Raw genomic sequence first — 72,089 nt, 5'->3', positions numbered from 1 at the left:
AGTTATATTTTCTTCGGTGTCGCTTTATTTCTATTATGTACATGTTTATATTCACCACACCTGAAATTAATAAGTAAGAATATGTTTACGCACGTATAATTAGATTTCGTCGAGTTGCGTTGGAGTTAAAAATAGTGTGCCTGCCATGAGACTTCACCTGTATGTTAAAATGTATGTTGCAGACAGTTATTTAATAAAGCAGTAGAGAAAATGGGGAGGGCGGAATAGAAGTTACACAAAAACGTAAGTAACTTTTTAAGAGTTTGATATATTTTCGAGTTGTATCAAAAACATTGGTTGGTTGGTTGTTTTTGTTTTACGGCATATCAACCCTTTTCGGGTTATTTAATGTCGAATCCAAAGATTTTGAAGAAAATTTTTGTTGTTTTCAAGTCGGTTTCTATTCAACCCATAGTTGGGATCCTAACAGGTACTACCACTCCGGGTCAGAGTGGACCTGGGAGCAATGGTAATTAAAGGGTGGCTCCACACTCCCCACAGCCCACAAGCTGGGGCCTCACCACTGGATATAGTTTAAGGTCATATCCAGGACCGCCATTGAGGGACTTTTACCCTCTGCAGGGGGGCAGTCGGCGTATTCTAATGCCCCACCGACAGGGCTCAAAAACATTGGAAGAGAAGAAAAACAACATTTTTGTTGTGGAACTGCAGACAGACATAAAATAATATTATATGAGGGATTTAGTTACTTTCTATGCACAAATACAAAAGAAAATCCATTTTTCATCGAGATTTTGTTTCTTTCTGCCTAAAACAAAAAATCTACTCCCACTACCATTAATTCTTAACGTTTTCATTTTTAATGGGACCTGTGGAAATTCCACAGCAAATTCATCCATATGTAATATATTGATGTCAGCATTCTGTTTATGTTCAGTGTAAATAGAGACGCTCTGATATTATTGTAGCTCTTTTGTTAAAACGGTAAAAGTATTTATCTAAGCAAGCAGGGATTCCCGGGTTGTAAAGTAAGGTTAAATATGATATTTTAATTTTTGCAGATTTCGTATATCAATCTATCTATACTCCTATAAATTCATTTTTCTTTTGTGTGTATTGATATTCATATTAAAACCCCTTTTTTCAATTTATTTAAAAAGAAAGTACAATTTTCTTATATATGGGTTGTGAAATTTCATTCACTAGAAAAAGATCTAGCTAATTTGCATATTCTTTTAAACATTCATTTTAATTAATTTTCTGTAAGGTTTTTCGGTTTTCTTATAGGATGATCATCTAGTGTTAACTATTACGTGTAATTATATTCATGCAGATATTCTACATGATTTATACTTGCATAATATTTGCGTAAAATCTTTACAGTAAACAAAAAAATTGTTTCCATCTATATTTATGCATACGTATATATTTTTGTTTAATCTATTAACCTATCTACCTACATATCTATAAATATGAACGTGTATGTGTGTCTGTCTGTGTACATTTCCATACGCAATGATTTGTCAATTTTTAATCTACAGGCACGAAATTTGATATACCGGGTACTGAGATTTGGGAAAATCTTAGTAATTGATTTTCGGCCAGAAATTTGACTATTAAGTGGTCAAAGTTCAACGATTTGATTTTTGAGAACTCTACAAAACTCTATATTTTGAGAACTCTACAAAACTCTATATTTTGGGTCTAAACACTTGAAATTTTAGATATCGGTTCCTTGGACGTGGATCTATCTTAATAACTTGATGTGAGTCCAAAACAATAAATTTTAAAGAGTCATAATAGAGGTCAAAGTTTAAATTGACCGCTTTGTTTTTTGCTCGACACACACCTCCAAACACCCGGGCAACACCGGGCTAAAATGATAGTATATCTATAAAAGTGAACGCGCCTGTGTGTCTGTCTTTGTGTCTGTCTGTGTACATTTCCCTACGCAATAATTCTGTCAATTTTTAGTCTACAGACTCGAAATTTCATATATAGCGTACTGAGATTTAGGAAAATCGATATGATCGGTTTTCGGTCAGAAATTTGGCTGTTAAGGGGTCAAAGTTCAACGATTTGACTTTTGAGAACTCTATCAAACTCCTGCGACAATTTTGGGTCTAAACACTTGAAATTTTAGATATAGGTTCCTTGGACAGGGATATAACTTAATAACTTTAATTGAGTCCAAAACAATAACTGTTAAGCGGTTATAATCGGGGTCAAAGTTAAAACATTGATCGTTTTTTTGCTCAGCATACACCTCCAAATACCCGGGCAACGCCGGGCACCCATGCTATTATTATTATAGAGTTAATGTTCTTTCGATTTTTATATATTATAAAGTTGTGATTTCCAAAAAGTATATACGCATATGACTTGGGTGCATCAGCTTTAAAAGAAAATTAATAAGGAAATTGGTATAGGTTAGAGATAGAAATGAGTAGAAAAAAAATATATATTTTTGAATTTACATAATAAATTTGATTTAAAAATATATAGATATATAATTACCTTATTAATTTTCTTATAAATTTTATATCCAAACCTTTTACTTCAATTTTTCAGATTCATCTGCCTTACTTTTAATGCTAGGTTTATTTTTGGTGTCTTTTCAATTCAATAGAAATCCTCCTAAATTTGCTGATGAGGAGACCGTGCTTACCAAAAAAACTATGTATAATTATTCTACGTGACTTCATGTATACCACAAATAAAAAGCACGGATTTCCGAAACGATCGTACAGATAATTGACTTTGTTGTTGTTCCTTCTTATGAAACTGATTTTTAATTTAATTAAATTTTGATTTTTAAATTTTTTAAATTTTAAAACTTTTAAATTATAAATCACATTACTTAATATTGAATTAGCTCTAGGACATTTAACTATCGAGCTTATTATATATCTAAATTACAACGAGCATTTCCTGTATTTTAATTAAACTAGTAATTTCACTATTACATTAAAATACACTTAGCTCTTTAGACTATTATTCTAATCTCCTTTAAATTATCAGCTCCCTATAACAGGTTGAGTTTATATACGTAATTGTAGATATGTTTCATAAGAAGAACATACAATTATCAACTAAATGCATCCCCATACCCCCTAAAGACACCTTTATAACCAGCTTAATTACAAGTATAAATACATTTATAAGGAACTTGAGATGGAAAGCCTACCATTTTGATAATTACCAAAGTGAAACCACAGAACCAATACACCACCAACCTGGAGAAATAAAAGAAACCATCCTCAGACAAGACAATGAAGAAAGAAAAGCAGCGAAATACTACAGACTAAAAACATACAAAAACCCTAAGAGAAACATAGACACTGAAAATTTTGAAAATGACTTAATCAACCTGATTAAAAATATTAAGTTTAAGAAAAATAAAAAATATATCACTCCAACACTTAAAAAAATAAATAAATTTTCAAAATCTATTTCTACAAGCCACCAAAATAAACTCATAGTACCGGCAGATAAAACTGGAAATTTCTACACAATGGACTATATACAATATAAAAATCTAATATATAAAGAACTTAATAAAAATTATAAAACTACTAATAAATCAGCACTAAATAAAATAAATAATGATGCAAAAAACATTTTAACTAAACTTAAAATAGATAAATACACAGAAATAACAGTACCAGGTACCCCGAGATTTACTTTAAAAGACCACAAACACAGCTTCAATATCAACCCTACTATTAGACTCATTTGCCCCTCGAAATCAGATATAGGACTGGTTAGTAAAAACATATTAGATAGAATTATCCCCAAAATTAAATCCATAATAAAATACCCACTATGGCAATCTTCAAACCAAGTAATCGACTGGTTTTCTAATATTCAAAATAAAAATAATATTAAATTTCTTTCTTTTGACATTGAATCATATTACCAATCTATATCACCTATCCTACTTAATAAATCTCTATTAATGGCACGAAAATTAACTAATATAACTCAAGACGAAACTAAACTAATACTTATAGCTAGACAGTCTTTAATAACATTTGATAATAAATATTGGACCAGGAAAAATACCCCTAACCACTTCAACATTTTAATGGGATCGACGGACTCGACTCAGGTCACTGATCTAGTTGGCCTTTTCCTTTTAAATGAAATACATTGTATACTCCATAAACAATTCAAACTTGAAGGAGGGCTATATAGAGATGATGCACTTTTCATAACGAATTCTACTAATAAAAATTATGAAAATGCAATTAAAGCTCTACATAAATTATTTAAAAATTATGGACTTAGTATAAAAATCGATCCTAATAAAAAAATTGTTAATTTCTTAGACATAACCTTAAATCTTGAAAATTCTACCTTTGAACCATACCATAAACCTAACCAATCACTTCTATATGTCCACAATCAATCAAACCACCCTAAATCAATATTAAAATCAATAGTTCCCAATATCGCTCTAAGAATTTCTAGACTGTCTTCTACTAAATCAATATTTACCAAAAATGAAAAATACTATAATGAAGCCCTTAAAAACTCTGGATATAATTCACAAATTAAATTCATAAATGAAAATGATAGAAACATAAACTGCATTAAAAATAAACCTATTAAGAGCGTAATAACATATAATATGGCAATGTCTTCCCGTATACGAGTTAAGAAAAATAACCAGGAGACAAAAAAAGATAAAACCAAACTACAAATATTAGATAATAATATAAATAAACAACAAACTAAAACCCGCAAACGTAAGAATAGACACAAGGAGATCCTATAGTTCAACCCCCCGTATTCCAAAAACCTAGAAACAAACATAGCTAGAGAATTTTTTAAAATATTAGATAAGAACTTTAAAGCCCCCCATAGATATAATAAGATTTTCAATAAAAACACAATTAAAGTCTCTTACTCTACTATGCCTAACCTTCATCAGAAAATAATTAGCTCTAATAATAATAAAATTAATAAACTACAAAATGCAACTATACAAAATACATCGGACTGTAACTGTAGAAGAAAAAATAAATGTCCCCTACAAGGCTCATGTAAAATTAAAAATGTTATCTATAGCTGCACAGTATCAAAAACTCCAAATATACAAGAACCTATCAACAGCCATAACTCAACTACCGAATTAAATAATAACACCAACTTAAATCAATCTACCGATCAATTATTAACCAACCCACCACATTATAATCCAACAATAGACCTAACGGAAAATAATCATAATAATCAAGAGGTAATATATATTGGTTCCACATCTGGCCCAATAAAACATAGAATTTCAACGCACAAACATTCTTTTAAAAATAACTCTCTATCAAACCAAACTACTCTATCCAACTATATTTGGCAACTAAAAAATAGCAATATTTCTTTCAACTTAAAATGGCAAATAATTGAGACTTGCAAATCATATAAACCAGGAGATAAATTTTGTACATTATGTACAAAAGAAACCGTAAAAATTTTAAAATATGAAGATATAAAAAGCACAACCAAACTAGTAAATTCAAGACACGAGCTTCTATCGTGTAATCATAAACGTTGGTTTAAATTTAATAAATATAAACCACCTTAAATCATTAAAAATTACTCATTAGTAAAAATAGATTTTTTTTTTTTTTTTTTATAATAAATTAAGTTAAACCAATTACCGCCCTTAGACTCGTAAATCAAATAATAAATAAAGCCATGACAATTATCTCCCCTTAAAAACTTGCAAAAAAAAAAAAAAAAAAAAAAAAAAACTCTCTCTCTATAGATATTAACTGTAGCGTCTCTAAATCAAAATACGCTAACGGAAACAATTTACTGCACGAGCGTCGCCCTTTTAAAATTCATCATTCAATAAAATAAAAAGCTATAGCAAACATCTAAATGACTACTTTAAATACAGTTCCTGATTTCAAAAAAAGAAAAACCAAAAGGTAATTATATATCTATATATTTTTAAATCAAATTTATTATGTAAATTCAAAAATATATTTTTTTTTCTACTCATTTCTATCTCTAACCTATACCAATTTCCTTATTAATTTTCTTATAAATTTTATATCCAAACCTTTTACTTCAGTTTTTCAGATTCATCTGCCTTACTTTTAATGCTAGGTTTATTTTTGGTGTCTTTTCAATTCAATAGAAATCCTCCTAAATTTGCTGATGAGGAGACCGTGCTTACCAAAAAAACTATGTATAATTATTCTACGTGACTTCATGTATACCACAAATAAAAAGCACGGATTTCCGAAACGATCGTACAGATAATTGACTTTGTTGTTGTTCCTTCTTATGAAACTGATTTTTAATTTAATTAAATTTTGATTTTTAAATTTTAAAAATTTTAAAACTTTTAAATTATAAATCACATTACTTAATATATATATATGTATATATATATATATATATATATATATATATATATATAACTTAAGAGCTATCAGCTAAAATCGAAACTGAAACCAAAATTATAAGGAATTCTTGATAAAATCATTTTTAACAAGTATAGACTACTGGAGTCCCATCAACTATCATCGAAACCGTAACCAAATCGTAATCAAAAGTTATGAAGAAATTTTAGCAAAATTATGCATTACAAGATATGGAAGTCAATAACAATTAAACGACTCGGGTGTATGCATGACACAGAAAATAACACACACGCTGTCGTATTAATATATAGATGGAGATTTCGTATCTGTCTCTGTAACCCTGAAAGTAAATCATTACTTCTGTACCTGAAGCCGAACTATACCATTACAAGGGATGATAGTGTAACTTCTTTTACATTGTCATGAAATTAACTTGCACGCATTACCTCCCCCATTTTTTAATTTAGTGGTGTGGATTTTTTTTTTCTGTTGACCTTATAACTTTTCTTGGAGCGCGCAGTGTCTTATCTGTTTTGTTGGCTGGACAGAATTCTTTCGGTCATTACCTTTTGCGTGTACAGTCTAGTAGGTGTTCGTTCGTCATATATACTAGCAAAAATATACGACCATATTAAATAGGTGTTGCTACTATTACTACTACTACTACTACTACTACTACTACTACTAATAATAATAATAATAATAATAATAACAAGATAGAAAAAGAGACAGGGATGGAAATAAAAATGGGAAGGGAAATAGTTACATGGATGATTCATGAGGATTACGAAAGAAGAGACTAACGACATCACTTAACGTCACTTAACCTTAACAGAGAAACTGAATCACCAAGAAAAGCCGTACAAGATAACGCAATTAGAACCACCCACATAAAAGCAAAGATTGATAAGATACAAGAAAACAGCAAATGTGGACTAAGAGACGAAACAATAAACCACATAAGTGAATGCGGCAAAGAAGCCAAAAAAGAATGTGAAAATATACACGATCAAGTAGGGAAGGCATCACACTGGAAATTATGCTAACAATGTTGATAAAAAGGCACCTGCATTATAACTTATTAAACCAGTTTACAATTGCGTGCAAAGAACATTGACACATTGGAGAGACATTTTTGCACGTAAATTTCAAGGAATACAAGTGGCTATTACCAGATAAAAATCAATTGCACGTGGCTTTTGTGATTAAGCAAAGTAATTTGTTAAGATTTTTAAAAAGCAACGAAGAGCATTAGAAATCTGAGAAAACTTATCACTCTGAATCTAGGAAACACTGAGGGTTATTGTCAGTGACGGAATCCTGGTTTAGACATGTGTAAGTAGATTATAATAATAATAATAATAATAATAATAATAATAATAATAATAATCTTTCAAAATCAATCTATATCATACCAAATAAACCAGAGCGATCAATATCAAAAGACAAAAGAAGAAGAGCACTGAATGAGTGCGAAGAAAACTGGCACCTTGGGGGGGGGCGTACTGCTACCAAAATTCCAGTGAAGACCAATGGAGGCACGCAACGAAAACTGAATGGTAGATTGATGTTTTGATAGCGCAAATTAATTTACAAAAGTTATCAAAAGGAGTGGAGAGTACTGAAAATCTTGGGAGAAATGTTGTCACTCCACCATCATGGAACACCATACTTTGTTCTCGAAGAGAAATCTTTGGTTATGGCTTGTGCGAAAATTCTAAGTAAGTAAGTAAGTAAGTAAGTAAAAAATAATAATAATAATAATAATAATAATAATAATAATAATAATAAAATGGGAGTAAAGAAGCTACAAGAACTATTTATAAGATTGATTAAAGAAATAGCGCACTAAAATATATCGAATGGGCTAAGGAAAGGACAGAATAAAAAACACAAATTAAATCGTTACTGACAAAAGAACAGAAGAACACTGTTAGATCAAAGTACATAAAAGTCAAAAACGACAAAGACAGACAAACATTAAATATAACCTCCTTGGACCAAGAAACAATAACTCAAATATATTTATAAATGCAGAGAACTAGTCAAAATAAGCTTTTATAAAAAGGCATGATCTTGTTGGGAAGGTAATCTAATAGGAATTATGCAGATATGTATTCTGAAACAGAGAAAACTGTTAAATAGTAGGTTTTGCTGTCCCTGCGATATATCAAGACGATGAAACGCAAGGATAATGCATGAGTGTTTGCCAAAGATTTCAGAGGAAAATAAAACATGAAGAATACTACGGTAATACTGATAGTTTTATAAGTCTTGAAATAGTTTCGATAAACATGAAGAAAAAAGACTAGAAGAAACTGAAATAAAAAAAAAGGTTGACAGTATACAAAACTTGGTATTGATAAAAATAGTTAAAATGATAAGAAATGGCCTTGCGCGAGAAAATAAATTACACAACCAAGTAAAACTGGTTAAACGGATGTGACTTGAAATGGAAAACAAATGATGTTAACATAACTAAAAAAAAAAACTTATGTCTAATCTTCTGCCAAGGATGTAAAGCATATTTAAAAAATAAATCAAGACAAATCCAAGTAAACCGAGAGTGTCTGTTTCTATTACTGGTAATACTTAACACAATGCTTATATGTCTCGAAACTAATCCATAGAATAGTTATAAGGCCACGTCACCACATACTAGCCGGATGTTTTCTTGGTGTTAAACATATTACTTCTACTACAACTACTATAACTACTACTATTAAAAAAATTAAAAGTTAGTCAAATATTATTCAACCAAAATGAGTTATTTCCTTTGGCATCGAAACTCATTAGACATTTCCATAAAACATTGTGGAATATCTTCTAACTGTAATTGTTTTTTCTCTTTTTTTAATGAAAAATTTTAAATGTATTCGCACATTACGCACATTTTCCTTTGCGAAGTAATAGAGATAATTGTGTCGTTTTCCAGGTGTAGTTTTATTCACTTAAGTCTTTCGTAAGTGCTTTACGGGTTTTAATAGACATCAGGCGCTGGCGATTTCAATAATTACTTATCAGTTTTAGGAGGCATTTATTTTAATGGCGTATATTAAATGAATTCTGTCTTGTATATTGATTACTCTCGAGACGGTGTTGCTCGTGATGGCGCCAGCAGTAACAATTTGCATCAGTACACACACACATACCAACACGTTCTCAAACCTTTGTTCTCTTTTTATTTACAAGGAAGTCACTGCTTATCAAGGCCCGATGATCATTTGAGGATAAAGGTTAATGAGTGTAACGTGGTCACTGAGGAAACAGCTTAGTGATTAATAGTGGTGAAAGTTAGGTAGAATTTGATTATTTAAGTGTACGAGACATCAAAGATTTGTTTACATTAGCCTTGAAGACGACCATGTTGTAGTCAGCTGAAAAGTATACCAACGGAGCAGAGTTCAACTGGCGGACAGTTCTAGCCTTGTTCATAGAGTCTGCGTTCAGATTTACGTACAGATACAGCGTACGGGAAATTGTTAGTAGTGATTGCAGCAAGATAAGTGCTTTTTGAGAAAACTTGGCGTAGAGGGTCCATCGATTGAAGCTCGGGGGGAGGGGAATTGCCGGAAAATAATGGTGGAAAAGAGAACGCTTAAAACCTCATTTTTTAGGAAAGACTTTGCAGCAACAGTACTCCATTTTAGGGCGTATTTGGCTGTTATACTAGTGAGAGATTGCGTCAGGAGTGAGAAACTCTCCATAGCGGTAGAATGACGCAACGATTTTTCCATCGGCCTTGGTAATAGATTTGATGTACATCTTGTATTTCACGTCACGCGTGAAGGCAAGTCCCAGAAACTTGTCGAAGCAGGGTTTTCTTTGAAACGGTTTAACTTGGGGCCACGTATTGATCAGATCGTTAGTGGTTAATAGATAAGAGCTTGGTTTTGCGTTAACATTTACCAACCACTTCTCCCCTTTTGCACCACATGCTTCAAGTTAGAGGAGAGGGATTCCGAGATATTTTTATCGTTGGTGGTCTTAGTGTTGTTTTAATATATGTCGAAAAATTATCCGAGAATGTGATTTTGGAGTCAGTATATCAGCTGTAGATGTCGCAGGACGGAAATTATATTGCTTGTCGCTGAATAAGTTGGTTTTGCTAAGGCGGTTGACAATTTCTCTATTTAACGTGGGTCTTTTTACAAAGGAGTCACCACTTATCAAGGCTCGGAGGCCACTCGAGGATAAAGGTTCATGGGTATACATTAGTCAATGGGATTATAGTGTAGTAATCAAAGTAGTGAAAATTTTGTAAATTGGATTACTTAGGGGAACGGTTCGTTTGTTTACCTTCGACTTGAAGACAATCAAATTGTAATCAGCTGGAAAGCAGGCAATCGGAAGAGAGGTCCACGAGCGTGCAGTTCTAAGAAAGAAGCGTTGTTCATGGAATTTACGTTTAGGTTTAGGCACAGATAAAGAGTGTGGGAAATTATTGATAGTACTTTTGGCTAGACGATTGTTTTTCGTAAAAGTTTGGCGGTGTGGGACCATAGATTGAAGCTCAGACGAGCACTTGTAATGAAAACAACGATAAAGCAAGGACAGGCTCGCAACGTCTCTTTTGTTGGAAAGAGGTTACAGGGAAGAGAAAAGGGCAGCCTCCACTAAGCTAAAACGTCTATTTTAAACTCTGTCAAGGCAGGACAAGTTGCTTCTCGTAGCTCCTGACCAGATGTGGCAAACGTACTCCATCATTGGCCGTATCTGGCTTTTATATATGTAGAGAATTACATAATGAGATGCTGGCTCGGTAAAAGGATCTTACAATTTTTCCAGCGGATTGCCAACGAATTTTATGTATGTGTTCCATTTTAGATCAAGAGTAAAAGTCAAACCCAGATTAAATTAAATTAAAGAAACTTCCTCGTGTCGCACAGAAGACATATTTGTCTGTACTGGGATGCAGAAGACCGATCTCCGGTGATTTTTTTTTAATGCTGGGCAGATTAACAATGTTTAGAAAGTTGTTAAGAAACAAGTTTCATTTAGGCATTGATTGAGCAACTTTGCAAGAAAGGGTGATAGTTTCGGTTGTAGCTTTTTGAGTACTACAACTGGAATATTGTCAGGAGTAGTTGCTTTCCTAGCACCAATGTTTTTTGGTGAGTGTGGCAACATCTCGAACAGATATGTAAATGTCGCTTAGATTATATTCGGTCTTTTTTTTCTTTTCTTTCGAAGGTAAATAGCCTAAATCGCATAGGGTTGAGTTTAATACAAAGTTCTTGTCAAAAGGCTTGACTTTGTCAAATGCTGGTGAAATCACCTCTGTTCCCTCGATAATGGTCGAAATAGCGGAAGCACATCTGTTCAGAACCTTATTAATTTTTCGTCAAAACTCATGGAAGACACGCTTTTGTTCGTCTGTTTTGGACTGGATGGACTGAGCATATGACTGTTTCGCGTTTCCTATCATCTTTTTACAGTGCTTGCTGGCAGTACTAAAGAAACCTTAGTTTAAAAACATTACGTTTAAATCAATTAAAATAGGGGGTTGTATGAGCAATGGCGACAGTAAATTCAGGTGTCTACCAAGGCTGGCTGTTTGATTTCTGTTGGAATTTCTTTGAGAGTATGTAATTGTCAGAAACTATCCCATTCAGCCATTGAGTATCAATACACTGCTTGATAGAGGGGAATATTTATTGTTTTTCTTATATTTTTTTTGTGGCAACCGAATGATCAGAAAATCGTCGCGGAGAGAGAACTAAGAATTAGCACAGTTCAAGCCATGATAGAAAAAGACCTAAAAGACTTATTGTCCGCTAGCACCGGCTACCCAGATTGGTTCGTTAACAATCTGTGATAAGTGATATGCTATGAAAAAAAACATCATAAAAGCGGATTAAATTTAGCCTAGCTTGGACGAGACTAAAGAAATAACTGCTGTCTTTTCGAGTAGCAGGTTATTCTGTACGTGGGTGCTGCAGGACTGTAGCAGGTGCGATTTCCTTTTTTTTAAGAATTGAAAATTTTGACATCCATGTAAATGCAAAGAAAAAATCGGTAAATAAGTAGTTATATAAAAAGAAAAACTAAAGTATGATATTAGAGAAATAAAGACAAAAGAAAAGGGGAAAGGTAAAGATCGGTTTGAGAACATAAAAAGCAATGTTTTCCATACACTTAAACAAGCTAAAAGCATAAGAATAAAACCCTTTTCTTTCATCTTAACCGATGATTTTTGCGACGGTACTGGTCAGGAAGAGATTTTGACATTTGTATGGCACTTGATTCGAATTTCAATAGCAACAGTAATACCAGGTTTTAACATATAATGTATTTCTGAATTATTAGAATGAACATTGGATTATTCTCAATGCCATGCGGCGTTTTCGATTGGATGTGAAACGTTGGAGTACAGCATGCACGATCTGCAGTATTGCACTACATAGAGTGTGACAACAACCGTTTCTTTATAGAGTAGGACCAGTAATAGCTGGCATCGTCCAGGATTTATAAAGTACCATAAAACATGGAAAAGTTCGTTTAATGTTGTAATTTCAAATGTAAAATTTCAACAAAGTTAAAGTAAATAGCAATTACGCCTCGGCTGTAACTTCCGTGAGAAATACAAACCATATAGTTTTGTTTCGTCTCTTTTACTCTCTCTCCCCCCTATATATATTTATATGTATATATGTATGTATATATATATATATATATATATATATATATATATATATGTATTCAATTTACGTAAACAAAATTACTATATAATAAATTTACTGTTTCAGTCTTAAAATACATCGTTAGGTGATAAAAATTATAGTCTTACTGGAGGTCAATCATTTAAGGAAAATGAAAAATCTCATAGAAAAAAGAAGAAAAGGAAGAAAAAGCAAAAAAAAGTTTTAGAGGACTTTCTTAAAATTTAACATTTAGACGAGTGCGATTTTATTTTTAATTAAAGAAAAGCTGGTTTAATAAGTTATAATGAAGGTGCCTTTTAATCAACAAATTAAGCAACGATTGTCTTTGACTAAGCTTGGCAGGTGACGTACAAGGACATACGTACGCGTTACATTGGTTCTCTGTTTATACTTGACCTTCACTTAATTAGTTATTTATTTCTGGTCGCATAACATACGTAAGCATGCTAACATAATTAGTGGAACAGAAGACAGCTTCATTGTTCTTGGCCGTCTACATCTTGCATTGTTTTATTCTTTCGCCTGTGTCACAATATCATAACAGAAGATTATATGTCTATAATATAAAGCTGAATGTGTGTGTGTGCGTGTGTGTGTGTGTGTGTGTGTGGTAACGAATAGGCTCCTATCTGGTTGACTATTTAAAAAGAAACTGATTACATATAATGAAAGAAGATTATCGAGACACAGGAATGGATATGCTTGATCTGGCAGAGCGGTGGTTCATTAAAATTGTGGGGTCTGCGTTTGCTCCTGGTCCACAAAGTATGGAAATGAAAAATTTAAAAATGAAAAAAATAAAACGTTTACACATGTTTTTGATATAGATGTACATAATAATACTTAGATTAGTATGTTTTAACTTAAATAGGTATGATAAAATTGTGGAAGCTGCATTCGCGCCTGGTCTCCATAGAATGAAAATAGGTACACACTTTAATAAAGACTTTTCATATCTATCTGCGTAAGTATACTTTGGTAATTATGTTTCAGTTTGTAGAAATATGGTATGATAAAATTATTGGGTGTTCGTTCGCACCTGACCTCCATAGAATGGAAATATGTCACAAAGTTTAACAAGGTTTTTTAATATAGATCAACAGAATATTGTGATAAATGTTTCGGTGTGAACAGGTATGGTATAATAAATTATGGGGTTTATCTATTTTATTTTTACTTTCATTTTTCAACGCAAATTTACAACCCTTCCTTTTCATAACCTATCATACTTTCATAAATCAGAGTCCATTTTCTGGAGATTGTTTTTGAACCCAGTCAACGACGGGTACTTTTGCTGGTATATATATATATATATAGTCTTCTATTATTTGTTATATATATATATATCAAATAATAGAAGACTATATATATATATATATATATATATATATATATATGTGTGTGTGTGTGTGTGTGTGTGTGTGTGTGTGTGGTCCCGGAAAAAAAGATGATAACACACGCTCGAAGAACGCAGCCAGCCAACAACCAAAATATGGATTTTAAAATTTATTGAAATAATGAAGGAACTAAATGGTCCAATAGACACACCCAGATGACGTAGCTCAGTCTTTAAAACGAATGAAGTCATGTCGCTTACAGATAGTTTTGAATTTGGAGAATGTTGTATAAATATAAGCTCAATTTCTTTATATTTTTACCATTTAATAGTTTAAATAAAATAAAAAATACCCGAACCTTTTTTGTGTGTGTTCTTCACCCACCATGTGATGTTATTAATCTCAAACTCTTGTCTAACTATTATTATTATTGCATGGTCTTCAAAATTGTATTATTGATTCCCTGGGTCTTTTATCCCAGCTTCTTTGACGCTAGGGTTTAATGTTCTTCATCACTTCGCTCTTCAGGTTCTTTATAATATATCTCATTTTATTAGAACTGTACGATTGTGGGCCTTTTTTTATATATCTCTAGTTCTGGTCTTTTCAAGATTAAGGTCTACAGCCATCTCCAGTCTTTGTGTTAATCATCCACTTTTTAGCTATTTAAACCAAGTCGTTTTCTGTCTTGTCTATGCTTTCTCTAAGTTTCCGCGATGCGTTGGAAAATGATGAAAGCTTTTTATTGTAATTCGAACCAACAGACTATATTCCTCTATCTGTATAAACATTTCTCATGAAACAAATTCACCTTTACGTTCGTTTTCTGCAACACTTCTATGCATTGCAAAAGCACATGAATATGCGAATTCGTTTCAGGAGAGTGACGTTCCTCTCATTACTTAATTAGTATTCATCGTTCTTTCCCTAGTACTAATTTCTGAACGACATTAAAACATGATGTACAAACCAAAACATATGGAAGTTTGTAAAAAGTTCCGATTAGATTACTATACCCCCACAATTATCATTTTATATTATAATATAAATCGTTTATCAATCTTCCATCGAAACCCAGCACACACCAAGCTCAGCCCCGATTACTTTATTTTTATCTTGTGTAAAATCTTGGGAAGAAATCTGTGTTGAAATAAAACGAAAGACAGACGGTGCAAGCAAGATGACAGTGGGTATAAAGTAATTCATCATCTTCGGTCTCATTTGGTAATAAATCAGCTGCTTCGAAAAAATGTTATTTTTTTTCTCTGGAGAAAAAAGACATTCGACACTGATGGAAGAGGTTCTAGAAACCAAACAAACAAAAGTCTCATTGTTAAAATTTCATGTGAACGTTCTTCTATAAAACAGTGGATTCGCAGAGAGGATGTTGTTTTCTTTCTTTCTGGGCTGTAACAAAAGAATTGTGGCTATGCAATAAACAATACACTATTACGATACAATTACAAAGAAAATTGGCGCTGGCTGCCATGACAGTTTTGCTGTTCCACTAACGTTGCTTAATTACGAAGACGTATAAAAGTGCTTTTGATTACCTCATCTGTCAACATACATATGAGTCTAATTAGCTAATGGTTTGCTTATATATCTATCCCTGCGTTATAGGTACATCACGGAAAATATTTACCAGATTTTGCCTACTGTCAGAAACTATTATTTACAAAAATAAAGAGAATAAACAGAGAACAAAATATACAGTTCTTATAATCTGTAATATGCATGCTGTTTATAGGAGCTCTTTTTTAATTCACTGTGTTAGCATGCTTTCGTCCCCTCAGCAATGTTGAAGTAGAAATCTTGATTAATTCGCATTTATATTTTTAATATTACCTACATTGAGAGTTGAACTTTTAACCTCCAGAAGATTGCAGTGTACAACTGAATGACTTAGTACTTTATCCGTTACGCCATAGCTACTTGCGAACCTTTTCATATTATTTTGTTATATAACTGTCTACCGAAAAAGTATTCGACATTGGCCGGAAATCAGTTCTCAATAATCAAGACAGAGAAGTCTTGTGCTCTAATATAATACGTGGTGGTCGCTAGAAAAGCGGGAAATTTGTCAAACAATGATTTATTTTTACAAAGAATAATTTTTACAAAGTTTTTCAAAGACTAATGTTATATTATACTAATAGATATTCAAAATGTCGTCCGTGCACACCTATTCGACAACAAAACAACCAATCAATAGATATCACGCGTTTTATTTATGATCTAAGCTGACATTCAAAGTTCCCGCTTTTCTAGCGACCACATTTAAATGTGACATATGGTTGATGGTGAAAGGGAGGACAAGAAACTCAGCATTTGTCGAGAATACATCACAATTAATATGATTTTTATTATATTTTAAGACAAGGAGAAAAATGTAACAAAATTCGACGTTGCTATGGATTACATTGAAACAAATTTAGATGCCACAATAGTTTTGATAAATAGAGATTCGGAACTCTGTGTTTACCGGAAGTAATAATTTTAAAACTGAAAGCACCAGTAGATTATTACCTTCTTCTTCATCTTCTTCTTGTTCGCCTTCTTCTTCTTCTTCTTCTTATTATTATTCTTATTATTATTATTATTATTATTATTATTATTGTTATTATTATTATTATTAGAAGAAGAAGGAGAAGAAGGAGAAAAAGAAGGAGAAGAAGAGGAAAAATAGAGATTGAAACAGGTAGTAGATAAAAACTTACTATAAATATGTTGCAGACACTTTTAAACTCCACACACTCCATTTTATTTCATTGTCCCGGGCAACATTGGGTAGCCCAGGTAATACTGTATATATATGATATTACAAACTATCTTTCTACGAACTAGTGCTGAATATCCGTTGTTATCCCGAAAGTTCACTAAGAAAGACTCAGACACGTATATAGTTTTTAAAAAAATTATTTTTAGAACAAAACAACATATATAGAAAACGAGATTTGTAAGACTTAATGCGAATATGGAATACTACGAATGGCTTTCTAGCGTTGTACCTTACAGTATATTTATACTGCTAGTAGTGTCATGTATGGTGTATGGGCAGGCCCTTATAACACCCCAACCAACCTTTTTGTGCCGTAAAAAGCGGTTGATATATTTTCCGCTTCGGATCGATAACACTGGGCTGCATCAAAAATGCAACATCCATGACAATATCCTCTTCTAGACCAATTTTTCGTGCTGATCACGATGGTAGTAGTCATTTTGCTCGTCAGGTTTTAGTTTATGTGTTACAGCGTCATATACTGCGTCGTATATTAATATACCTTTTTTGTTGCAGATCAATGGCACGGACTTGCAAAAACCACCCCAACTCATTTTGCTACATCTGCGGAAATTACACACTTTCAAGACAGAAGCGCAAAATCACTTCTACAGTGAAACAACTTTATCGTGCCTACTTTGGCATCGAACTTGGACATCAGGATAAACCATGGGCGCCACACATTGCTTGTGTGAAGTGTTTCGCTGGTTTATGCCACTGGAATAAAGGAAACCGAAAATCAATGCCATTTGGAATACCAGTGGTTTGGCGGGAACCTACGAATCACCATGATGACTGCTATTTTTGTATGGTGAAACCACTGGGAAGGAATGGTATAAGTTTGAAATACATTAAATACCCAAACATTCCGTCAGTTACGCAACCAGTACCACATAGTGATGTTGTTCCTGTGCCAAGACCTCCTGAGATTCTAGAACGTACCAGTGAAAGTGACTCTACATGTGATGACAGTGAAAATCAGGATGTTTATGAAGATATCAGTGGGATCTCTGAGAAAAGCACTCAGTTATTTGAACAGAGTGAGCTAGATGACCTTGTACGAGATCTTGGTCTGTCAAAAGAATCTGCACAGTTGTTAGGTTCAAGGTTAAAAGAGACAAATCTTTTGGTACGTAATACACACTTTGCACAGTATCGGCATCGAGAGCAGGAATTCGTGCAGTACTTTACCAAGTCCGATGACATGGTATATTGCCACGATGTTTCAGGTCTTGTAGAACACATGGGTAAAGAATACCATCGTGAAGAATGAAGGCTCTTTATAGATTCCTCCACCAGAAGTCTAAAAGTTGTGCTACTTTTTTATGGTAAAAACGTAGCATCATTGCCCATTGCTCATTCTGTTACCCTGAAAGAAACCTATGATACCATGTCACTTCTTCTTAACAACATACAATATCAAGATCACAACTGGCTTCTCTGTGGTGACCTAAAAGTTCTGACCATTTTGTTAGGAATGCAGGGGGCTACACAAAATATCCATGCTTTTTGTGCTTGTGGGACAGCCGTGCAGATTCCGTACATTACCGACAAAGGGAATGGCCACAACGGACGGAATTTGTTCCTGGCCGCCATAACGTCAAAACACTACCACTTGTACCACCAGAGAAGGTGCTTCTGCCTCCCCTTCACATAAAGCTGGGGTTGATGAAAAATTTTGTGAAATCACTTGCGAAAGATGGAGAAGGGTTTAAATACCTTTCCAATATATTCCCTCTTGTCAGTGATGCTAAAGTACAAGCTGGCATATTTGTTGGACCACAGATTCGTGAACTTATGTCTGATACCGGATTTAATGAAGCACTGACACCTCGTGAAAGAAGAGCTTGGGAATGTTAGTTGTGACAGGGTTTTTAGGCAACAGAAAATCTGATGACTACCAGGAACGGGTTGAGAATATGCTTCAAGCATACGAGACTGCTGGCACACGCATGAGCATCAAAAATACATTTCCTGCACAGTCACCTTGACTACTTTCCTGCTAATTTGGGTGAATACAGTGAGGAACAGGGAGAGAGGTTCCATCAGGATATATCCGATATGGAGCGCCGCTATCAAGGCAATTGGAGTGTGACCATGATGGCTGATTGATGCTGGTCTCTTCAAAGAAGCTGGACAACATCTCCTGCAAGGCCAGCACACAAGAGAATGTCGCGAAAGCGTGCATTTCAAGAGGGAATAGCTGCTTTCTAACTTCAAATTGGATGCATTCTTTACAATGAATCTGATAAATATTGTGCCAACTGTTACAAAAAAATGAGAACCTCCTTAAAAAAATGGGTATGCTTTATGCGTTTACTATGCGAAACTGCAATGAAAAATGTTAATAACATTTCTGTTGCAAATTTATTTTTCCAAATGCAGCCCAGTGTAATTAATGGGTCAATGCATTGTCTTTCTATCCGGTAATCGCTGCTTTTGGTGTTCGATTTATCGAACGTCTCAAAGATAGCCTCGACTGGCTTTTCTTCTACGGATAATGTATCGGTAGTGTCATCTGAGCGACCTTTTTACTGGTTTGATAGCTTTTATGATTATGTCTCAAACCTTGTTTGTTCATGTTTATGAAGTGTTGTTTTATTAAATTTTGTTCGTGTTTATGAAGTATTGTTTTATTAGTTTTTTAAATACTTATTCCCACTATCTTTTAGGTACCTATGTGATCTTACGTAAATTTTATTTTTTTCAAAAGGAGTTTATCAAAAACTTGCCACACCTTCTGTGCGAATATAGTGTCAGTAGGTGAGACTGCCGTCAAAGTATTCTTATCTGGCGGAAGTCTATACGCTTGCAAGAATTTTTGTAAGACTTTATCTGTTATGATAACGTGTACTATTTTTAGAGCTCTTTTAAGGCTGTAAAAAATCTCTCGGCCTGTCCGTTTCACTTAGGGATATAATGAGTATTAGTCATATGCTTAATTTAGAAAATACTATAAAATATCTTGATTTTTGCAGATTATAACTGTGTTCCGTTATTACTTATAATTCAGTCTACCACACCGAAACGAATCAATATTTCGTGTATAAAATCGATTGATGTTCATTCTATTAACTAGGATTAAGTAGTAATGGTTTATGACGGGAGCTAAAACATTGATGTAGATCACTGACTAGGGTTGGTTAGTTTTGGACAAGGCTTGAATGTGATAGAAGGTGTTTTTACCGCTTTTATCACTTTCGCCACTTTTCGCCGCTTTTTACCGCCTTTTGCCGCTTTTTTTTGTTTTTACTTTTTAAGCTACAGTGCTACTTTTTCAAGAGCCAATCTTCTCCGTGAAATCTTCACCCATGTTCGGCCAGTACATGTAGCTTCTCATAAAGCTTTTTATTCGAATTTTTCCTTTGTTGAAATTTCGAAAAATGTGTTTATCAAGGTTTAGGAATTACTACTGTTTCATTGTATAGCAAGACCTCCTCACAAAATTAGAATACGCCAGAAACATTTATTTCCTTCATAGTAATCTTACTTTTAATGTCACCCGTTTGTGCTTCGATTTTGGTTTCTGGAAATGTAACCGGGAGGTCGCCAATGATGTTCAATATCATTGGTTTATTTCGAAGTGCGAAGTGAAGCTTTTATAGAATGAAAATTCAAAGGGTCTGATAGTAACCTCACGATTTCCGCAAACTCAAACTATGTGAGTTCTTTAAGTAGGGTACAGTCTACAAATCTGCTGTGTTCAGTTGCACCTAACTTTAATAAATTTAGTGGAATTTCTTTTGCATCAGGTCAGTCTTCGCAATTAACATTCAAAAGTTTTCTATACATTGTAAAGAAAGAGTCGAACGTTTTGTTTTCTCTCACAAATGTCGGGAAAGGTCTCCATAGTGCTCCTTATAGTGCTCTGCGAAAACGTAGTCTTGCACTTGACAGATCGTTTATTTTTTTAGATGTCTGCGAAGAAAATCTTGATTTTTCTGTAGTCGTTCTTTTAATTTCTTTTGTTGTTCTTTTAATTTCTTTTGTTGTTCTTTTAATTTCTTTTGTTGTTCTTTTAATTTCTCTAGTTGTTCTTTTAATTTCTTATGTTGTTCTTTTAATTTCTTTTGTTGTTCTTTTAATTTCTTTTGTTGTTCTTTTGATTTCTCTTGTTGTTCTTTTAATTTCTTTTGTTGTTCTTTTAATTTCTCTTGTTGTTCTTTTAATTTCTTTTGCTGTTCTTTTAATTTCTCTTGTTGTTCTTTTAATTTCTTTTGTTGTTCTTTTAATTTCTCTTGTTGTTCTCTTAATGTTACATGATAAGGGTTGTCCCCTTTTCATGTAAGTATAAAAATAGAGAGATTTAGTTAAAATGAAAATGGAATAGAATAGACGAAATTCGAACCTCGTAAATTAGGTTTAGAAATAGATTACGAGAGAGAATTAGAAAATGGAATGTAAAACACTTGAGATAAAATAGTTTCAAGAAAAGAATGTGCGTTGTCAATTTTGTTATGAAAAATTCAATTGAGGAATGCAAATATACAAGATAATTTAATAAACATGTTTTTAACATATTGGAAATATAGGTTACTGGGAATATAGGTTAAAATTCCTTTTGTGAACAAAGGAAAAGTTTTGGACACGCAGTCCAGAACACGTGAAAGAAGACACATTTTTAACATGTGTATGACGTCATGGAAAATGAGAAGTTCTAGATATAGTTAGAAACTTGAGAGAAACTCAGAGGGAGTTTGGGGACGGAGACGACAGTCCAGTTGGAATTCGAACGTCTAGAAGCGAGACGGTCACTTTTGAAACTTACTATGTGAAGCTTTGAATTCTTGACTCAGAAATCCACGGCCGGTCGTGAGAAGAAATAAACCCATCATGTGTTTTTATAAACGTCGTCTATGTGTTGTAATTCTACCAAAAGGTAAAGTGAAAATTGTTATTATATGTCTTGTATATCATGTGTTATAAAATGTCTTGACATGCACATCTCGTATCTACACTTCTAAGTATGAACATTTGTAATATATATGAATATCATTATAAAACGAACAATCTCTTACAACAACATCCCTCTTAATAAAACTCTCTCTAAGACTATCACTTTTAATAAGACCTAACAATAACAGTAACAACGAACGACAAAACGAACAATAACAACAAGAATGATAAGACTCTCTAACATGCACTTTTAACAAAGAACAAAAACAACGAACAATAACGATATAACAACAACAAGAAACAGAATAATAATAATAATAATGATAATAATAATAATAATAATAATAATAATAATCATAATAATAATAATAATAATAATAATGAAACCCCTATATAACAAACACAATTTGGTGCAACGTAACAAACGCGATTTGGTGCCCGTCGACCAATTTGCATCAACGATGCAAAACCGAACCTGGGGTAAATACAATAAATACAATTTGGAGCCGTAGCGACCAAACCACACAGCAAGGGTGAGTTAAAAAAAAAAAAAACTTCGGAACCACGGAAAAAAAAGAAACACAACGTTTTAAAAGGGAGCAAGATAATTTAAAAAAATAAATAAATAATACCACGGAAAAAAGCAGCAAACGATCACAGAAATGCGAACAAAAAGAAAAAAATTGAACATACACGCACACAGAAAACTAAAGTTTACAAGAAAATATAAAAAAGAAAAAAGGCCGATATGCCGTAATGAATGATAAAAGAGATACGGTCAGTTCAAAAAATCTGCCCACGAATATTTCATTCATAAATAAAATAAAAACAAATAGAAAATAGGGCAGTGTCATTCATAAAAATGTGTGTTAATGTCTGAATTGTTAAGAGAAACTGTCAATCATAATAAATAACAATTTAGTGTCAAAAGTCGAAAGTACATTTAAAATTCTCGAGTATTAAAAGAAAGAATGAATAAATAAATAAATACAATAAAATACACTATAGAAAAAGGAAAGATGCAGAAATGAAAATCAAATTTATGCATTGTGTATAATTTTCGGCTTTTTAGTGTGTTTTAATTGTTCTGGTCTTTGAAAAAGGGACAATTTTTTGTTTTGTGTCAACGGACTTTTGAAATGTATAATGTAACGGATTTTTATTATTTTTTTGTGTTTTGTTGCAAAATGTTTAAATGTATTAAGGAATTTTCTTTTGAAAATGTGTTTTAAACAATATTGTAAATGTATACTTAATGTAAATGTCATTGATTTTCACAGCAAGAATTCAAAGTTATCAGTAAATATACATTAGATTTAAACAGTCTAGGAGAAAATAAAACTAGTTAAAACGTAAGGTTGGCTTACAGATTCAGTTAGAATTTTAGAAGGGGGACAAGAATTAAAATTACGTAAACGGGTATTTAGAGAGTGTTTAGACGTGATAAGCCGTAAGAAAGATGTTTTATTTTAGCATTTGGTTTTTGTTTTTTGTTTGTTTAGAGATTCTATGATATTTTTCCAAGAAAAGTGACTTGGTAGGGATTGATAAGCACAAGATGTGCCCCTATTCGAAAAATTTGGGAACCTGGTTAATTAAGTGCTTAAAATAAGCTGGTTGCACGTAACGACTCCAAGCAAGTGGTAAGACTTGGCTTAATTAATAAACAGGCGTTGGAAAGAATACGAAAATTCTTAAGGGGAACAGTAAACCGATGATAGGTAGTCCCGAGGCAATCACATATAGCTTAATGAAGTGAGAGACAGGAAAAATATACCGTAGAGTACGTAAGAAAGATATAACCTTGTATTTTTTTTTCGGAGACGCATGAATGTGGGATATATCTGCTGGATCTTGGAAGCTCTGGTGAGAGAAAAAAATCACAAAAAATCGGGCAATTAGATAGAATTTAGGCGCAATTAAGGTGTTGTGGCGCAAAAGAAATCCTCGTCGAAGTTTCAAGAATCCAAGCAAGGAAATCCGAGTGAATCCGTATGAGTGAAAAAAAGGTATATCTTGATAGTTAAAGCCAACCAAGAAGATTGGTTATGAGCTTTGGTACGTCCCGTATAAGATAGTTATAGAATAAAAAACAAAGACATACTTGATAAGACTAACCATGCGGAAAGAGACGATCAGGACACTTTCGGGACGAAGGGAGTCGTCCATTTCGAGGGAGGTGGAAACCTCTAGTCTGCGGCATATGGGTAGCTGGAAAGTAGCTGATGTGAAAGTAAATGCCAAGAAGATCAGAAAGGTTCTGATCTTATAAAAATATAATAATTGTGAAGTCGGCCGAAGAGGGATGACTGAAAGAGATTTTTTTAGCCTGATCTTTCCTAGCTGTGTTGGTGTAAATGTAGAAAAAAATGTACTAAATTTAAAAATGCATACATTTTTTTGTGAAATATGGAAGGGAGGGATGTTACATGATAGAGGCTGTCCCCTTTTCATGTAAGTATAAAAATAGAGAGATTTAGTTAAAATGAAAATGAAATAGAATAGACGAAATTCGAACCTCGTAAATTAGGGTTAGAAATAGATTACAAGAGAGAATTAGAAAATGGAATGTAAAACAAACCATTGTTTAGCTTAGAGATAAAATAGTTTCAAGAAAAGAATGTGCGTTGTCAATTTGGTTATGAAAAATTCAATTGAGGAATACAACTATACAAGATAATTTAATAAACATGTTTTTAACATATTGGAAATATAGGTTACTGGGAATATAGGTTAAAATTCCTTTTGTGAACAAAGGAAAAGTTTTGGACACGCAGTCCAGAACACGTGAAAGAAGACACATGTTTTAACATGTGTATGACGTCATGGAAAATGGGAAGTTCTAGATATAGTTAGAAACTTGAGAAAAGGTAAAGTGAAAATTGTTATTTTATGTCTTGTATATCATGTGTTATAAAATGTCTTGACATACACATCTCATATCTACAATGTGAACTCTATAGTACATATCTACACTTCTAAGTATGAACATTTTAATATATATGAATATCTTAATACAACTAACAATCTCTCACAACATCCCCCTAAGACACAACAAAAAAACTCTCACTAAGACTCTCTAAGACTCTCTCAACATGCACTTTTAACAAACAACAATAACAACGAATAATAACAACAAAAACAATAATAATACAAATGTAAATATAACATTAATTTCTCTTGTTCTTTTAATTTCTGCTGTTGTTCTTTTAATTTCTTTTGTTGTTCTTTTAATTTCTTTTGTCATTCTTTTAATTTCTTTTGTTGTTCTTTTAGTTTCTCTTGTTGTTCTTTTAATTTCTTTTGTTGTTCTTTTAATTTCTTTTGGTGTTCTTTTAATTTCTCTTGCTGTTCTTTTAGTTTCTCTTGTTGTTCTTTTAATTTCTTTTGTTGTTCTTTAAATTTCTCTTGTTGTTCTTTTAATTTCTTTTGTTGTTCTTTTAATTTCTTTTGTTGTTTTTTTTAATTTCTCTTCTTATTCTTTTAATTTCTCTTGTTCTTTTAATTTCTCTTGTTGTTCTTTTATTTTCTCTTGTTATTCTTTTAATTTCTTTTGTTGTTCTTTTAATTTCTCTTGTTGTTCTTTTTATTTCTCTTGTTGTTTTTTAATTTCTCTTGTTCTTTTTATTTCTCTTGCGTTCTTTATATTTCTCCTGTCGTTATTTAAATTTCTCTTGTTGTTCTTTTTATTTCTTTTGTTGTTCTTTTATTTTCTCTTGTTGTTCTTTTAATTTCTCTTGTTGTTCTGTTAATTTCTTTTGTTGTTCTTTTAATTTCTTTTGTTGTTCTTTTAATTTTTCTTGTATTTCATTTAATTTCTCTTGTCGTTCTTCTAATTTCTTTTGTTGTTCTTTTAATTTCTCTTGTTGTTCTTTTTATTTCTTTTGTTGTTCTTTTAATTTCTCTTGTTGTTCTTTTAATTTCTTTTGTTGTTCTTTAAATTTCTTTTGTTGTTCTTTTAATTTCTTTTGTTGTTTTATTTAATTTCTTTTGTTGTTCTTTTAATTTCTCTTTTTCTTTTAATTTCTTTTGTTTTTCTTTTAATTTCTTTTGTTATTCTTTTAATTTCTCTTGTTGTTCTTTTAATTTCTTTTGTTGTTTTTTATTTCTCTTGTTGTTCTTTTAATTTCTCTTGTTCTTTTAATTTCTCTTGTTGTTCTTTTCATTTCTCTTCTTGTTTTTTTTAATTTCCCTTGTTCTTTTAATTTCTTTTGTTGTTCTTTTAATTTCTCCTGTCGTTATCTTAATTTCTCTTGTTGTTCTTTTTATTTTTTTAGTTGTTCTTTTATTTTCTCGTGTTGTTCTTTTAATATCTTTTGTTGTTCTTTTAATTTTTCTTGTATTTCATTTAATTTCTCTTGTCGTTCTTTTAATTTCTTTTGTTGTTCTTATAATTTCTCTTGTTGTTCTTTTAATTTCTCTTGTTGTTCTTTTAATTTCTTTTGTTGTTCTGTTAATTTCTTTTTTGTTCTTTTAATTTCTCTTGTTGTTCTTTTAATTTCTCTTGTTGTTCTTTTAATTTCTCTTGTTATTCTTTTAATTTCTCTTGTTGTTCTTTTAATTTCTTTTGTTGTTCTTTTAATTTCTCTTGTTGTTCTTAAATTTCTCTTGTTGTTCTTTTCATTTCTTTTGTTGTTCTTTTAATTTCTCTTGTTGTTCTTTTAATTTCTTTTGTTGTTATTTTAATTTCTCTTGTTGTTCTTTTAATTCCTCTTGTTATTCTTTTAATTTCTTTTGTTGTTCTTTTAATTTCTCTTCTTGTTCTTTTAATTTCTTTTGTTGTTCTTTAAATTTCTTTTGTTGTTCTTTTAATTTCTCGAGTTGTTTTTTTATATTTCTCTTGTTGTTCTTTTAATTTATTTTGTTGTTCTTTTAATTTCTTTTGTTGTTCTTTTAGTTTCTCTTGTTGTTCTTTTAAATTCTTTTGTTGTTCTTTAATTTCTTTTGTTTTTCTTTTAATTTCTCTTGTTGTTCTTTTAATTTCTTTTGTTGGTCTTTTAATTTCTTTTGTTGTTCTTTTAATTTCTCTTGTTGTTCTTTTAATTTCTTTCGTTGTTCTTTTAATTTCTTTTGTTGTTCTTTTAATTTCTTTTGTTGTTCTTTTAATTTCTTTGATTGTTCTGTTAATTTCTCTTGTTGTTCTTTTTATTTCTTTTGTTGTTCTTTTAATTTCTCTTGTTGTTCTTTTAATTTCTTTTGTTGTTCTTTTAATTTCTTTTGTTGTTTTATTTAATTTCTTTTGTTGTTCTTTTAATTTCTCTTTTTCTTTTAATTTCTTTTGTTTTTCTTTTAATTTCTTTTGTTATTCTTTTAATTTCTCTTGTTGTTCTTTTAATTTCTTTTGTTGTTTTTTATTTCTCTTGTTGTTCTTTTAATTTCTCTTGTTCTTTTAATTTCTCTTGTTGTTCTTTTTATTTCTCTTCTTGTTTTTTTATATTTCCCTTGTTCTTTTAATTTCTCTTGCGTTCTTTTAATTTCTCCTGTCGTTATCTTAATTTCTCTTGTTGTTCTTTTTATTTTTCTTGTTGTTCTTTTATTTTCTAGTGTTGTTCTTTTAATATCTTTTGTTGTTCTTTTAATTTTTCTTGTATTTCATTTAATTTCTCTTGTCGTTCTTTTAATTTCTTTTGTTGTACTTATAATTTCTCTTGTTGTTCTTTTAATTTCTCTTGTTGTTCTTTTAATTTCTTTTGTTGTTCTGTTAATTTCTTTTTTGTTTTTTTAATTTCTCTTGTTGTTCTTTTAATTTCTCTTGTTGTTCTTTTAATTTCTTTTGTTGTTCTTTTAATTTCTCTTGTTGTTCTTTTAATTTCTCTTGTTGTTCTTTTAATTTCTTTTGTTGTTCTTTTAATTTCTCTTGTTGTTCTTTTAATTTCTCTTGTTGTTCTTTTAATTTCTTTTGTTGTTCTTTTAATTTCTCTTGTTGTTCTTTTAATTTCTCTTGTTGTTCTTTTAATTTCTTTTGTTGTTCTTTTAATTTCTCTTGTTGTTCTTTTAATTTCTTTTGTTGTTCTTTTAATTTCTTTTGTTGTTCTTTTGATTTCTTTTGTTGTTCTTTTAATTACTTTTGTTGCTCTTTTAATTTCTCTTGTTGTTCTTTTAATTTCTTTTGTTGTTCTTTTAATTTCTTTTGTTGTTCTTTTAATTTCTCTTGTTGTTCTTTTGATTTCTTTTGTTGTTCTTTTAATTACTTTTGTTGCTCTTTTAATTTCTCTTGTTGTTCTTTTAATTTCTCTAGTTGTTCTTTTAATTTCTTTTGTTTTTCTTTTAATTTCTCTTGTTGTTCTTTTAATTTCTTTTGTTGTTCTTTTAATTTCTTTTGTTGTTCTTTTAATTTCTCTTGTTGTTCTTTTTATTCATTTCGTTGTTCTGTTAATTTCTTTTGTTGTTCTTTTTATTTCTTTTGTTGTTCTTTTAATTTCTCTTGTTATTTTAATATGTTTTGTTGTTCTTTTAATTTCTTTTGTTCTTCTTTTAATTTCTCTTGTTATTTTAATTTCTTTTGTTGTTCTTTTAATTTCTTTTGCTGTTCTTTTAATTTCTCTTGTTGTTCTTTTAATTGCTCCTGTTGTTCTTTAAATTTCTCTCGTTGTTATTTTAATTTTTTGTTGTTCATTTTATTTCTCTTGTTGCTTTTTATTTCTCTTGTACTTTTTATTTCTTTTGCGTTCTTTTAATTTCTCTTCTTGTTCTTTTAATTTCTTTTGTTTTTCTTTTAATTTCTCTTGTTGTTCTTTTTATGTATCGTGTTGTTCTTACTGACGGTGTTTCATTTTAGATATTGATGTACTTGTTATAACAATTTTCTCATAGTTTCCGCTGGTGGCTTATCTGGGATTTCATCATCTGAACGATAATACGCTTTATATTCTCCATCCTTAGACTCTATTGTACGAGAACGAAGTGTATTTACTTGAATTTTGTTCACTTTATTGTCTAATAGTAGCTGTAATTTAACTAATTACAGTTGAACAAATTTACGTTTTTATACTTAGATGGAAATAAAAAACAAACATCTAATTAGAGAAACTCTAATTTACAGATAAAACTTCTTACTTTTAATCGAAATATTCTTCAAGTACAGTTTTGAGATTTTTCCTTTTTTCATATCATTTGCTTAAGGACTTATGTGAAGTATTGTCATTGTACTTGTTGAAAGATTAGTTTACTACGACACTTCGCTATCAGATAGTTTCAGTGTGTAAATATCAATTTATATTTATTCTTTTTTTTTTTTGCTTTAAATTGGTGTGTTGTTGGGTGAATGCAATTTTTAGCCATTCCTTTTATTAATTTGAGTGCCTCGTCACCATATTTGGTGGGTCAACAGACGTAACTAAAAGAGTCGACCACGGATATAGTAAAGAAAATTATTTATATTTACAACAAAACAGGGCAGACAGAGAATGAGAGTTGTTGTAATTAATGATAATATAACGTATTAAATTAATCTAGAGTGGTTATTCCCGGTATATCCATATTGTTAGAAAAATTCTTATATTGTGTATGCCCCACGACAGTATTTTGTTTTCTATTTCTATAAGGCTTTTTTTTATTTTCAAGTTCGTTTTTCGAGTATCTCCCAGAATGGTTAAGTATAGATTTTATACACTTTGTATATATTACCGTGTTTATGTAAACGTGGCCCTTGATTTGTGTATAATCTTAAACGTATATATTATATACGTGTATGTATATATTGACATCGGTGTGTTATCGGGCTGTAACGTTTAAAGTCTCTTTAAATTATGTATAATCTTCTCTTTTCTGTATTGTTAATATATAGCGTTTGTTTATTTTCTGTGTGCTTGCACGTGTGAGTGTGTACACATATACTGTTCACAAACGGTATAGTGTATTTTAATTACTATTACTGTGTATGTAGCGCAGAGAAATAGTACATGCCCTATGATTAGCTGATGTTGTCCTACAGTTCCTCATTTTCTTTAATTCCTGTAACGGTTGCTTTTTCTCTGAAAGAAACATCATAACACCAAGTAATAATTCACGTAACATGTTTGTGACTCCCCTCAGTGTTTTCCACACCTCGTTATTTTCTACATCTTTGTTGGTCTATCAATGCTTTCTCTGGGTCGACAACCCCAGTTTTAATCAATTCTCATTCGCTAGTCGGCTGACTATAAAAATTTGACTGGTATTTTTTTCAGGAATATATGATAACTCGGTTTCTTGTTAATTATTTAACGTCATGCAACCAGCCCAGTTTTATTGTTTTGGTAAAGGTGTTTTTGGAACTAAAATTTCAAACCATTTATCATATAACTATTTAACTAGTATTACTAAATTCCAAGTATCTTATCAAATAAATATTGAACTGTAAATATTTCATTGTTTTAAATATCTATCCCTAAAATATTCTTCTGTTATCAAAATATTTCACATCTCAATAACAACGGACATATCTCAGTTCATCTCTTCCTCACTCACTTTCCACGAGAAATTTGGCGGAGCCCGAGAGCCATATTATCTAAATTAGGAATATAGCAAAATATAATGTCTATAGATTTTTATATAAATATGTGGTATGCTGATTTGTACTGAGATAGAATCCAAAACAACCGTTTGAAAGAACATTAATTACAGCTAAAATATAAAACATCCGTTTTTCTAGAAATTATATCATTAACTGATGAAAAAACTGTAACCAAGAATACCTGGATATACACTATAAGCATGATAATATGCTTATATGATATATATTAAATTTAATAAGAATTTAAGGGTGTCTTATTTCACCAAATAAGGAAATTGGAAAATTTAAAATGAAAGTTAAGCACATAAAACTTCATGTCCTCTATTTTCCAATTAGAAATATTGTCCCTAGAAGTAAGAGACAGAGAACTTCCTCTGAAATATCCGTGCTCAATAAATGGTTCATCTTCATAACCATAAAAGCGGATATTTTATATGATAATTTCAGTAGATAAAAAATAATTCATCGACATAAGTATCCTATAATTGGAACCCTTTATATACAGACTGACAGTTTTAGCTAGTTCTAGAGAAAGGGCCTACTATTTAGTTTCGAAATTATATCGAATTCAAATATCTGTCGCGAACACAGCTTGGAAAAGGGTTACGTTAGAGAAGTCCACGGAGGAGGGGGGCCGGCGTGAGATTTTCGTTTCATGGAAACATTAGTTGGCAAGATTAGCGAGAGAGCCTGGTTTTGATTAGAGACGAAAGCAGACACTTACCTTGTGCGCAAAGATGACTGATGTAGTTGTTAATGGAAGTAGTAAGAATACAAGAGGATTGAAATGTAACAAGAATTGAAGAGACTAGCCTGTTTAAGACAAGAATTGGTGACGCGTCTTTGACCGAGGGAATGCTAAAGTAAACTCATTTTATCCAAAGAAGGCACCACAGGTTTGAGTCAATTTAATATCATACAGTTGTTTCCAAAGGGTAGCGAACATTGCTACCGACACTAACAACTCGAGGACACATGACCTGGAGAGACGAGAGAAAAAGGTATGTGCACAGTCTTATTATCACGAATACGAATATTGATACGAGCGTGTAATGTTCCATGGATAGCAAAATCAAGATTTGGTTTACATACTGTAGAAGCCATTTTTAAACATAAAGAACTATTAGATACACTATAAACATTTGCAGAAACGAACCAGAGAAACAGTTTTAAGAATTTGTATGGATCCCAACACTTATATTATATACTAACATTTCAGCCCGGCTGCGCTCGGACCCTATCTACTGTTCATAACTTTATCTGCATATATATATATATATATATATATATATATATTTGACTCATATCCAGGTAACCTACATCTAAAATTTCAAGTGTTTTGACCCAAAATTGGCGGAAAGTTGGGAGAGTCTGTAGAGATCAACTCTTTCAACTTTGATCAACTCTTTCAAGTTTTCGCCCCAAAAGTAATTTAAAAGCTTGCCTCATGTCTGAACATGTAAAATTTCTAATGTTTAGACCCAAAATTGGCTGAATAGTTAGCTAGAGACCGCAAAGGTAAAATCTTTTTACTTAGACACCTTGGCAGCTAAATTGTCGGCCAAAAATCGATTTAAAAGGTGGCTCTGTGTCTGAATATACGTCATGTAAAATTTCAAATGTTTAGATCAAAAATTGGCTGGAGGTCAAATTTTTGTTTAAACTTTGACCCCAATTATGACCCCGTAACATTTATTGTTCTGGGCTCAAATCAAACTAAACAACTTGATCCATGTCCAAGGAACCAACATCTAAAATTTCAAGTGTTTAGATTCCAAATTTGCGGAGGAGTTTGGTAGAGTTTTAGAAGGCAAAATCGTTAAACTTTGACTCGTTGACAGCCAAATTTCTCTCCGGAAACCGATTGAAAATATTTTCCGAAATCTCAACCCACTTATGTCAAATTTCGGAACTGTACACTGAAAATTGACAGAGTAATTTGGTAAGGAAATATACACAGAAAGACACAGAGACAGTTTCACTTTTATAGATATACTTGCAGTTTAGCCCAGATTTGCTCGGGTCCTATGTACTGTTCATAACTTTATCTGACTATATATATATATATATATATATATATATATATATATATATATATATATATATATATATATATACTTGCAGAAGTACCCGTCCTTGACTGGGCTCAAAACCAGCCTACAGAAAATGCACTGTGATTGATGAAGGTATGATAGGTTATGAAAAGGAAGGGGTTGTAAAGAGAAAGGTTTTGATACTCAAAAATTTTACCCTAAGCAAAATATGATGAAAGTAAAGAATTTTCGCGAAAATATATTTTTTTATATCAACTTTGTTTCCATTCGTAGCCAAGAGTGACCAACAAAATGATGTTTCCTTACAAAGAAAAAATGTTATATATATAATAATATGAATATACAAGAAATAAATGTTACCATAGTCAATAAAAGTTACTTTTATGGTAGAAAAGTTCATTGGTTTGTATTTTTAAGTAGTTTGCAAAAAAAAATTAATTCACGAATTATATTTTAGTGTTTTCTGTTATTTTATGCTTGAGGAATATTCGATGTGTAGTTTATATAAAAATTCATTTAAGTAGTTATCGCCTCAAATTTCGTTTTAATTTTGGTTCACTGAAATTATTTCAAGTAAAGAGCATTAAAACCTATTTCAAAACAAAAAAAATATGAACTGAACTTTTATTGACTATGCTAACATTTATTTCTTGTATATTTATCTTTTCGAGTAGTCGTTTGTTGGCTTTCCTAATAAACACTCTTACTAAATAATATGGACGAAATATCGAAAAAGAAAGAAACAAAAACAGTTTTGAAAAATAATAAAGCTTTACTTACTTTAGTAAAATAATCAGAAACAGCAAAATGCGATGTTAAAATGTAAACACGTAATTACTTTAGTTTTTTAAAGCAAAGAATCGATATAAATATGAATAAGAAGAAAATGGCGCCCTTTTCAAGCAGAACAGCTTTGTTTCAGTTTTACAGTATTGAACGGTGTAGTATTGCGCCGTCGGATTCAAGGTTGTACTATTGAACACGCAGAACACGCAGAACACGCAGAAAGGGTTGTAATCAACCGAATTCCTTCTAGTACACTGACAAGAAAAGCTTAAACAGATATATAAATAATAATAAAAAGGTTATGTAAATGTTTTTAAAAAGACAAGTAATCGCGTGAGCAGGATTTTTTCCTTCTTTTGACACAATAAAAATTAACGTTCTTATTTTTTATTATTTATCTATTTATCTATTTTCGAAAGAGTGACACGTGCAAGTGGAGAAGGAAAAAAACAGTTATGAAAAAATTGTGTCGAGAATTGTCTAAAGTTACGAATATTTTTTTTTGGGGGGGGGCTTTCACTTTAATAAGAACGTGAATTTATGAGGTGAATTTATTCGACACAATATCATTCAACTCAAAAAATAAATAAAAGCTAACGTGAATTAAGATTAAAGTTAAGGTGTTATTGTGGACTCTCACCTCTTTTAAAAAACCTTGTTAAACTTTGTGATATATTTACATTCTATTGAGGTCAGGCGCGAACGAACACCCAATAATTTTATTATACAATATTTCTTCAAACAGAAACATAATTATCAAAGTATACTTACGCAAATAGATATGAAAAGTCTTTGTTACAGTTTGTGCCATATTTCCATGGAGTACAGGTGCGAGGCAGACCCTACAATTTTATTATACCATCCCTATTTAAGTGGAAACATACTTATCAAAGTATTCTTATCCACATCTATATCAAAAACCCTTTTAAACGTTTTTTTTTATTTTTATATTTCCATACTTTGGGGCCAGGCGCGAACGCAGACCCCACAATTTTAATGTGCCACCATTCTGCCAGATCAAACATACCCATTCCTGATCCTCGATACATCTTCTATCATTATATGAAATTAGTTTTTTAAACCAGTCAACCATATAGGAGCCTATTCGTGACCACACACACGCACACACACGCTTCCCCACAGACGTTTAGCTTTATATTATAACAGTTTATATTCAATAGTTTGACCCATATTCAGGTTACCTACATCCAAAATTTCCAATGTTTAGACCCAAAATTAGCAGAGGAGTTTGGTAGGGTTTCAAAGGTCATATTCTTTTACTTTGACCCTTGACACCCAAATTTTTGGCCGAAGATGTACTAACAAGATTTTCACAGATCTCAATACCTCGTATGTCAAACCTTGAGTCTGTAGGCTTAAAATTGACTGAAAGAGAAAAATACACAAACAGACAGACACAGAGAGACAATTTGACTTCTATAGATATATTTACAGTTCATCCCGGCTTCGCTCGGGCCCTAGGAACTGTTCATAACTTTATCGGCATATGTAGATATATATTAAAAAGTTCGACTCGTGTCCAGGTGACCTACATCTAAAATTTAAAATGTTTAGACCCAAAATTGGCGAAAAAGTTTGGTAGAGCCTGCAAAGGTCAACTCTTTCAACTGTGACCTCTTGGTAGCCATATTTTCGGCCAAAAACTGATTAAAAAGCTTGCTTAATGTCTGAATCCACTTTATGTAAAATGTCAAATGTTAAGACACAAAATTGGCTGAATGGTTTGCAAAGTAAAATCTTTTAACTTTACCCCTTGGCAGCAAAATCATCGTCCAAAAACCTATTAAAACGCTTGCTCTATGTCTGAATATACTTCATGCAAAATTTCAAATGTTTAGACCAAAAATTGGCTGAGTAATTTGGTAGAGACCGCAGAGGTAATTTTTTGTAACTTTGACCCCAATTTTTACCCCTTACTCTTTATTATTTTGGGCTCAAATCGAATTTAAAAAATTGATCGATGTCCAAGTAATCTACATTTAAAATTTCAAGTATTTAGACCCAAAATTGGCGGAGGAGTTTGGTAAAGTTTTCCAAGGTCATGTCGTTAAACTTGATACCCAAATTTCTGGCCGATTACAAAGATTTTCCCAAATTTCAATACCTCTTATGTCAAATCCCGAGTCTGTACATTGAAAATTGACAGAGTAGTTTGGTAGGGAATTGTACACACACACACGCGCGCACACACACAATTAGACAGACAATTTCACTTTAAAAATGTAGAGAGATATTATTATCATTTAATGTAAACTGACTTGGGACCATATTGCGAGCCGAAGTGCCACAAAGATACGTTGTGTCCTGGCGATAAAAGGTAAAAGGAAACTAGATAGAACGGCGTGTTTGATGTTTGAAGTTGAATACCACAGTAAAAGCGTTCAGGTTCGGAAACAAAAGAAAAGAAAAACAACGTTTTTTGTTTAAAAGTGAAAACAGAATCGAAAAAGTGGTTGTTCGTGCAATGACCGTGTATTGAGGACACGCGCGTCGTTTATTTATTTATTTATTTTTATTTATTGTTTTAAATTTTTTTTTTCACCGCTTTGGAATCAAGTTAAAAATTTTAAAAAATATGCAAAAAATAGTACAATTAGAAAAAGGAAACCATGAAAAAATCCCCCAAAAAAGATAGAGATGAGTATTCCGCGTAATGTCGCAATTTTGTTATTGGAAAGAATGAAAGGAAAACTGTTTTTAGATGAGGCATGAAAAGAAAAAAAAGAAAAACACCGTGCGCACACAAACACACAACAAAGAAAAAATGAATGAAAAGCGTAGCGATTGCGTGACGATAAAAAGAGAAAAAAAAATACGCTCATACACACACGCGCGCGCGCACACACACACGCATACACACATACACACAAACGCAGAAAAACGAAAATATTTCGTCCAAGAGGGCGAATGAATTCGCATACACGCGAGTGTTTGCAAGAGGAATATAGTTTTTTTTGTTTGTTTTATGTAGCATGCAGGTTTTTCTTTTTTGTTGTAATACTGGTGGAAAAAATAAACTTTAAAAAAGAAATTGTTTTGAACAATTCAGGCAGTGAAAATAATTTTTTTTTTATTTTGAACGATGGCCATGCTCTGAAGAGGATACTTATTTTGCCAGCAAAAGGTTTCGTTTTTTTTTCTCTTTTCATGTTAACTTGAAAGATTTTTTAATATCTTTTTATTTTTATTTTTTTATTGAAATGTATTGTGATTCGTATACTTGATATTCGTTTTCATACAGGTCGTAATCTTTGAGAAATCCTTATTGAAGAAAACAACATATTGGAAATAATTTTAAAGTTGCTAACCGATTACATAGCAGAGTTAAGGATCTGTTTCGATCTTACGGTGCTGCAATTTTTTTCCGAACGACATTTTGTGAAACGGCGTGGGTTTATGGAGACCCAAATAGGGGTGTGTACATTTTTCTCGTGGAGTCATAAGAACAGCCCAATGGAACTATCGAGTATCTTTTTCTGTCCAGCACAAAGCGCGTGATCTTGCTTGTGGTTACTGAGAGAGGAGGTAAGTCATGGAATTTCTACACGTGCTGATGGGAGGTGTTTTGACTAGGAGGTCAATCGGAGGTCAAGGAGAAGTGGTGCGAATACGTAAGGATCGAGGATGAGTTAATTGATGGAGTTGTTTTGTTCTCCCATGTGGCCAATTTTTGGATTACATTTTCGCACACTGTTAGAATTCGACAGTTGCAGTGTGAGGCTGATACGTTACCGTTATTAAGTTACTGTGTAGTATTAATGGAAATAACCCGAGGTTGTGTATTCGGAAGCGTTTCAACTTGGATGTTAGAAATAGTCGTGCGCCTCTGACCACGGATCATATCATTGGGGGTTTAACTGTAGGGGGGGCTGTTGGTTTGGCGTAGGGCTTTGATGCTTAGTTGACTCTCGTCTTTCGTGAGAAGTTAGGGTATAGCTAAGTGAAGTGAAAGGTGTTTATCCGAGGTCTGTGCCGAGAGAGTCGGTTTATCTGAGCAACTATAATAGAACATGGACCTTAGGTGCTGTGATCAACATCTCTAATTAGGTGCTGAGCATTTCAAGAAATTGTGCTTCTGTTTTAATTCACTTATGAGATTTAAATATGAAAGATATATACGATCGATTGAGTAATTACATCGGAAATGTGTATGGTGTGAGCAGTATTCCGACAGTAGTTTGTCGACGCCCATTGAAGAGAGGGGCCAGATGGTCGATAAGACAATGGTTCGTCAAGAGCTGAAGAGCTGTTTGGATATTTGTGGTAGAAACGATCTAAGGGCATCTGACGTCATTTAATGAGAGATGACTGTACAATAAAACCAACATTCATCCTGTAATAATTTGACTCTTATCCCGGGATGCCATTCGTACGGTCGTAGAGATTCCAGCATGGAAATAATGGAGACCGGTCGCGGACTGGGCGAATTGTAAAAGTGTTGATTGTATCTGACCTTTGTTGGTAGGGTGTAAAAAATCCTGAGATTATTTTTGTTAGGGAAATGGAGGAGTGTTCTACAACAGAGCCGTACTAGTGATCGATTTAAGTAACGGGGTTTGTTATTCAGATATTAATTTATTTCGAGTTCAAAATTCCGTCACGAAATAGCTGCAGGTTGTTTTGGAAAAGGGCTCGTGGGGTTATGTCAGAGTAGTCAACGACATTCATCCGCCTGCAAAAGGTTTTCGTTTCGTAGGTACGTGATTTAGCAAGATTAGCCAGATTTACGTTCGGAGCGTGAGATTTGAATAGAAGCGAGGCAGGCCGTTCGGGGGTAGCGACAAAGGTAGACACTTGCCTCGAGCGCGACGATTAGATATGGGGGTATCTACAGGAGAAAGCAGGGATGTCACATTGCCGGTGGATGTAGCAAGAAATCAATACAATTCCTTAAGATGGTAAACTAGCGAGAATCGCAACGAGTCTTCGACGTAGTGAATGCTGAAATAAACTTTATTTTGTCTATAGAGAGTACAAGAGATTTACGCGCAGTTATTACCGTGTTACGAAAGGTATTTGCTTACAGAGGACGACGAATTGTACATATGCAAGCACTCGAGCACACACGGTTATGAGAGACGAGAAACAATATATGTTCTCGATCTTATTATAACAAACACATTTTGATACGAGCGTGTAACATTACAGTTTTATATTACACAAGGAAATGAGCTAAGATAAAAAATGAGACATACACTTGTGAACTCCAAACCTCCAAACCTAACTACTCAAAGGTAGAAGTGTTTACTATGAAGCCACAAGCTAGTTATGATAATAAAAAAACTACTAGTAGAAAAAGACCAGTACTACAATTTTAATAAATAGAGCGAAAGATTCTAAGATATTCGGTTTGGTTTTGTTTGACGGCATATCAACCCTTTCAGGTTATTTAATGCCGAATCCAGTGATTTTTAAGAAAAATCTTAGTAGAATATATTTATTTTTTTAATATACGTTTCTATTAAACCCATAGTTAAGACCCTAACATGTATTACCACTCCGGGTCAGAATGGACCTGGGAGCAATAATAATTAAACAGTGGCTCCACACTCCTCAAAGCCCGCATGTTGGGGCCTCACCATCGGATATAGTTTAAGGTCATATCCAGGACCCAAGATATTGGGACATCGGCGGTTACTATAATAAATCCGACTTTAAAAACATAAAAGAAGCCGCCATAGATTCTTAGTAAAAATAAGGACCTAATACAATTTTTTTAAATATCACATGTATTCGGCCTTTCTAAGGTTTACAAAGACGGCATTCTCTTAAGGCCATTGCCAGTGGCCGAAGTTCAGCATGCCACCATAGTCGATTCCTGATAGATACAATCACCCAATCATAGAAAAATCTCCGTCGTATTTCATTCAGCTCATTTACTGGAAAAACAATAAACAATGCTCACATTTATTTCAACCAGATGGTGAGGTTAAATGTAGTGAGTCTTTTCACGAGAGTACTCACTGACGCAACTTTGATATAATATGGAATAAATTGACTTCAGATACTGAAGGAACGCACTTTCATACCAATTGACTATATAATCGAGATGTTGACCTTCGTGATGGGATCTGGTATATCTCGGCAGGAAGAAGGTCTAGAGACGAAATCACTGTCCTCTGTACTGGCAAATGTATATATGAATTACTTTGAAGATATGATATAAAGATCACCACCACCGAACTCAACAATGTGGATGCCATAGTCGTACGTTGGTCTTATTAAGTGAACATTTAAACATTATTAGACAATGTGAACTATGTTCATCCATCTACACAGTTTATGGCGGAAAGGAACATAATTGCAAATTACCCTTCCGACATCTGGTGATAACTGCTCAGAAGGGTAAGTCATCTGCATATCGAAAGCCAGCTTGCACTGGAAAATATCGAAACTTCAATTACCACCATCCATATAATGTAAAGCAATATCTAGTAACAGCAATACATATCGAGAGGATATGGACTATTTAAGACAAACTTCCAACTGTAAAACATATCCAGAGAGCATGTTATCAGCTCCCAGATATCTGGACCAAATACCAAAAGACACCAACTAAAAACATGACGCATATTTTTATCGAAATAACTATAGAGCTTGACAAGGATGCGTCCAGGATAAATGTTTTGCATGCTTCTTGTCCTTTAAGGGAAATTTCTTTAAATAATGTTCTATTGTTAAAGTGGTTTTTTTTATTCAAGAAGTCTGAAGAAAGGCTGGTTATGTGAAAATTTTCAAACGCCTTAATGCTTGAAATTGTTCAACTAGTCTTGAAAAAATTGTAACTTACAATGAAATACACTTTTTATTGCTATCAATTCCTTTTTTGAAGTCTTGGTTTTGTTAATACAGTATGTGAATGCTCAATTATGAAATATGATAATTTTGTAGCTTACATTTAAAGTCATCTCGTTTTGGCTTAAAAATTCATTGGTATATGAAAATTTACTGAATTATACGTAACCAGATTAACTTCCCCAGAATTATACGTGACCAGATTAACTTCCACAGTATTTAAGTTATGCTTACCGATTTTTTTATGTAGGTAGATGAGTCTCCCCGTGATTTTCGAAATATAGTAAGATATCATAGTCTACTTATTCTAATTTTATTTACACAACTTAATCTACGGTATGTTTTTCACAAGGTCTAATTTTAGTTATGAAAAATGATGTTACTCAAATGTCCACCAATTCCGGTTACTTCATCTGCCGTTACTCCACACCATACTGTACACTTTTGGGGGTGTAATTGCCGTTGTGCTGTTGCGTGGGGATTTTCTGATCCCTAAATCCTGCAATTATGCTTATTTATGAACCCATTCAGATTGAAATAGTCTTCATGTGACATAATCAGGTTTTAAAGAAAGATCGGATCCCCATTGGCCAAATCTTAGAATTGCATGGCGTATTCCAGCCTTTGTTCCGTATCGTTTGGCTGAAGCTCTTGCACCAATTGAATTTTATATGGAAATCAGCCCTCTTCATGAAGCATTCTGTGAAGAGATGATCGAGAGACCCCAATTTGACTTCTTACCGATGTGGATGGATCTTCGGCCACACTCTCTGCTAATCTCTGACGATTCTCATCGCTTCTTGCCGTAAGAAGTCTACCAGATTTAAGGGGGTCACATGCAGACCAACGCTCATGAAATCGAGCCATTGCATTGGGAGTAGGGGAATTTCTTGTGTTGAAGTTTCTTCTAAATTCGCTTTAAGTTTCTGATATTAACTCATTCAACCCAAAATACGACTCTACGATAAATATCCGCTTCCCGGTAGTGTAACGACTCATGATGACTTTGGAAGGGTTACTCTGGATGATCTGAAAAAAGAAAAGAAAAATATAAAAAATTAAGAATGTTATGAATTTTTTTAACCATCAGCTTTTTGGGGGACACCCTGTATATATATATATATATATATATATATATATATATATATATATATATATATATATATATATATATATATATATATATATACATATATATATATATATACCGTATTTCGTATATACCTTATTTCATAAGATACCGAGTGTTGCAATCTCTAGGCTTTACTAAACAAACGTTACATCTTTCCTGTTGCGCCCATCTCCAAATCAGAAGTGGCGAATGTTTAAATTAAGGCTAATAAATCGAAAAGAGGGGATGACTTTCGAAAATATCGGCGACAAAATGCGAGCCTTCCATGTAGCAAAGAACCTAGTTGGTGTGAAGGAATTGATGTTTTTAGCCAATTTTTCTATATTTATCATCCGAAGGATCGAACTTCAAAACGATATCAATTTCGTGAAAATCCGTCACCTTTGTCGAAAGTTTGAGGCAGACGTACATACATTCATACATTTAAACATACAGGTGAGACTTATATCATAGATGATGATGGCTTTGTGTGTAATTCTGAAGCTTAAAAACAGTATTTTGTCAACGGTGACGTTTGAAACACGTTTGTCTTTGATTCATAATGCCCTATTACTATATCTTACATGCCGATGTAATTTTGAAACTATACCCCGAGTGATCCTATATTATTTTGGGAGATGTGTATGGTTTAAAAAGGAAAATGTTCGCAATGTAAAATTGTTCTCAATAAATTCAATATTGTATTGTATTTAATATTTGTCTGATAGGTTTATATAATAAAAACTAATGAACCTCGTATTTACAATTATGAATACAAGTTATATTTTGTCTGAATTTATCAGATAAATAAAATAAAAATAATAAAAAATATCAAAAACAACAGTTGGGTATTTATTTAAAATGACGGGTTTATTTCCGAGTTAATTTTAGGCGAAAGGGGTTGCCCAAATTTCTATTAGCTGTATCAATTTTCATCACAATTTGCAGTAGGTTCGTTCAGAAAAAAAAACATGTTTCAATTAACAAACCTCATTGTGACAGAAAGAGATTTAAATTTATTTTTTATACAAATTCCTACACATTAGTCGTAATGACGTGTAGAATTACATCATATTCAATCTAAATAAACAAATAATAAACTTGTTAAAATATCTACTTTGGGGTGATAAATACTTTAGATATCTTAATAATTAATCATTCCATATTTTCATTAATAAAGTTACAAGGACACCCCAAAGGAGTATTTAACGCAGGCTCAAGTGTATCAGTACTGAAAATAAAAGAAAATCAAATGAAGGTATTAGGTCGCCATCTTGGCTGCTTCTCACGTGATAAAGTTAGTTCCAGAGATGCGAAGGTGTTTCCACATCTGAACAGCTCCGTCCGACAACGCTCCGTCCAACGTCTCTGGAGTCGCTTATTCGCAGTAATGCTATCATTTATTCATAAACTAGGCACTTTAAGATTGCGTCAATATGGCTTCTCTTATATCCTCGGGTAAAATGGTGACAACGTACTTATTAATGATTACAGCTCACTTAAACTGTCAGATGCTAAGAAAAATATATAAATAAGCAGGAATATTGATTTCTTTTTTACACTCTTACACTCGACAGACATTATATTTATAATCTTACATACGATCGGGCATTAAATATAATTTGCAGTGTTTGGTACTAATAATAATCCAAATTTTGCAACATAAATTTTTTAAGTCATGTTTATTTCTATTATAGTGTTCTAATTATAACTCTACGCATGTGTTTATGAAAATATGACTTCTTCAAAGTCATACAATGTCTCGATAATCTATAGAATTATAACGTTCTACAGTACTCCCTTAGAATTATAACGTTCTACAGTACTCCCTTAGAATTATAACGTTCTACAGTACTCCCTTAGAATTATAACGTTCTACAGTACTCCCTTAGAATTATAACGTTCTACAGTACTCCCTTAGAATTATAACGTTCTACAGTACTCCCTTAGAATTATAACGTTCTACAGTACTCCCTTAGAATTATAACGTTCTACAGTACTCCCTTAGAATTATAACGTTCTACAGTACTCCCTTAGAATTATAACGTTCTACAGTACTCCCTTAGAATTATAACGTTCTACAGTACTCCCTTAGAATTATAACGTTCTACAGTACTCCCTTAGAATTATAACGTTCTACAGTACTCCCTTAGAATAACCTGGTCTAATGACACTTTAGTTCATTTGATTCTTTTATTAAGCTCTTCATCTTTCAATTAGCTTTCCTTTCGACTCATCCAAGCGTAATCTCGAGTGGCTTCTGGTCTTGATAAGTTGTGATTCGCCATTAAAAATCCACACTGGTAATCATAATGTTATACAAAGATATTCTAAAATCCCTATGCTAGTCTTTGTTTGTATTATTTGGATTCATTGGACTACTGCTCTCATCCTGAGTGTTATTTTGACAACGTTTCGGTTGATGTAACCTTTGATCGTCTTAATGTTTCTGTCAAAGTAAGGGATTTGGACGGAATTTCGACCTCACTTTACAGAAGTAGCATGATCTCGTTCTGTTTCGATTGTATAACATCTGCGTTATGTTTTATCCGTGTGTATAGATCATATCCAACTAAAAGAGCATTGAAGCAAACTTTGATAAGGAAGTACAGTAGTGCTATATTTCAATGATCCATTTAGAGGCACGGTATATATTCTGTTGTCATGAGTCATGGTAAAAAGTACTATCTGTAGTTCGGGAAGTAGTTAATATTTGTTTTGTTGTTATGGGGTCTACTTTCTGCACATTAAGTTTTCTTTTAGTGGAATGGGGTAACGCATGTCAACAAAAAATGTCACAATCTGCTGTTGATGAACAAATTTAACACTTACATTATATAGAAGGTGTCTTTAATACATTTCTAGACATTTTTCCTGTGGGCACTTTTATTAATAGTACACACGTGAAACTCTAGTCACCTTCAAAGTAATCTCCTCCAGCTGCAACACATTTTTGTATTGTTCCAACTACTTCTGGAAGGCCCCATAGAAGTACTCCTATATAAGCATATCAATGAATCGTCAAAGCCTCTTTCGTCGCCTTAATTGTCGCATAACGACAGCCTCTAAGGTTTCATTTGAACTTAGGGAATAACCAAAAGTCACAGGGAGCAAGGTATGGACTATAGTGAGTGTGAGGAACTGTCTTGATGCCTATCTTGGTCAAATAGTCTGCGACAAGGATGGATTACCCTAGGGACAAACTTCGCGCAAATCTTCCGCATTTTCGGTTCCCTGCGAATAATTGTGTGTACAGTCCCCACACTGCCATGAAACTGTTCACTTATTGTTTCTATAGACACACGGCCATCCTTATCCGTGAAATTGTTTTTTGGACAATTACGTCTGGTTTCCTTACTTCCTGACTCCTCTCACACCTCTCATAACCCCTCACAGAATCTTTGCCTTCTATGAATCTCTTATGCCACTCAAAATTTGATGCGCGATTTATGCAAGATGGTCCAAAAGCAATCTAAAGTATTCCGTGCGTTCTGTGACATTCTCCCAAGTTTAAAACTGAATTTTATTGCATATCATTCTTCTAAAGTGTCCTCACGGCCAGGTTGCATTTTTGAAATGCATCAGCGGTGACAATCAGGCTTTAGTAGGGTGTATTTTCATTCCTGCTGTAGCTGTTTATTCAAACCTGTAATCATAAAAAAATGGTCATTCATCTCAACTTTAAAGGGTCTACGACAATTTTAAGTAGTTGTACAAAGAAAGTTTGGAAACTTATTGGAGGTAACTCATATACTAGTAAAAATATGCAGCTGGATGGGGGGGGCTATTATTGGTAGTAGTAAGAATATCCGTTTATGTGATATAACGAGAGAGTAGCTAGGAATAGATTTTTCGTTACGGGCGTTTCTGAATCATACGCGCATTGTTCATAAATATCGGCGACTCGATTGCAGCCAATCTTGATAGCCAAGACAAGAAAAGAATACGACGGTTGGAATATTACCATGGGCGACGAGAACTTCACGTTAATCACGCGTGATATTTCAAGCGCAATGAATATTCGTGGAAACACCTGCGGCAAATGTGTTTACAGTGATCCATTATTTCTATCTCATATATGACACGTAATAAAAAAAATCTGCTATCAAAGTCTCCTTCCCCTAAAGGTTCGTTACAACTCTTTTATATTATATTTGGACATATGTCATTGTTTATTTTCATACTTGACTTACTTTTGCCACAGACGTTAATTTTTCTTATTTCATAAATGAATAAGAAAAAGGCCATGATAAAATCAGTAAGTATTCTCACAAGGTTGGCATAAGAAAACGTAACCTAAGTAAATAAGCATTTTCCATCGGGACAAAAATTTTATTTGAACATAGTAGTCGAAATATATATTTCATATTGTTGAATAAATTAACATAAAACAACAATAATATTATTTTAATTGGAATTCATTATTGAGATGAGTATTACTTATTAATTTATTTTTATTGTGGATTATTATCCTCATCTTTTCTTAGTTGTTGCTTCACGTGAGAATTGTCTGAAGATAGAGGTTTCAATCCTACTGAAAGCTGGCCATCGGTTTACTTGGCTAAAAACGTGGTGAGACGACAACAACTATGGATGGCAGTAATTGCTGAGAATGCAGTTAGAAGATTGGTAGATCCTATCCCGTCGCGGTTATCACCTAACGAAGGCTAGATGAATAATTGACCGAAACGTTGTGAAACAATAACTATATATGTCATTCGGTAAGGACCCGACCATGGAAGATCAGATAATGAATAAACGTGGATTTATAAGACCAAAAAATCCAACACTTATCGTCGTTTGAGGGCCGTGGTACAGTGGATAGAGATGTGGAATCTCTACGGTTCAAGGTGAGAATTGTCTGACGATACCGGTTTCAATTCTACCCAAAACCGGCCGGAGGCTTACTTAGCGAAAAACGTGATGAGATGACAACAACTATGGATGGCAGCAATTGTTGAGAATGCTGTTAAAAGATTCAGAGTTCCTATCCCGTCGCGGTTACAACCTGACGAAGGTCAGAGGAATAGTCGGCCGAAACGTCGTGAAACAACAACTAAGAAAAGATGAAGATAATAGTCCGCAATAAAAAAGAAATTGTCAACAAATAACGTATAACAACAACAACAACAACAAAAAACTTATAACAAACACAGTATAACCTAATGATCAACCGACCTGCACATTTTTAATGCATTGGAATGTAGCAAAGAATTTTTTTTTTCAAAACTTTATATTTATCCCATCTGTTTTACGGCATGCTAAACTATAAACAATGATCGTGTGTCGCTTAGTTGAGGAATCATGTCTAAAATATAAATGAAATTATTTTATTACTTTTTCACACATTAATCCCCCCTTTAATAGTTTGTTAACAAATAAGTCATTCTTTCATTCCGCGTGTCATACTAAGAGCTAAAAATAACATTTTACATAAACACATTTTAAAAGTCTATCCGATGACGTTAAAAATATATATGTCGTTGTATAATTAATTCTTACAGCATTTGATATACGTTTCCTGTTTTTTTTACGATTTCTTGTGAATTTCTATTTCCAAGTCATCAATATATTGGTCAGGGTGCGTAGATTGACCAAATCTATAACTAATCCTTTACTTTTTAGTGATTACGTAATCGAGCTTATATAAAAGTAAACGCTTAGGAATCCCGCTCCTATTTTTTTCTTTTTTCACTACTAAATTTAACATCATAAACCAATTTCTGAAGGCTTTTCGGTATAATTATCTGTTACTTGTTTATATATTACATATTATTTGGTAACTGCAATAGTTCTAGTTAGTCAAAACAAATTAGTAACAAAAAAATTACTTAGTAACATGCAATATGATTTCGTCCTCAAGATTAACATATCGTCATATAGAATAGGATCAGTGAATCTATCGATGGGGGAGTTGTTTATAGAATGGGAGGTCTTGATATATTAAAAACTTTACATAAAGTTTAAAAGGAATGATTTCTTCACAATATTCTTAACAATTTAATATCTGGAAATGTCTTTTTATCTATGTAGCCATTTCTTCGGTAGATCTGTAAAAGTAGTCATTGACCGGACTAATTTATAGCATATAACATCAATTTCCGCTTGCCTTAAAGATTAGTTCTGGACACCACCCACTTTCTGATCTTCATAAATGATCTTTAGAAACTTATTCTGAGACCATTCGTTGACATTTATGCAGACGACACAATTCCTCACAGCACATTGTATTGATATTTAAGGTCTTTCTTATTCTCTCTCTCTCTTTCTCTCTCTCTCCCTGTCTCTCTTATTCCTCTCCTCTTTCTATCTTTCCTTCTCTTTTGCGACACTTGTCTAAAAGAAAATTTGGTTCATTATAATACTTTTAACGCCTCTAAAACCATGTTTGTCTCGTTTCACAATGAACGCTCCGATCCTCATTGCCGTGGGAAAATAGTTGGATTATTATATTGTTCAAGAATGCATCCTGGCGCAGTGCTCTTTCTATTAATATATAAGATCCAGATTCGCCTTAAGATAAAGCACAACTGTTATATAATGGGAGGGGGTATCGTTTGGATAACTTTTTCCTTGCTTTGACAGTATACACAACCGTGTACTGCAATCTAGTGGGAGATAATCTATTCCTTTCTGGCAGTCCCTTATTTACAGAAAAAATGTTGATAGCTATTCTCCACTCTGTCGTTACATTCATGCTCCACTGACCAATTCCAATTCCTTGTTTTTTTTAAGTAAAACATTCATAGCACGAATGCGCCTAGATACAACCACAACAATGAACACTCCTTACTTTCTCTGTATGAACACTAAACGAAAAATCCATGAACAAGTGTTTAGTTCCAAAAAGATCCAACCTATAGAATAAAATATCACGAAGCTGCTTACCTACTAACTACCACGTGTCGGTCTTAACATCTAGTGTAAATAAATAGTTATTTAGACATCTTCTGCTACTTTTTGTTTCCAATTTTCTTGTGGTTGCGATCATCTACGAACACAAAAAAAAAACTCTTAAAAAAGCCTTATCCTCGAGTGACCCACAACCGTTGATTAGCGGTGACCCATTAGTAACATATATATCCAAGTGTTGCGTTATTAAGCTTGTGTCCTACATGCATCAACCAAATTGCCGTATTTATAATGGTTCGCAACCTGGTTCTTATAACTTGGCTGCTAGTCGTTCCCTCTGTATCATGATCCACCCGAAACGTGAAAACGTCGTCCTGTAATTAAAACTATATTCCTACCCTCAAAAGGTCTAACAAAATGATTGAAAACGGCAAGATATTTATTCAGCGTCACTTTTGTTACAAAATTATTAACAAGTCTGCAGACGGTAGATATTGAAATCGCTTATTATTCATATCATGTCAGCCCATATCAATCAACATTCGATGTCACTATGAGCTTTCATAGAAATTCTTTATATATCAGTCTCTCTTTTTAATCTATGTGACAACATATCTGTTTCTATTATATTCTCACAGCTGGTGCAATTTTCAAGTTGATCTCAACGGTTTCTATTTCCTGTTATTCTCAGTTAACTACAATATACACTAGGACATCTACTCGCTCAATAGCTAAGGCATTAGGATGTTATTTTTTTGTACACATATGCGACATAATAAATGAAATTACAATGCGTTTTTTTTTACTGGTGTTCAAGCGATGGGCGTCAGGATTTAAAGCTGGTGCTTTTATCCTTTTAGATACTTTAAGCTATATTCCCTAGTAGAAAATCTAGTCATCTATCTAATTACTCGCCAATAGCAATGTAGCCTATTTTATATCAAGTAGTATACCCTACCTAGGTTAAACAAAAATTCACAACTTTATTTTTGAAAAATATCGTAGATGTCTTCCTCCTAGTCCACTGTTGTTTTCTAGTATTTTAGTTGAAGAGATAAAGTGAATTTTATAAGGAAATACAAATGTATTTACGGTCCCTTTTTTCTTGTGAACGTACGGAAAAATTCATTTGATTATGGTTATATAAAAATATACCTACATGCACTTAGTAAGAGACGACTCTAAAATTGTTTTCCTTTATTGCTACATAAATTATATTTTAGGTGCGGTTTAAATTTTATTTATACCAAACGCAATGAAATAGAGATGTTTCAATCGATTGTAAGAATACTGGTGATAGAAGCAGCACTAAACTGTAACAAAATTGCACGCACGTGTGTAAAAAATCGTATACAAAAATAAGAATAAAGGAAGTGAAAAAGTGAAAAATTCCATTAGTGATTGAAAATTAGACTTAGATATGAGTGTAAGAATATGATGTCATTAGTAGAAAATCCAATGTGAAGTGTGATGTAAAAAATCAAAAGTTATTTTTTTATTTCTGTAAATGATTTCACTAGTTTTGGACTTATTCTTGGAAGCTCTGCCTTCGCCGGCATGACAGATAATTCATGTAATGTGTAAACGAATAATGCCTTATAGTCTCGTAAATATAATGTTGACTAATTGTTTTATTGATGATATTACAAAATCTACAATAAAAAGTAGGAAGACGCAGAAACTCCTGCTTCAATATCACTACTACAACAAATTTATAAATAGATCAAATTACAGTTGATTAACTACTTACAACGTGTCAGCGAGAAACTCTGTTGTTTTCTCTCAGGAAAATGTATCATCATCCAAGGTTACAAAGTTTGGGACAAGTTCTTTAAGCAAAAGACAATTCGAAAAACGATAAAAGCTTTTCATGGCTTATATATATTTTTACAGTAAAAATGCCAACATTTTCTTTGGCACAGCTTTCTTTACCCGTGTAATCAGGTCCCCAAAATCTGCTATAGAGAGCAAGTAACTATTTGCCCTAATATCAATTCTAGTTCTGTTGTTTTTTTTTAATTTTTTATTCCTTCTCGATCGGCGAACATAAGTATGAAGATCGCATTTTTTCACATATTCCACAGCCACATAATAATGAAATTGGGAACAACTACAGTCACATTGCAAACTCATCCACTCGTCTTGATCTACATTACATTAACACCTGAATTATAATACATATTACGTATATCTTTACTTTGATCTACCCAGGTGTATTTCTTGCATGGATACTCACTAGATAAGTGATATAATCATCGTATTGTAGATATTCTAACAACCGAAATAAAGGGAACAGTCTTCTTCTGAAACGCCGATATAGACGTTCGATTTGTCTCCTAATCTGAGAATGAATTGGCGAAGTCTAATCGTTTATACTTCATTTTTTACGTGTTCTCCCTGAATGTGTCACTCAAACTTTACATTCTTAAATTATTCGTATCGTGTATTCCGTAACCTGACACTCGTATCTAGTTTTAAAAACCCTTTTACATTTTTTCATTTTAAGATGCGTCTTCATTGGTCTGACACAAGAACGAGAGGAAAGTCTACTCTCATATATATAATTTTAAGACAAGCAGGTTTTGCAATACTAAGCATAATTAAATAACCAATCGAGATGCTAAATTGGTAAATATTTATATGAATAAATTAAAAATTAGAATTGATCGAATCTTAAGAAACTATCACCTATAACAATAGATCCTTTTAACAAATAAAACAGAGGAAATGAATAAAGACATTTAAAGCAATATATACACGAACATTGCATTATTAAATGCCACTAGGTTTAAAACCTTGTTATTTTCTTTTGTGTTTTGTTTTCTTGTAATCGGGTTCACACTGGATTTATACTCCTCCCAAACATAGTCAAAGGCTATAGGCTACGCTGCCAGCATAATATGTAACAGACCCACATGCGCAAATGACCAGGTCATAGCAGGAGGAGACGTCACCGCGAAAAAGAAAGAAGAAAAAGAAAAGTGAACAGATAATGCACCACGTGGCGAGCATGCATGATTAGTGGACCTAGAAGCACGAGTCAGTGTAAGAGGAACTGTAAAGAAAATACGAAATCCGAATTTTGACAAAAAAACAGTAGATTTTGAATACCCATGTGGTGGGACAGCGGAGCGAAGACGAGGCGGTGTAAGAGATTTGAAACGGGCGTGACAGCAAGACCAGCAGTCCTGTCGACGTGGGAGAAGAAAAAGTACGTGTTTCGCATTGTAGAGTTTTGTTAACTATAATACGAACTAAGAGATTTTTTAAAACATAATGTAATGTGTTGTTTAAAAGGTACCATTAGTAAATGTTTTTTTTTTATTTTAACTTAAAACAATTGAGTCGAATTTTTTTCCACTGTTCTTTACAAAACTTTTATATATAATGTCGGGTCCGAATCTTAACATGTAACTACGTTACAAATATTTAATTTTAAAACAAAAGTTATTACAACGTAAATATTTTCCTTTAAATAAAATATATTTCACAATGTTTTAAGATTACCTATTGTGTTTATAATAATTATTTATATTTTTCGGAATATTATCTTCATATTGTTAACTGCAATTTATGGAACGAGTCAATAGTTTACTTTTCCTGCTTGTTCAAACTAGTGCCAGGTGGCGAAATGTATGAAGGCATTGTTTTAAAGAGTATTTTAATCAGAATTAAACTTAGCACACATGACTCCAATTCTCGTTGAATGAACTGAAACAACAAAGCATAAAACTTGCGCTTGAAAATTTAAATTCAGAAAAAGCATTCCACGCGGTAAAATGTTAAGTGAAGATACCGTACAGTTGTATGCGCATGCGTTCCTTTGTATGAAAGACTCAATTTTAATGTGCTATTATAATAGATTCGAGTTTATGTATCCGGCAGGTCCTGTGTTGAAGTGGTATGCACAAGTATGTGTATTATATCAAATACTAGCTTGGGTGCCCGGTGTTGGCCGGATGTTTAGAGGTGTGTGTTGAGCAAAAAAAAAGTAGTAGTAGTAGGCAGGTAGGCAGGCTCGAACCCGTACCGTGAAGGAGTAAAAAGACGTTTTGAAACAAAAACGCTACGTCTTTGCTGTTGCACCCATCTCAAACCAGATGTAACGTAGGTTTAAATTAAGGTTAGACAATCGATAAGAGGCGATGACTTTCGAAAATAACGGCGAAAAAAGCGACCCTCTGCCTTTAGAAAAGTGCCCAGTTGAGAGTGAAGAAATTAATGTTCTTGGCCAATTTTTCGATATTTGTCGTCCGAAGGGTCGGCATCAAAATGGTATACATCTCGTGTAAATCCGTCGCCTCTGTCGAAAGTTTTAGCCAGACATATTAACATACGTACATACATACATACATTTAAACAGAAAGGTGAGATTTATATTATTGATGACTCTGTAAGTAATTTAAGTAACAGTGTCCAACTGACTTTTCTCTAAAATGAAAAGAAAAATAAATTAACAAACAATAAATAATAAATGCATACATTTTAAACGTATGAAATATAGCGAACCTGCAGTTTATATTTTTGAAGTGTTGGTCACGTTCAGTTTCAGAATATTAATTTTTGTTCTGGTTCCTGCAACTACAGTGAAAGCTTTTGGCTTAAAGTCTCACTATTTTTTAGACTTGCCCAAAATATGACTAACAAATGTGCAGCGAAGTAATGTTTTTTATAAACACAGCAAGGATGCATTAGATTTTTACCCTGTATATGTAAACTTTCCTTGCTTGATTTATATATGGAATATGTGTATACTGATCTCCCCGCCTAGAGCCGAGCCGATGATGCCTATACAATTTATGAACGAAAACATGGTTTATCGACATAAAAGAACGCTGCCCACAAATCAAAATTTCATTGCAAAATTGTTATCGATCCTTTAGCACATCAATCATCTCACCTGCAACAGAAATCGCGTGCTCCGCCCGAACCGGACAAATGTTGCGTAGAAGGATGACGAAAATAGAAAACATTCTTCATTTTTATAAATAAAAATGGATGCTTTCGAACAAACATATATCAGCATTTTAAATACTATTTTTATCGCGTCGGTATGTCATCAATGTGTTTCTTAGCAATAATATGCTCCATCCAGTCCTTAAATAAGGATGGAGTAACTGGAATGTTGACGTATTACTTAGAGGATAGTATCATGATGAACCAACACATAGTAAACAACCTCCATGTAGCTTGTAATTCCTGATAACACTGCACCATGACGCTAAACAGCTAACAGAATAAACTCTGAAGTAACATCAAGAGAGAACTTTCTTTGATTGTGTTTCTTTTTTATTAATTACGTGTCTCCGCTTAGAAAGTTCCAAAGTATCTTGACAAATTATGCATTATACAGGGTGGAACAGAGCAACTTGTTTATTTGTAACATCAATTAAAACATAAGTAATCCAGGTATACATGTAATTCTTTGAACTGCAACAAGCACAATATTTAAATTTTATTTTTTACGAGTGTTAAAGATGATATCAATATAGTGGTGTCTATTCCTTTGTATACATTGAGTTAATCGAACTCTGGGTATATTGGCGACAGCCCAACGAATGTTGTTTTTCAGGTGAGTCAAGGTACTAGGTCGATCGTTGTTAACAATTGATTTCAGATATCCTCTAAAAATAGTCACATGATGAGAAATCTGGGGACTGTGCGGACCAATGCTGGTCACCCCTCAATGAGATGAGGTGTCCTGGGAAGTTCTGCCGCAAAACAGTGATTGATGCGTGCGCTGTGTGTGCCGTGGTACCGTGCTGCTGGAACCACACATTTTCTACGCACATTTGGTTCGGTGTTGGCAGGAAACACTCATTAATCATGTTGACATAAGCGTCAGATGTCATTGATGACATAAGGGTTAGATGTCATAGATGACATATTCTGGCCTTGATAAGTGGTGATTCGTGTGTAATAATAAATTAAAAGAAAACGTTAAACCCGAATCTTGTAACCATCATTTACTGGTAGACTTTTCTATCGAGGACAGAAAGTTCTACATCTCGCATATTGAGATTAAAAAAGACAATAGTTCATCTGTAATAGTGTAAGTGGTCACAGAGACCACGACTAGCACTTGGAGTGAGAAACTCCTCTAAAAGTAGATAATGTTTCCATTAATAATGTTGTATGCCAGGATAGGGTACTCTCGAATTGTTCGCTGCTCAAGTAAGGGCAGAATTGGTTTTTGAAGTCGTTCTTTGTAGGTAAATGTATTATGTGTGTTGATTTTGTCTCTCCGTCTATTTCTGGAAATGTAATTTAAAACAAAGTCCTATACTAAAATCAAACTTAACCTTTCTAGAAGAAAACTCTTTAGAGATAAAATCTTATTTTGTATTTGTTTTGTTTTTTTTAAATAACATCGATAAGTCTGTGTGTGCGCTGAATATTCCTAAACCTAAGCGACGGTGTTATACTTTAATTTATTCTTTATTGTTTGGAATCTCCTGTAACAAGATCAACACAACATTTCTGGTCGAATGTTCTATAAAAATCCAATGAACATACTTATTATACAATCTATATACTCGATTTCAGAAATCTGAGAAACAATCTCTTGAGAGAAGAATCCAGTCAAATACTGAGAAAAATACCAAAATTAACACTAATTATTAAAATTTTGAGTATTAAAAAAAAAAATTGTAAACATAATAAAAATTATTTTAGTCGTTGTTTATGAGTAAATTATGGGCCCATATTATTTGTAATAATTCCATTTAGTTTCTTTGTAATAGAACGTTTGAAATAGTCGTTTTATAGTCCTATTTCAGTATCCAACTGACAATATCAATAACCCTTATCTCAAAGTGGCTTTAGGCATTAGTAAGTCATAGATTATTTGTAAAATAAACTAAAAGTTCATATCATTTATTTTTGCTATTGCATTTAAATCAAAAGTTATCTTCAAAAATATTGTACGCTAAAAACTACAAAGAAAGAAGAATGCTAGGCATTGTTTTGGTTTGTGTGGGATAAAGTTCACCGTTAGAGATCCCATATTTCTATCTAACAAACAAATAAAACTGTAAACGCCGTTTACTGTAGTGCAACTACAGTATTGAAGGATTCGAGGAGTAACGGATAAAGTAATAGGTACATTCAGTTGGTGATACTTTTTAGAAGGTGAAAATTTAATTCCTGCCTCAATCGATACGATAAATGCAATTTATAATTATTTAAAACTTCTACCTGGCGAACCAGATTATGCTACCCCTGTGGATTAAATTTCGTTCGAAATTCCGTTCAGAGTCCCTTATTCGACAGAAAGATTTCCGAGTCCGACAAGATATATCTGTAGACAATTGCTTGTTGAAGCAAAGACATTTCATACCCACGTAACATAATATATAGATGCTAAGTGGTGTTAAAATTTTATGGATTTCAAATATTTTGTAATCTAAGCGCTGACATAAATTGCAGATATCAATGACTACTGAGAAGTTAGGTTTTTATGCTTGAGATACCCAACCAGCAACGGTGGAAAAGGATTACACCAGAAGGATGGGTTTTGGAGAGATAAATTAGAGCTATACTTAAATTACCCAAAAACAAAGCCAGCGAAAACGGAATAAGAACGTTTTTATTTTAATTGAAGGTACGGGAAAACAACAGGGTAACCCTGCCAGTTGGAAGAAAGATGGCGTGGTCGCTGATGTGAAATATATATACATTTTTTTGTAACGAAAAAAAAGTCGAATTATGAAACAATAAACTGTGAAGATGATTATTTTAAGATATCTACCTGATTGTTCAGGCTATATTATTATTTTAGGGCCTGAGAAAATCATCGATGAGAACCCCGTGGAAAATTACAAGATTTGGAAGTGGGGGAGAGGTAGCTGATTATCCAATGAGAATGAATCAAGGTGTGACATTTTGGACGATGATTGGTTAGATGGAACACCCCGGCATGTTTCGGTCCACACCAACCATGTATACATAAGCCGATGCAGACAAAGAAAAATCAGTTTGCAAGCAGTATGCAGCAAGTTTTGCAATAGTTCTCGGGTGAGATTGAACCTGGGAGAACAGTCTACTGCTCCACACCCCGCCGTTCAAGAAACAGCCGTTCATTGACCGATCGAAGGCAAGAAATAGGTTGTTACAACCCAGACTGTCATAACTACCTTCTTTTTTATTCTTTTGTGAAATACTGCACATACTTATTATAATTTTTCTCTCTTTTTGGAATATTTAATTACATACAAAAATTAAAATCAGGGAGACGTTGTTTATTGTTGCTAAAACTTACAAACAAACTTGAAAAGACAGAAACAATCATGTTGAATGATCTTTCCTTTCAGTGCAAGAAGGATGATAAAAGAGATTATCGTTCTGTGTCGAAAGGCATATAAACCCTGTCTGCGTAAGAGCGGCTGGAACTGCACGTGTAATAATTTGGACACAGCGGTATTCTTCATGTTTCATATAAACTAGTGAAACCGAGACCCCCCACCTTGTTATACTTTGATAGAATATTAAAAATGCCACTTATAGAATTCTTGAAATATCCGCTCGATGAGAGAATAACATGTTTAATTAAGAACCAGTTTACTTATATGTTATTGTAATCGATTATAAGTAGCGCATTTACATTATTATAAAGCTAGAGCCTTGATATTGTGTCACTTACGATATTCTGTAATTTTCAAAATGTTATTACAAACCGAAAAGGAAATCGGTGCTTACTAAGCTATGTGTAGTATTAAATTTGTCATGTTGTGAAAGTTAATGGCGTGATCGGATTTCAAGTAAGAGGGTGAACTATGACATATTTAACAGGATTACATAGAAACATTTAAACAGTGATTGTAAATTAAATGTTTTTAAATCGAAGAAATATATGGCTAAATACATTTATTTAATTGGTAATCTACTCTGCTTATTAGCCAAAGGAAACAACGTACACTATATTGAATCAGGCAAGCAAACATAAAACTATTTATACAACTATAACAATATAAATTTTTAATATTTCTATGCGCTGAAACTATTGGTTAGAATTGCATCAAATCGTGTATTAAGTGTATTTGTTATGACATATGTAATACAATTAAGGATACCAATTATGATGCGTAAATATAGCACAAAGAACCGAACGTAGCAAATTATATGGTGGAAATATAAATTTATCGCTCTAACGAAAACAACACTACAGCTTTATTTACAAACTTTTATTGAAAATGTCAATTCACCTATCTTGATTATGTTGTAGAGCTGACATCTCTTTAGTGTAGCTGCATTCAACCTCAATCGCCACCTCGATACGTGTCCTGAACTGGGAGCATGCCTTTTCCACAAGTGCCGACGGCGGCTGGGCGAATACTGGGTGAATGGCGGGGATCATGCTGGCTTTGCTGTTGTGAGAAGTCATTTGTGTGATGTTCTCGACGTATGAGCAAACGAAGAAGTCCATCGGATTCATGTCGAGGAGAAGAAGGGGCAGTAAAAGAAGGGAACATAGTCGTAGCACTCCTTCTTTAAACGAGCCTGGGTCTCTTGAAGTTGTGCACTGGCGTCGTCCTGCTGCCACATCTTGGGTCTGCCAACGGTCACCTGATTGCATCAGGGAATCACTACACTCTTCAACATATCCAGGTAATTTTGGTGTTGACTTTCATTCCGACTTCTTAGATATGAGGTGACATGATGTGGTGCTTAATTGAAACCACACCAAAGACCATAGCCGTGAGTAGAAAATCTTTCGAACCATCCCGATTTGCATTTTGAAGGTGCTGGCAATAGTCTTGTCATAATATGGCAGAAGGCTTCTATCGCTGTTGAAATATGTTCACAACTGGTCAACTAGTAGATGTTTTGCAGCAAAAAAGGAAACAGTTTTCATCAAAAGGAAATGGAATCATGTCGTCTTTTTAAGGCGACAATCTTTTCGTTTCATTCTGTATTTTCAAGCCAACAATTGTTTAGTTATTTATTAATTTTCGTTTTTTTTTTGTTTTTTTTTACACAGTGATCACCACTTATCAAGGCCCGGAAGCCGCTCAGGGATAAGGGTTATTGCAAGTACATTACGTTGAATAGAATTTGTCATTTTCTGAATGTGTTAAATATTAAAATGAAGAATTCCTCTGTGCTTTCAACTTCAATGTTTGTAAAGTCATTTTTATATTTGCATATGTATTTAGGTTTTCTGCTAATTTTTTAATTATATATATACTGCATATAGCCCTGTAAAAGTATAACTACATCGTTTATCTACGTTATAGAAATATGAACCCACGAAATCTTATACAACTTTCTATCCCGTCTAATTTGTAACATTTTACCGTCTGTACTAGAATTAAATAAACAGTTGCCTGTCTCGATCTCAAGAGGCCATCAACTGGTATCCTTATCGCCTTTGAAAGCTGTTATTGGAGTAATACTATTATCTGCTTCACTACGTTGTGTGATTTATCGTTCATCGCCTGGAACATATTCACCAGAGAATTACAACTAATTTTACACTCGTCCAGAGTGTTCTATTTTATGATTAGTAAAACTTCACATTTTGATTTGAGCTCGCGTCTTATTTTGTTTGGTGAGAGTCAAATAGGTTCCCACTATTGAATTGTTCATTTGTTCGTAGAATTCGGGATCAGTTGAGAGTAGCTGTTGCCTGTTTGGTCTAAAATAAATTTTTGAAAAGAAAAACGATTTTCAAAAATTTGCATCTTCCTTCAGAGATTACGACTAAGGATTGATTTATTACCAGTTTCTTAGGGCAGACCCGACAAAGAATGTCGTCATGTCCCGGTTGGTTAAGAAAGCAACCGAAAAATGCCGAAGCGATTATCAAATTTACGTTCAGAACACGAGAAGTTTCAATAAAAGCATGCAGTTCATTAAATAAAAAAATAAATTTAACTGAAAATGACTTTCAACGTTATGTCAACGTAAAATGTACCTCCCTCGTGTTACGAATTATTTCTATTTAGAAAGCCATTCTTAATAGAGGAAATTGAGGCACCGTCAGCCCATTTTCGCTACAGCCTTTTCCGGTTGTTTCTGTGACCTGCTGAAAGGTTTTGATGAAAGGTTCTCGGAGATTAGGTCATAAACTGGATAAGTACCCTGTAGCTATACTCGAATAAATCCCTGTCGGTTGTTTGTTCAACCCACGGATTTCTAAATTAGTCTTTTCACCTTGTATATTTGTTTTGTAAACATTAATTTATATTATTAATACTTGTTGGAATTTCTCCTATTATTTGCACTGTTAACCATGAAACTCGGGTTACAACAAGCTATGAACGATTCGATCGATCTTTGCCCGCTGGCATAAAATGCTAGAAGCTGAATGCCAATCCTGCAAACGATTAATGGCTTTTGTGTCATGGCAGGCATATTACAACGATCTGTACGCGCCCTCAATCATATCTTTCTCCACACAACTTTTATAAAGATAATAAATATTCTCTCCCAATTGCTTATAATATATATCTACACAGCAGGTAATTTGCGCTCCATCAATTTTTATAGTTGTTTTACTGAACGATACACATTTTTTTAACCTTGCTCGAACGTTATTTTTCCACACCTAACTATTCTCTCGTTCATCTCATCACGCCCAGAAGAATTTACAATTTTTTTTTCGTAACTATTCCAAAAATACAAACAATTGCTATCATCGCCCATCATTATACTGTATTTATATTTGAGGGTTTTTCAAGCTTTTTTTACTTTTTTTACTCATGTGAATTATTACAGTGAATTTTCGGTTCTATTTTGACACACGCTTTTATCCCACCTTATTGTGCCTCAAATATATAGTAGTAGCACTCGTAGTGGAAGTAGTATATATAAGTAAACAAATGTAACTTCCGGTTTGGTACTTCCGGTTTGATGAAGATAATTAATGATATTCAGATCAACGTTTTCTAGTAAATAGTTTTGAAATAAGTTGTATAGTTTTCCTTCTATCACTACTAGTGCTACTATTCATATGTTACCATTAGTATTATTATTATTGTTGTTGTTGTTATTATTATTATTATTATTATTATTATTATTATTGTTATTACTATTATTATTGTTATTATTATTATTGTTATTATTATTGTTGTTGTTGTTGTTGTTAATATTATTATTATTGGCTCACAAGGAGCTTTCATACAGGTAATCAAAGTTCTCACCGAATACAACCCGTGGTCTTCGCTGGAATCTGAGTGACAACAAATCTCCCCAGATTATCTAGTACTCTTCACCTCCTTCGGTAACATTTGCAAATAAATTTGCATTATACCAACAGCTGTTTGTCACTGATTGCGACAGGAGTATAAATGGCAATAAACCTCCTGAAGGTCCCAGTTCTCTTCGTAATTATACAGTGGAGTTCTGGTCAGTGCTCGCTTCTCAGTCTTTCCTTTCTCCTTGACTACTTGGCTATTCGGTCTCACTATTTTTTTTTGAGGGGGGTGCAGTGATGTGGTAATGGGTGATAGGGTTGGGTTGGAGAATCTATAGGTATGCAACTTCAATGTTCTTGGTTCCATGTAGCGCTTCATGTTTTGTTTCTGTAGCAGTTTGTCTTCTCTGCGCTTGTAGTACGTTTGTGCTAGTCTCCAATTTCAAGGTCGTTTCTTAAATATTTCAGCTGTTTTCATCATTGTTGTTCGTTGTATTTTTCCAGTTATTCCTTTGATTTCAATTTCTCCCATTCTTTTTTCAAAGGTTTTCGGAATTGTTCCCAGTGTCCCTACTAATATAGGTATTATTTTGATTTTCTTCAACTTCCATATCCCTTTTAGTTCTCTTGCTAGCTCTGTGTATTTGCTCGTTTCTCCTTTTCTTTGATATTCACCCTGTGGTCGGCTGAAAAGGCAAAGTTGATGATTTGACAGGACTTTTTCTTGAATATTCACCCTGTGGTCAGCTGGAACAGCAAAGTCTACGATTTATCAGGATTTTTCTTTCTTGCTAATTATTACGACATTTGGTTTTCTTTGATGCTTGGATGAGTTTATCAGTTTGTATGTCCATGTCCCATAAGATTTTCTGATTCTCGTTTTCAAGTACTGTTGCCGGCTTATGTTTGTACCACTTGTCCGTGCGTATTATTATTATTATTTTTTTAAAATTATTATTATAACCATTGTACCAGTATAATTACTTCCTATTATTATTGGCTCACATGGAGCTTTCACACAAGTCAACAAACGATCGGTTTGGAGACCTGTGGTGTTCTCTGGAAGCTGAGTGACTCCCCAGACGTCCAGCTCTCTCCACCTCCTTCGATAGCATTTGCAAATAAATCTGCGTCATCGCAACAGCCTCATACCATTGATTTCTCGCTGGTAGTGGCCATTGGTTTATACTGGGATTTGAGTGGTACTAAGCCTCCCCACCATCCCCGTTCTCTTCGCGTTTGTCCAGCGGAGGTCTGACCAGCGCTCTCTCATCGGTCTTTCCATCCTCCTTGACCTTTCTCGGCTCTTTAGTATCACTTTTCTATGGGGGGGACGGTGATGAGACAATTATTATTATTATTATTATTATTATTATTATTATTATTATTATTATTTACTAGTATTACTATTTTAGTATCATAGTATAACTATTAACATTTAATTATTTTTATTTACTATTTTATTTTACCAGTGGTATTAGTATATATTACTATGTTTGTACTATAATTAGTCCTATGGCAGTATTAATAGTAACATGTTACTCTCCGTAGGTGCACACGATATTATAAAAGTGTTTCTTGTAAAATTTCTTGAAATTATGTCCAATAATTTGGTAACCTATAATCGTTAATTCGCTGTTGTAATTAACAGACGCAGCAAAACAAGCAGAAATATTAGTAGTATTAATATTAGAATTAATAATAGCAGTTATACTATACTATCTACTAGTACTAGCATGATACTTAATGGTATTCTATTGCTCAGTTGTTTCGAAACCATTAGTTACTAACCTTTGATTTGCAAGACATTTAAATTTCAGAGAAGAACAAAATGGCAGAGAGGCTTTGAATTCTAAAATCGTTTGTTTTTTTACACAGGAATCACCACTTATCAAGGCCCGGAGACCACTCGAGGATAAGAGTTAGTGAATATACATTAGTCAATGTGATTATAGCGTAGTAAACATAAGTAGTAGGAATTTTGTAAATTGGATTATTTAGGGGGACGGGTCATCAAGAACTTGTTTACGTTGGATTTGAAGACAATCAGATTGTAGTCTGCTTGAAAGCAGGGAATCGGAAGAGAGTTCAATAGGCGAGCAGTTCTAAGAAAGAAGCTTTGTTCATGAAATCTGCATTAAGGTTTAGGCACAGATAAAGAATGTGGGAAATTATTGATAGTGGTTTGAGCTAGACGAGTGTTTTTCGTGAAAGTTTGGCGGTGGGGGACCATAGATTGAGGCCCAGCTGAGGATTTGTCATGAAAATAACGATAAAGTAGGGACAGACTCGCAGCGTCTCTAATGTTGCAGGGAAGAGAAAATGGTATCCCCCCACTAAGCTACGAAGTCTATTTTGAACTCTGTCAACGCAAGATAAGTTGCTTCTAGCAGCTCCTGCCCAGATGTGGCAACAGTACGCCATCGTTGGCCGTACCTGGCTTTTATATAGGTACAGAATTGGATCAGGAGTGAGATATCTACTGGAGCAGTAGAACGATCCCACAATTTTTCCAGCGACCTTGGCAATTGATTTGATATACATGTTCCATTTCAGGTCAGGAGTTACGGTCAAGCCCAGAAGTTGGCAAAACATGAAGCCTTCAGACGAAAACGATGACGCAGATTTTCTTTCCACTGGCGAAATTTTATATGCAAAAATTCTAAACATTCCAGTATATTTTGTGGAGTGATTCCTGGTTCTGATAGGTTTGTAGAACAACGTGATTCCATCTGATTGGTCAGTTCTTATCACCCATGTTTAAAAAATAGAACCTTCCATCTTTTTAACCATACCCTTCTTGTTATACTAACAATATCGTAACAGACAGCAGAACGAAAATATTTACGTGTTTTAATTGGTAAGCCATCATGAAACGACACGTGTGTCTTTTATTACACTTTTTCAGACTTGGCAAATTAATTAGTCCACCAGAGACGAACAACACAAAAGGACGAAAACGTCTAAAACGTTGATCAGAAAATGATAAGTCCGACTTTGCCAATCAGCTATCAGTTATTTCCGATGAGGCCAATTAGATGCCGGCAAGAAGTACACACATTGGTTAGACTTTGGTAGATTTTTATTAGCCGAAGTCTTGCTGGAAGTCTTTTTTTTTTCTTTAAATAAGAAAAAATTTCTTAAAATAAGAAAAAATTATATTAGTCTACAATGTCTACTCTTGGAATTTTTATTTTAAACTCGACAATCGGTTTGAAATTTATCTAAGTGACAGTCTTACAGGATGAGGTCTCATCCTGCAAGAATTTCACTTAGACCTGATTATTCTTTGAACGTATCAAAACAAAATATGATGAGAAAATACTCTGATGGACGTTCCAAACGTAATGGTCCTATCTATATTTTGCCCGAATGCATCAAATGGGATACAAATTGCACTGTCATCATGACTGAACTTATGCAATCATAACCTGAAAGTTTCATCTCTCTGCTGCAGATGTTAACGACGTGAGACTCTAAGACATCAGGTATTGTCATAGACGTGCATCAGAAGCAGAGATGCGTCATTGAATTTATCGCAAAAGTGCATTGACAATGGTGCTGAGTATGTAGAGAATAACATTATGAAGTACAAAGCCATCTCATTTTAATGGTACGATTTCTGTCTTCGTAGCTCTTCAACTTTTTAGTTAAGAATATGAATCTTTTCTTTTGAAGCGATACTAGTATGATAAAGCGCGCTCCGAATGCCGATGAGTACTCATTGTTCATCGCTGGCAAAAGTGCATTCAAAATAGAAGTGACTATGTAAAAAAATTATTCTGAAGAACAGAAGGTCGTCTGTTTTAATAGAACCACTCCCGTTTGTGGAGCTCTTAAACATTTTTTGTTAAAAACATAGAAGTCTTTACCTTTGGAACAACCCCGATAACAGTAAAGCTATTCAATAGATCAATTGAACAAAGCTTTATTACTAATATTATTTATAATGTGTAACGCCTTTCATGTGTGTATGAACACAGTATAAACTTCAATCTTATTTACATGGCGATGATGTTATTTTTCTCTTTAATAGAATGGAAAAAATGATTCAGTTAAACCTTGAATTAAATGTAAATGACCTAGACCGTTGTATGACTTAGTATTTCATTAATATAATAAAAACTCGTAGAATATAGTGTTAGATAATTTGGATTCAATAAATACATAACTAATTGGTTGAATAATAGTCATCGTCATATCGTATGAATCTAAAGATTCTATTGTTGGCATTGGTTTACCCGATATTTTTCTACCCAGAAGTCTTTTCAGGTACTTACAGGAGGGACCACGTAAAGCTTGCCAAGTAAAAGTGATATTTGTGGAACAAACTGGATTGGAACTTGGAATACCTAGGTTGCCAATTTGTATCGTTTCCACAATGAACTTCTACCACCTCCCAGAAATAGGGTTAAGTAAGAGCGAGTTCATTTAAAAAAAAATTACTTGTCTTAAATTTTTATTACGCTCTAAACAAGTCATATTGACACTGAAGCGTAAGGAGACTATTGTAATACGGATCATGTTCCTAGGATCAGACTGGATGGGTAGTTAGGCAATAATATGTTTGTTCACATTACATTAAAATTTTTGCAAGTGGGTATCGTCTGAGATACATTTGGAGAGAATTTCAAAATCAAACCTCCCGATGAAAGAAACTATAAGAAAATATAAGCGTATTTGCTTTTGCTTCTACAGTAAAAAATATATGCGTTTGCTACTTGTCAGCGAGGATGAGGGTATTTATGTTGATGGATATATCAGCAGTTATTTCATGGGAATCCATTCCATAATATTATTTGTAACACAACGCATACTCAACAATGATATCTAGGAGAGTGAAAATGTGGAAATTTTCTAACTCAGTAGAGGACGATTACTTTTTGGCAGAGTTGGCAGCATATAGCACGTGCTTATTTTAAGTCTATGTAGTTTTCCTAGTCGCACAACATCACATCGACTGAAACGTTATTAAACAAACACCCAAGATGATAATATTTGAACTGAGAATTGAAAGTCGCATTGAAGTTTGGGGTAATTAAGTTAAAAGAATTTTAAAAAAATATGACGCTCTCAATTGCAGTTTCGATGGGTTAGTTCGATATTGATAACGGAATTTTCCTAATTTGTTGAGTGAAACTTAAGTCATATACATGACTACAAATACGTTGAATTAATAAAAACTCGTATTAAATTACGATTCATATCGAAATTTATACTTCGACATTTGAACTCTGGCTATGTATTATAAGTCAGATGAATTAATATTCTAATTTTTTCGGGATAATAAATGATTCAATATAGACTAGATAAAAATCACAAAACAAACAATAAAGACAACGAACATTTAACGTATTTACATTATTTCTAATTACCATATATGCTAGCTAATAATCTCGCACTCTTTTTTTTACTTTATATATGTATATATAGAGAGATATAGAGAGATATATAGAGAGATATATAGAGAGATAAAGAAAATTTGAGAGAGAAAGCGAAAGGGAGAGAGAAAATAGGGAGATGAGGAAAAAAGACAGATAAGGAGTGAAAGAAAGCAACAGTGGCGCATTAGAGAGAGAGAGAGAAAGAGAGAGAGACAAAGAGAGAGATGGCGAAGAGAGGGTACGTGTTAAGATACATAAATTCGTGACATTTTCCATGAAGTTCTAAGAATGCAAAATTAATAATTATTAGGCGCACGATCGTTTCTAAGACGATTAGTATTTTAAACAAATTTTCTCATATTTAACTTTTAATTCTCATACTTTTCTAACGGTTAAAAATAGAAGTTGAGACAAAAGATAGACACATTTGTTTTAACACACACGCACACAAACACACACACACACACACGCATACAAACACAAACAAACTCACACACACACATATATATATGTACACACACAAAATTATTCAAATATAAAAAAAAATGACATTTACATATATTCATAAAATTTTACTAATAACAATGACAAATAAAATAATAAAACAAAATAAATAAAACAATAAAATAAAATAAACAATGCGAATATGTGTGTGTGTGTGTGTGTTTATGGGGAAAATATGCTTATTCAATTATATTGCACCTTTTATTTATACTAATCCGTTTATTTATGAAGCCCGATAAATGTTTACTATAATATACAAATAAATATACAAATAAATGATAAAAAGTCTATATTCCAAGATCTTGTTCATTTTACCGCTGATTTCTTTCAACATGCTTAAATGTTCTGTTTGACAGCACTTGTTTTGTAGCGAAGAAACAATTATATAATTATTATGTCAATGTTTAAATATTTTCCGCGTAGACGCATCAGAAGAATAAGAACTCATTAACGTTAACAAGAAAAGAAAAGAGAAAAATTCGGAGAGTAGTTGCATTGTTTTTATATTCAAGCCATCTTTGAATTCTCTCTCTACACACACATATATATATATATTTGTTGTCATCGACATACATTCCTGTTTCGTTGTATCACAACTCATCAGTGCCGCTAGAATAGCATCTCTTCCAAGCCAAGGGTTGAACCTAGAACCGTCGTGGTGACAGTCGGCGGTTCTCCCACTCGACCATGGAATTGACGCCCGTAAATAACTCGTCGGAATGTCTATTTAAATAGACACCCGCCACCACTTTTATAGTGCTCAAATCGCCTGTTCGTAAACAAACAAACAACGAGCTTCGCATTTCCAGCCAATTAAGTAGCGGGTGAGAATATTTACGACAGTGCTCTATCCAAAGAGGGGGGCATAAAATATATTTGTAGTCATCGACATACAGTCCTGTTTCGTTGTATCACAACTCATCAGTGCAGCTAGACTAGCATCTCTCCCAAGCCAAGGATTGAACCTAGAACCGTCGTGGTGACAGTCGGCGGTTCTCCCACTCGACCATGGAATTGACGCCCGTAAATAACTCGTCGGATTGTCTATTTAAATAGACACCCGCCACCACTTTTAAAGTGCTCAAATCACCTGTTCGTAAACAAACAAACAACGAGCTTCGCATTTTCAGCCTATTAAGTAGCGGGTGAGATTATTTACGACAGTGCTCTACCCAAAGAGGGGGGCATAAAATATTTATATATAATATATATATATATATATATATATATATATATATATATATATATATATATAGGTGAAGAATGCGAAATGACACCCTGAAAGGCTATCGTGGACAATATATATATATATATATATATATATATATATATATATATATATATATATATATATGTATATATATATATATATATTAGTTGGAAAAACCAAACTGTAGGCACTGCAGGAAATAATCAAACAACCTGTTCCCTTTATGTTGGGCTAGAAAGTGACGGTATCAATTTTCTTCTGAACTTCTGTACTATTATATATATATATATATATATATATATATATACATATATATATATATATATATATATATATATATATATATATATATAGGATGTGAATCTCTATCGACTACTCTTTGTGTATGTGTAAAGAAACAGGTTTTTTTATTATTTCCTGCAGTGCCTACACAGTCTGGTTTTTCCAACTAAGAAAATGTAATTCTAGCATTCTACTAGTCGAATATTCTGCTGTTTTCCTTTTCTAGTCGACATCAACACAAATTACATCTACAAATATGCATATCGATAAGTTGGACTACTGGTATTTCTGTTGTTACAACTCTCAAGAAATAGATTTCTATTAACTTTTAATGTCACTCTATTTTCGTTAATTTTGGAGACGCCCCTCCATGGGATTAATGGACTCATGACGCCACTTTCTCTGGTGACATCACTTCTGGTATCGAGTACCGGTGCCCGGAGTTATAGATTGACACCCGGCCAAGGAGGTCATGTGCAAACGCCCTACCGTTGAGGAATGGGATTGCTAAACCTGCTTTTGCCTGTAATATAGGAAAATACATCTTCGTTCCTAAAAGTCCTGTGTTCCTTCGTTCTTATTACCGTTTAATCCCATAACAACTGGTGATGTCGGATTCAATTTCCACACGGGTTTACTTCACAATAAAGGAAAACAATGAAACGAATTTTACTTTAAAAGAACTTTGGATTTACAAGCTAAGAATTCGGTTGGAAATTACGTTCTAAAATCGAAATTCTAAAAACAGAAAAAAAGAAATGAACACATGGCAAAATTATCGATTCAATTGTAAGTAGTCTTTTTGTCTCTATATTTAAATTGAAAAGAACTGTGCTAAACACATTTTTAAGTATTAATAAGTGTAATTATAAGTGTAAGTATTCGTGTCATGAAAAGCAGAATACCAATTAGTATTATAGTTCATAAATGATAAGAGAAAGTTTATAAATGGTAAAAATGGACATAGATAAATACATAAAAGATAACATATAGTAATTAAAGATAAAGGCAATAAAAAGGATAGAAAATTAAAATATTAGATGAGCGTATAAATATGTTCAGCATAATATATACAGCAGAAATCAGGCGCATATGGATACGTAAAAAGACGCGTACACACAAATACGTATACATATACATATATATATAAACTGACAAACACCCCATATATATATACATATATATATTATATATATATATATATATATATATATATATATATATATAGTTAGAGGAGCATACTTATACTCACACATGTGCAAAAAAGGAGCTATGTAAAAAAGCTAAAAGAAAGTAATACGAGCAGTAAACTATAATGCTGAGGCAAAATAGAAAGTTCAAAATTACAGATTATTATAATGTATATACATATGAAAAGAAATGTTTTAAATCATCTAATTGCCAGTTCGGAGAGAACAAAGTTGGTTAAGAGAATATATTAGAAGCAAGAGAAAACAAGAAGAGTCTAGAAAACATTAGCAGAAAGAACAAACCAAAATAAAGCAAACAAGTATAGAAAAGAGCAAAGAAAAATAAAAGAACATAAAAATAATAATAAAGAAGATAATGCCGGTGTACATGTAGGGATTGGGAATTAAATGTGATTCTATGCTTACAATGAAAGATGGATTGGTTTTGAAATTTATAACATTCTTATCTTTAGTAGACGATATTATTAAGCAGCCCTCTGAACTTCAGAGTTGGCAGACTCAGAGAGAAGGAAAGGGGTATATTGTTAGAATTAAGGCTTTTAAGTGCTGTAGTTAAAAAAGTTCGATTCTTCTTGCTATTATCCCCTCACTGTGTTTTCCTATCCCCATTTAGTAGCCATGAATCATTTGTTTTAACCAATATTTACGTATACCTTTTTCTCTTGATATATACACTGTTCAGATATATTTAATTTCTAATCCACATGTTCTTAACCCGTTTTTTTCTTGTATTTATATGAAGATGAGTTTGTCCTTTTCCGATTAGTAGCATTTAGATTCGAAATTTCACGGCCTAAATAGATGTTTCTTTCTATCTTTTCTCCCTTTCTTTTCTTATTGATCTGATGGTATTATAAATATTTTGGTAACTTTAATTCCTCATCTTCAATTGGTTATATGAATTGCTCCTCTTAAGCGTGCAGAGCTTTTAATATCTTGATAGATTTTCTTAACTTAAAGAATCAGGTTCATTTATTATATATATATATATATGTGTATATATATATATATATATATATATATATATATATATATATATATATATATATATGATCAATAAGTTTCTCCATATTTTTCCGTTTAAGTTTAACTAGTGCAGTCTTTTTATATTCCCATCGGCTCATTAATTGAATAGTTAATATTTTGAATTTTTGTCTATTTTCGTTTTCCAATTTTGAAAATTTACTGCTGCTTAATTTAATTTCATTGAATTTTTGGAGCACTTGAGTATAGCTCGTTTCAACCTGTATCTATTTTGAGAATTCATCGCAATGTGCTGGGTTCCACAGTAACATTCGTCAAACTTTTTTTTGCATATAATTCAAATAGGAAAGCAATAAGCGATTAATATAACTGCTTTATAAATTCATGAATGACTACCTGAACTGCATCCTAGACGATAGCAACTTGTCTTCGTTTATGTTTTATACTAATCACAGTAATAAGGCTACATGTCAAAATTATAAATTTAACACAATTTAAAATTAATCTACATACGTATACGCTAAACCAATTCCAATATTTGACCGTACGTTATCACCTACCACTATTTTTTTGTGTTGATTAATTGTCACAGTGTTATATAATGTAATAGTTTGTTTATTACTTAATTATCTATTTGTTTGTTTGTGCAGTTCTTTTATTTATCACGGTTTTTTAACGGTCTAACAATTCGATTTATAACTTGACGGTTTCAAATAATTTCAACCTCAATTTCAGACCTTTCCTTTGCTGAGAATGATTTTTCCTCTCTGTTGAAGACAGTCATTACATTTAGAGCAGTACCTCTCGCAACACCAAGCAGCAGTCATTGGTCTCAACTGGAATTTTAGTGGCAATAAACCTCCCCAATGTTCCCATTTCTCTTCGCACTTGTCCAATGGAGGTTTGGTCAGTGCTCTCTCCTCGGTCTTTCTATTCGTCTTCACCCTTCTCAGCTATTTGATATCACTCTTTGGGTGGAAATGGGGCAATGGCAGGGGATCGGGAAGGGGATAGAGAACTTGTAGATTTGCAGCTTTTGTTTTCATCGTGTAACGTATTTTCTGTTTAGCTTCTGCAGCAGTTTGACTGGCTTGCTCATGCGGCTCCTGTTTATTAGTCTCCATATTCAAGGCAGTTTCTATTACACAACCCCTATCATGCGCTGCACCGATAATTTGAGTAAATAAGAACGCGGGAAGCACAAACGCAATATAGATACTGACACCATGTGCATAAAATCAATGCTTGCTTGATTTTTTGGAAGCGCTTTGATCGTGCGAGCATCCTAGTCAGTATGTACTTTTATACCTCTTCCATTGTTTTTCTATTCTTCGTTTTGGAGTTGTATCTTCTTGAAGGTAAAAATAAATAAGAAAAGAAAACGAAACGAAAAAAAGAAAAGAAAAAGGGAAGCAATACGAAACGAGAATGAAAGGCGATGGTTTATCGACCAGTATCTATTGTATGTTAGTACGTCTTCGTGCTTATCCACGCATGCATGTAGTAAACAGGGTTTTTTTTTTAATTCTGGATAACATCAATGCATATAAATTTCTAATGTAACTGGGAAAATCTGGGATCGACAATAATGAGGTATAAATACCATAGTTCATTAAAACCATAGTCTGCAGAAAACCAGTTGTAAACAGTGATAACATGTCATTTTAAAAACACACGAAAAAAATCGAATGGAATTTGATATTAATAACATATACTATTGGTCGCCATTAAAGGGCGTAGTGCTTCGAGATGCTATACACCAGATGCCCAAATCAAAAACCAAACCCTTGCGTGAAAATATAATATTTTACAAAAAAAAAACAACATATAACTATTTTCAGGAGGAAAAAAGAGGGGGAGGAATATTTTCTGAAATCTGCCTCTGAAATTATTGAACCAAACGAAATGTTATTCGATTTAGTGCTGCTTGTGAAAGATCCGCTTTTACGTTGCTTGACTTAGCCATGTCAAAGATTCTGTGCACGATTTTCTGGCCATTGACTAGATCCATCTTTTTTTCCGAATTTACCAGCATGTAATAGGCTGAGTCCTCGACACACGCAATGTGTTTCCCACTGGCTTTTGATCATTCATCAAGCTTTTTGCATAAAGCCGCACAACAATGCTGAAATAACTAAACTCCAAACCGTGCGTCGACAAATGGCTGTGTCAAGATAATATTCAACATGGTCAATGCGATCAGAGGTAAATTATCAATATTTTTTCCTCTTATGTTAAGGTTTCATT

At 33.1% G+C, this 72,089-nt stretch overlaps 1 pseudogene; it reads right to left on the bottom strand.

Annotated features, from left to right (window-relative positions):
• Positions 1–21,024: 21,024 nt before the first annotated feature.
• On the bottom strand, positions 21,025–56,560 carry LOC145297874 (uncharacterized; annotated as a pseudogene).
• Positions 56,561–72,089: the final 15,529 nt, after the last annotated feature.

This window comes from Euprymna scolopes, chromosome 18, assembly GCF_053919585.1.
Source record: "Euprymna scolopes isolate OS-2025 chromosome 18, ASM5391958v1, whole genome shotgun sequence".
Lineage (NCBI taxonomy): Eukaryota > Metazoa > Mollusca > Cephalopoda > Sepiida > Sepiolidae > Euprymna > Euprymna scolopes.
The sequence above is the reverse complement of the archived record's forward strand: the minus strand, read 5'-3'. Positions and strand labels throughout refer to the sequence as shown.